This window comes from Podarcis erhardii (genome assembly GCF_964252035.2).
Source record: "Podarcis erhardii genome assembly, chromosome: 6".
NCBI lineage: Eukaryota > Metazoa > Chordata > Lepidosauria > Squamata > Lacertidae > Podarcis > Podarcis erhardii.
Genome location: NC_138510.1, coordinates 2466367 through 2527314, shown reverse-complemented (window position 1 = coordinate 2527314; position 60948 = coordinate 2466367). Strand labels below are relative to the sequence as shown.

The 60948-nt window shown below is 45.9% G+C and overlaps 3 protein-coding genes across 10 annotated transcripts in view; all 3 read left to right on the top strand.

The window, feature by feature from the left end:
- The first annotated feature begins 1133 nt into the window (after positions 1 to 1133).
- Positions 1134 to 18664, top strand: LOC309344877 (BPI fold-containing family B member 3-like). 3 transcript variants are annotated; one of them, XM_081867738.1, is made up of 17 exons: positions 1134 to 1199; positions 3427 to 3551; positions 5177 to 5275; positions 5387 to 5699; positions 5824 to 5928; positions 7459 to 7599; positions 7696 to 7759; positions 8509 to 8569; positions 9711 to 9805; positions 10582 to 10758; positions 11737 to 11790; positions 11889 to 12056; positions 12713 to 12780; positions 15163 to 15205; positions 16227 to 16290; positions 16395 to 16471; positions 18351 to 18664. In XM_081867738.1, exons 2-17 carry the CDS (start codon positions 3440 to 3442, stop codon positions 18387 to 18389), a joined length of 1680 nt encoding a protein of 559 aa, XP_081723864.1. In that variant the 5' UTR covers positions 1134 to 1199; positions 3427 to 3439; the 3' UTR covers positions 18390 to 18664. The 3 variants fall into 3 exon arrangements, with proteins under 3 accessions (XP_081723864.1, XP_081723863.1, XP_081723862.1); XM_081867737.1 differs by having other exon boundaries at positions 5330 to 5699; XM_081867736.1 differs by having other exon boundaries at positions 5177 to 5699.
- Positions 18665 to 24520: 5856 nt separating this feature from the next.
- On the top strand, positions 24521 to 49123 carry LOC309344873 (BPI fold-containing family B member 4-like). Of its 2 annotated transcripts, none has more exons than XM_081867729.1 (16): positions 24521 to 24644; positions 24845 to 24976; positions 28200 to 28737; positions 31411 to 31515; positions 33203 to 33346; positions 34483 to 34543; positions 35071 to 35131; positions 37989 to 38080; positions 41456 to 41668; positions 42679 to 42732; positions 43526 to 43696; positions 44951 to 45018; positions 45363 to 45405; positions 46008 to 46071; positions 47926 to 48002; positions 48772 to 49123. In XM_081867729.1, exons 2-16 carry the CDS (start codon positions 24865 to 24867, stop codon positions 48793 to 48795), a joined length of 1827 nt encoding a protein of 608 aa, XP_081723855.1. In that variant the 5' UTR covers positions 24521 to 24644; positions 24845 to 24864; the 3' UTR covers positions 48796 to 49123. The 2 variants fall into 2 exon arrangements, with proteins under 2 accessions (XP_081723855.1, XP_081723856.1); XM_081867730.1 differs by having other exon boundaries at positions 24842 to 24976.
- Positions 49124 to 56038: 6915 nt separating this feature from the next.
- LOC309344979 (uncharacterized protein) overlaps positions 56039 to 60948 on the top strand; it is a 17057-nt gene continuing 12147 nt past the window's right edge. For 4 of the 5 annotated variants that reach the window (XM_081867961.1, XM_081867963.1, XM_081867964.1 and 1 more), the window contains exons 1-2: positions 56039 to 56147; positions 60483 to 60617. In XM_081867961.1, the coding sequence (XP_081724087.1) occupies positions 60494 to 60617 (124 nt within the window). In that variant the 5' untranslated portion in view covers positions 56039 to 56147; positions 60483 to 60493. The remainder of the gene's footprint in view (positions 56148 to 60482; positions 60618 to 60948) is intronic. The other variant, XM_081867962.1, reaches the window with a different exon arrangement.

The following is a 60948-nucleotide window of genomic DNA, read 5'->3' as shown; positions in this document are numbered from 1 at the left end:
GCTTTTACCTCCCCCCTCCCAGGCAGCCTCCTTTATCTCTAGTGTCCCTTATCTCTCTTCCGATCCCACCGATCAGCTGCTTCCTTTCAACACTCCCTTCCCTTCTTGTTTGCCTTACATAGTGTCTTTTCCTTAGCTGGAGCAATTTTTTGCTCCTCCTTTTCTTCTAATTTCTCTCCTCGTTGATTTAGTCTCCTCTCCTTGCAAGTTCACTGTCTTTACCTCCCTGCTCCCAGGCAGCCTCCTTTATTGCTAGCGTCCCTTATCTCGCTTCCAATCGCTTTCGATCAGCGACTTTGTTTCAACACCCACTTACCTCTTTCAAAAATAAAAGCATGATCTGCTTTTTGCCCCTGGGCAATTCAGCTCCAGGGACCACACATCCACTCCATAAGATGCACAGACATTTCCCCTTACTTTTTAGGAATAAAAAAATGTGTCTTATGGAGCAAAAAATACGGTATATTTGGATCAGGGCAATAGCCCATGGAGTGCAGCCTCCTGTTTTCCCAGTGGTCAACCAGATCCCTGTCGGAAACCCGCAGACAGGATTCGAACACAAGATAGCTCTCCCCTCCTGTGGTTTCCAGCAACTCTCATTTGGAAGGACTACTGCCTCCAGCTGTTGAAGCAGAGCACAGCCATCCTGGCTAGCAGCTACTGATAATTCCTTTTGCTTAAGGCCATGGTGCATTATGGATCTCTGAAGGCTGTTGCGCAGAAAGCGTGAAATCAATGCTTGACCCCATCCTGCATAAGCCCTGGTGCAAACAAGGCCATAATCCCTTAAGTATTGTGGTCAACGTCTGATGCGAACTCTTGCTTCACCAACGCCTAGCATGGAACACACAATCTTGGCTTTTCCCTAGGTAGGCAGGAATGATTGACTTGGCCCCTCAGGAAGTGGCACCCCAGATTAACGTTGAACCAAATACACCTCCTTAGATGCTCAATACACATTGCTCAACGATTTACACAGCTTTTCAGATTTCTAAGGAAATGTTTGCATTGGACATAAATCGCAAACCACTTGCTATTTTACACCCGAGCAAATATCATGAGTTGTCCACAAACAATCCAGTTTTCCTCATTCCTGACACAGATATTAGATATATAAGGACCACAAGCTGTGGGTCTGAAGCATCTTCCTCAGACGGCAACAGGTGAGGAGCATCTTGGGACGCCTCAAGCGGAGCAAGGTAAGAGATGAGACGCCAAGGTTCGCTTCTCCCAAAGTAACCGCCGAGTTTGGTTTCACAGCTTGGAAAGGATCTTGCAGGCGTTGGTGCTCTCAGGCCGTGATCAGTTCAGTTCCGTTCACATTTGGATGCGAATCTAACCCATTCACACATCTCAAAATGATATGGGAACTGAAACAGAGCTGTCTTTGAGATGGCCACTTTTGTTTTTTTTTTTTTTCCAATAGATTTTTATTGAGATTTTAAAGGTTACGAAAAGAAAAAATAATGAACATATTCAAACAGAAAAAAACAGAACAATACAAGAACAAAGGAAAAAAACACACAAAAAAGATGCAGATAATATTTTTTAAAAAAACAAATCAATCCTTTACATAACTTTCTTTCCTTTGCTTATTTCCTTGACCTCCTCACACCTCCCTTTTTGGTATTCTAATTCAATTAGATATTTCAGCAAATCCTTTCCATCTTTATTTTTATCCTAATGATTTATCTTAATATACTATAAATTTACATTCTGTTCTTTCACCAATTAACAATCCATTTTTACTTAATCCTTTATATCATTTCTGCTAAAACCACATTACTTCATTCCAACATCCTTCTAACATTCCTTAATTTTACCATGTTTCTGTAGATAAACTTTAAATTTCTTCCAATCTTCTTCCACCAACTCTTCTCCTTGGTCTCGGATTCTGCCAGTCATTTCCGCCAGTTCCATATCGTCCATCACCTTCATCTGCCATTCTTCCCGGGTGGGTAAATCTTGTGTCTTCCAGTACTTTGCAATAAGTATTCTTGCTGCTGTTGTGGCGTACATAAAGAAAGTTCTATCCTTCTTTAACACCAATTGGCCGACCATGCCCAGGAGAAAGGCCTCTGGTTTCTTCTGAAAGGTATATTTAAATACCTTTTTCATTTCATTATAAATCATCTCCCAGAAAGTCTTAATCCTTGGGCATGTCCACCAAAGGTGAAAGAATGTGCCCTCAATCTCTTTACACTTCCAACATTTATTATCGGGCAAATGATAAATTTTTGCAAGCTTGACTGGCGTCATGTACCACCTGTAAATCATTTTCATTATATTCTCTCTTAAGGCATTACATGCCGTAAACTTCATATCTGTGGTCCATAACTGTTCCCAGTCAGCCATCATAATGTTATGTCCAACATCTTGTGCCCATTTAATCATAGCAGATTTCACCGTTTCATCCTGAGTATTCCATTTCAACAGCAAGTTATACATTCTTGACAAATTCTTAGTTTTAGGGTCTAACAGTTCTATTTCCAATTTTGATTTTTCCACCTGAAAGCCAATTTTCTTATCCAAATTGTAGAGATGGCCACTTTTGTGACACAGTGCAAAAATTAGGGAGCAGGGTGCAGAAGGATACCTATATTAGTGAAGAAAAACGTACAAAATGCATTAAGGTAAGGGAAATTGCTTGCAAAAATGTGTCTCTTGGGCAAAATGGCATACCAAAATGTGCATGGGGGAATGCACAATAGAATGCGAAAGAGTTATGAAAACTTCAAAAAATGGCAAAATGATGTAGGAATGTGCCAGCTTAAGACTGAAAAAGAAGAAGAGAAAAACCGAGAGACTCCTAAACTGACAGATTTGTCGATCCTTACTCTTACATGGAATATGTAATGGGACTCGCTTTGGGAGACATTTATGCAAGGTGGTCTGTCAAATTCATTTCATGAAGGTTGGGCTTAATACGTTGTTGAATTGTTAACCAAACAGAGTTTGGCTTTTGTGGGGAAAGCTTTTCCGGTGGGGAAAACACCAGATCCAATAGTCCTGCTCCAGTCGAGAGGCTGTAACTGAGCAGCAGAATCCCTGTGGCTGCTTTGCATTCAGGATTCAACCCTTGGGGTCTCCAGCCATCAGGACTGGGGGGTGAGGATGGAGATGTGCTGTGTGTCAAAATTAGGCATCCCCAGTTAAGATGGCCCAAAGGTCCGGCTCAGCATAAGGCAGGTTTGCACATAACAACAACAGCTAGAAGCTATGATGAATTTGTGTGGGGACAGCCCCCAAGTCAGGGTTTTAAATTCAAATATTCTCAATTATAGAAATAGCTGGTTTCAGGGCTTAGAAAAATATTACAAGATATAATCGGCTGCACTTAGCTAGTCAATGCATAAAATGGTTTTCTTTAAAATGCACGGACAAATCTTCCTTCCTTCCTTCTGACAACCAGTAATATTTTCTCAGGTACCAGATCAAGATGCTAAAGGCTTGGACTGTCCTCCTCCTTTGCGGCCTCCTGCCCTCCACCCAGGCTCTCGCTGACGATGTCCTTTCGATGGCCCGGCTACATAAGGATGTCCTGGAGAATGGTGAGCTCTGGAACTTTCTGATTTTTCTAAAATATGAAAATTCAGAGAAATGGCCAAGGGAACCACCCAACTCTTGAATGAGCATTTGCAGAGAAGCAGGAACTGGCAGCCTCCTCTTCTAAACAGGAGTGGGTACAGTGGTCTTGGTGCTTGTGTGCCCAGGTGTGTCTCTGCTACGGGCTTCATCCCCTGATGGTTCAGCACAGCCACTGAGACCCTCAGATCTGCACAGGTGTTTCATAGGATTGCAGAGCTGGAAGGTACACCAAGGGCCATCTAGTCCAACCCCCCTGCCATGCAGAAATAAAAAGTGAACAGGATAACACTTGCACAGCGGATGTGATGTGCGCCTCCCCAGGCTGCCATTCAGGTTTATACAACCTCCATTTCTAAAATTAGGAGGACCGTCTCAAGCCAGACAATTGCATTGTCCCATCCCATCAGTTTATTTATTCAGCAATTAAAATATTTATATACCACTACGCAGGCGGCGCTGTGGGTTAAACCACAGAGCCTAGGACTTGCTGATCAGAAGGTTAGTGGTTCGAATCCCTGCGACGGGGTGAGCTCCCGTTGCTCGGTCTCTGCTCCTGCCAACCTAGCAGTTCGAAAGCACGTCAAAGTGCAAGTAGATAAATAGTTACAGCTCTGGCGGGAAGGTAAACGGCATTTCCGTGCGCTGCTCTGGTACGCCAGAAGCAGCTTAGTCATGCTGGCCACGTGACTGTATGCCGGCTCCCTGGGCCAATAAAGCGAGATGAGCGCCGCAACCCCAGAGTCAGCCACGACAGGACCTAATGGTCAGGGGTCCCTTTACCTTTACCTTTATTCAGTAAAAAAAATCAGGGTGGTTTACAACACCAGTGCATAAAACCATACACATATTAAAATCAGAAATCGGCTACCTATTGTCAGTTCCTGATACAGTGGTACCTCGGGTTAAGTACTTAATTCGTTCCAGAGGTCCGTTCTTAACCTGAAACTGTTCTTAACCTGAAGCACCACTTTAGCTAATGGGGCCTCCTGCTGCTGCCGCACCGCCGCAGCACGATTTCTGTTCTCATCCTGAAGCAAAGTTCTTAACCCAAGGTACTATTTCTGGGTTAGCGGAGTCTGTAACCTGAAGCGTCTGTAACGCGAGGTACCACTGTATGTGAATGGTAATTGCGATATGAAAGGAGATTCTGAGTCAACATCTGGAAGAATTTTCTAATGGTAAGAGCTGTTAGACAGTGGAACAGGCTCCCTTGGGAGGTGGTGGACTCTGTTTCGTTGGAGGTTTTAAGCAGAGGCTGGGTAGCCATGGGTCAGGGATTTGTTTGCTACGACTCCTGCATTGCAGGGGGCTGAAGTAGAAGTCCGCTTGAGGGTCTCCTGCAACTCTATGAAATGTCCTTGCCTGGACTCATACAGTCGAAGGATCCAGGCAGTTTATTGCCTGGGATGTGGAAAGAGGCAGGCTTAATAAACCAGGTTCAGTCCACCCAACCTCTGGTGGAAAAGGATGCTAATGAGATAGTTGTTTGTTTTGTGTCCTTGTATAGAGTTGATGAGGACAGTGTCAATGCTGACTTTTATTTCCTTGACTTCTGTCCCCTGTGCTCAATGCTGTCTCTTCCTTCCAGGCATCTCAGATACGCTGGCCAAAGGCAACCTGCTCCAGGGACTCTTGGGGCAAGCGCTTGGTGGAGACCTTCTAGGAGGGATCCTTGGAGGCCAAGGAGGTCCTCTCGGCTTGGTCGGAGGCTTGGCTGGAGGTGCTCTTGGAGGCCAAGGAGGAGGTCCTCTCGGCTTGGTAGGAGGCTTGGCTGGTGGTGCCCTTGGAGGCCAAGGAGGAGGTCCTCTCGGCTTGGTCGGAGGCTTGGCTGGAGGTGCTCTTGGAGGCCAAGGAGGAGGTCCTCTCGGCTTGGTAGGAGGCTTGGCTGGTGGTGCCCTTGGAGGCCAAGGAGGAGGTCCTCTCGGCTTGGTCGGAGGCTTGGCTGGAGGTGCCCATGGAGGCCAAGGAGGAGGTCCTCTCGGCTTGGTCGGAGGCTTGGCTGGAGGAGTTCTTGGAGGCCAAGGCGGAGGACCTCTTGGGATTGTTGGTGGTGCCCTGGGAGGCAAAGGAGGTCTCCTCGGTGGTGTCCTTGGACGTGAAGGTCTCCTTGGGTGAGTTATCTCTTTTACTGAGAAAAACACAGGGGGTAGAACTCAACGCTTCCCTATGGCAAGATGTAGATGTTGCTTTGTGGATTTAGCTTCTGCTCCTGACTGTCTCTCCTTCACCCTCCAGCTTGAAGTTGGTGGACGTCGTCCTTCCCAAGGTCTCACTGAAATTCTTGAAAGGCGTTGGGGTCAGACTGAACATCTATACCAAAGTTGCTCTCAAGGGAGATACGTGAGTTGACCTCCATGGGACGTAGCAAGCGGGGAGAGCGATAGCTCAGTGGCTGAGCACCTGCTTTTTAGGCAGAAGAATCCAAGTTCATTCTCTAGCAGCATCTCCAGGTTGGGCTGAGAAACCCCGGAGAGCCACTGCCAGTCAGTGTAGGCAAAGCTGAGTAGATGGACCAATGGCCACGACTCTGCATAAGGCAGCCTTCCATGTTCCTGTTGAGAAGTCCCAAGAATTTTCACCTCTTATTCATCCTCCAAAAGCGTACGAGGATTTTAATTTCATCAGGAATTTCCCAGGTGTTCTCCTATCCTAGCCAGTTCAAGATAGAGCCTTTGATGATGATGATGATTGTAAAAAAACCTTAAACAGCATTGAAGTATCCTGAGGATTTATTTGGCACACAATCTCCTTCAAATACATGGTTGGGGTGCTTGGGTTGGGTTGCATCTTAGTGTATTTTTGGTCTTTGTTGGAAGCTGCCCAGAGTGGCTGGGGAAACTCAGCCAGATGGGCGGGGTACAAATTATAAATTGTTGTTGTTGTTGTTGTTGTTGTTGTTGTTGTTATTGCTTGGGTCGGGGGATAGGCTTCCATGTACAGGTGGCGATCCTTCACTCAAAGCAGCTCCCTCATTCACTTCTATGGAACAAGCCAATGTAGCTGCTCGTTCACGGATTGGGTTCCCATCACTGAATGTGGATCACCATATCTACAAGCGATTCCATGAGCACATCTATGCACACACATATCTCTGGATCCAACTTCCATTCTACTTAAGTGCCCATGTGCACAGGGACATAGACTCATAGACATGTGACATCAGGAGGGACGCACGGGGTCATCTAGTTCTGCCTCCTGCAATGCAGGAATCACAAGAGGTTGCTTCTTGATTTCCACAGGGGGAGAAAGAGGTTAGCCAACCTTTTCCACGTGAAAAGTAAAATCTGCAGAGAGTAGCATCTGTACAGAACTCACAGATAGTGTGCAAAAGGCATCTGCAACACAATATTGTAGTTCTAGCCAGCCAGCCCCCATGCCCTTTCCAGGATACTCCATCCCCCTTCCCTCAGTTCCCCAACCCTCCCTCCAGCTGTCAGTCATCATTCTATGGCCACTGAGCACCGTCATTCCTTCTCATTGGGCTGTTGGGGGGGGGTCTCACCCAGCTTCAATTTATATTTCTGTCTCTAAACCATTTGTGAACTTGGGTTCACCAAGCATTCATAGCTGGTGCCATTTCGGATACTTAAAGACCAATACTTGGGAGAACTGAGACGGCAGTTACACAGTGTAATGGGAGATAGCTTCCATTATCCATCTTTGTCAAAATAATAGATTTCAAAACTTGCTGGGGAAAACAAAGCCACACCCAGGATAGGAGTCGTAGGACCTGCAGGGCATTTTTGATATTTGTGCCCCAAGCAAAGCCTGACAAAGAAGCCATTGCAATCTGAGTACCTGCAGAGTACATTTCGAAACTGGACCTGGTTCGGTGATCGATCTCATCTCCACCTCTTCTCTGTCTTCCAGGCTTTTGGGTGGGCTGCTGAATCTTCTGGTGGAAGTGAACATCACCGCAAACGCACGTCTGGTCCAGGACAAGTCAGGCACTCCCATCCTAGTTGTGGAAAACTGCAAGACCAACCTGGGTAACATTCAGATCCTGTCTGGGTGAGTGACCAGAGGTCCTGAGGAACACAGCCACTGTGGCTACTAGCCGCTGAAGCAGCTTAAAGACTCACGGTCCCCAATTATCTTCTTCCTTAGGTTCCTTCCACTCAGCTTGGACAGGGTCTTGACTAATCTCCTGAGCAATGTCCTCCCTGGAGTGGTGAGTCTTCCAAGAATTTGCCAGCTCCAAATGGTTGTCGATCACTTTCTTTGCACCATAGTTTTGCTGAATTTAGGAGAGGCATTGCTATTCAGAGTAGACTGCGGTGGATGAGATGGAGCAACAAACATAGTTAAGGCGGCTGTAAATACTGATACAAGGCAAAAGGATACCCTAGGAATTTTGTTTATTTATTATTGCAATTATGCCCCATCTTCTTCTGCAAGAAGCTCAAGCTGGCACACAGGGTTCTCCTCTTCTTCGTTGAATCCCAACAATCCTGTGAGGTAGGCTAGGCTGAGAGGCAGTGACTGGGCCAAGGTTGTACCCAGTGAGCTTCATGGTTGAGCAGGAATTCGAACCCTGGTCTCTCAGGTCCTAGTCCAACACTCTAACCACTACACCACACTGGCTCAGTGGAGAATGCCAATATGGGGAACCTTTGGCTCTCCAGCTGTTCCTGAACGACAACTCTCAAAGGTTCCCTACCTCTGAGTTAGAGTTTTACCCTTCTGGCAATCAGGATGACCGATAGCTGCTGCAAGTAAAAGATGACTCTTCACCCCTTGTTGTCCTTGTTGTCTGCCATTGCATCTCTGGGATGCCACCAGAATAAGCAGATGAGAATTTCTCTTTTGCAAGCGGCCGGCAGGCTGCACAGGGAGATTTATTTTTCAGATAACACAACAAAGGATGTGGGGACCATTCAGTTCTGTGGCTTCACTCCTGCTCCTTTCCCTTTGTTGCAGCTGTGTCCAGTTGTAGATCTTGTGCTGAATATTGTGAACACCCTGCTTGGCACGGTCAACAGTAAGTTTTCCATGACCTCCACCTTCCCAATCTCCTTTGGATCATCAACTAGCGTATATAATGTTGCACAACTTGCTGTCTCCCCACTTTGAAGTGTCAGAACGCCCCACCACCACTGCTGCTTCCCCCAGGAACAAACGGCATTTGGGCTTTTCTGCAATTTGGGTTTGCTCTGATTCAGCGCTATAAAGCAGGTTTTCGCAGGGCAAGTGCTGGGGCAAAAACAACAAGAAACAAAACAAATGCTTGGGTGCAGAGCTTTAAAGTGAGGACCTGTGCTTAGAAATGAGGCACAAAACAAGACAGGGTGATGATCCCTTAATGTACAGGGTTGTTGCATTGTTGGCTGAGACATTGCTTGCAAAAGGGTTTGAGCCATCTAAAAGCACAAGTGAAATGCTTAGCTATGTGTTGTGTAAAGTCCCACCTCGTTTTGTTGTTGTTGTTGTTGTTTAGTTGTTTAGTCGTGTCTGGCTCTTCGTGACCCCCTGGACCAGAGCACGCCAGGCACTCCTGTCTTCCACTGCCTCCCGCAGTTTGGTCAGACTCATGTTTGTAGCTTCGAGAACACTGTCCCACCGTCTCGTCCTCCGTCGTCCCCTTCTCCTTGTGCCCTCCCTCTTTCCCAACATCAGGGTCCTTTCCAGGGAGTCTTCTCTTCTCATGAGGTGGCCAGAGTATTGGAGCCTCAGCTTCAGGATCTGTCCTTCCAGTGAGCACTCAGGGCTGATTTCCTTCAGAATGGAGAGGTTTGATCTTCTTGCAGTCCACGGGACTCTCAAGAGTCTCCTCCAGCACCAGAATTCATAAGCATCAACCTTCTTTACGGTCCAGCTTTCATTTCCATACATCACTACTGGGAAAACCAGAGCTTTAACTATACTTGTTGGCAAGGTGATGTCTCTGCTTTTTAAGATGCTGTCCAGGTTTGCTTTTCTACCTTGCTTCATTTAAAGATTTTCAGAGACTTTGAAACTAAAGATTTCATTTTGTACTTGTTATGGTTTGAAGGAATTCTACAAAGATTGTCTATTGCATATGTACATGGTCATCGTGTTGCCTGGACATTGCCGACGTTCTCTTTGTAACACAGGGGTTTGTTTGGTTACTTACTCCTTACTCTTTTTTATTTCCTCCACAGGCGTCTGCCCATTCGGTACGCTGGGAAAACTACATTACACCCTGGCTGGCCTGCCGTGGTTCAGTGATGAACAACAAATCGTGCTGAATCTGAATGTAAGGCACCTTGATTGATTGATTGATTACCGTAATTGCATTTATATCCCATCTCTTCCTCCAAGCCGCTCAAGGTGGCCTACATGCTTCTCCTCCCCCCCCCATTTGAGTCTCAGAACAACAACCCTGTGAGGTAGGCTAGGCTGAGAGAGAAGCAGAGAATAACAACAGCTAGTTATCAACCCATCTAGCAGCTCAGCCCCAGGGAAAATCCTGATGTGAAAGCCTTCACATTAAGCCATTCCCCATTTCGGTGTCAATTAAACAATTCCAGGCATAGGCAAACTCAGCCCTCCAGATGTTTTGGGACTACAACTCCCATCATCCCTGACCACTGGTCCTCTTAACTAGGGTTGATGGGAGTTGTAGTCCCAAAACATCTGGAGGGCCGAGCATCTTTCATTACATACCGATATGATGCTTTGCGGGGTTAAAGAAAGAGAAAAACTGTGTAGAAAAGTATAAAGATAGAGGTAATCTACATTTAGATTAGATTAGACTGATGATATGGTTTTATTTGTAGATGTGTGTTTTGTTTTTTGTGTTTTTGTGTTCTTTTTTCTGTTTTGTTTGGTTTTCTTCTTTGTACTGTTTTATTTTGGATTCAATGTTTGTAATTTTTGTTGTAATTTTGCATTGAAAATAATTTTTTTAAAAAAACAAATACATCTGGAGGGGCGAGTTTGCCTGTGCCTGAGTTATACTTAACAGACGTCCAGTTCTGTGGACCCCAAATGTCTCTGATCTTCTGATTTTTTCTTTTATGTTTCTTCCAGGTCTTAGTGCTTGATAATGAAGGCAACTCCATCAAGCTTCCCCCAAGCAAGCTGCCCTCTCTTCCTCCAGCTGGGGACCACACTTCCCAGTTGCTTCTCTCTGGTGACCTCATTTCCTCCTTGCTGCAGCTGGTAATGAAGAACGGGCAACTCAACGTAGACATCACTGACCAAGCGGTGAGTCGCCTGCCCCAGAAATGATAGTCCTTGAAGAGTCTGCAAAGGATAATAATAATAACAATAATAATAATAATAATAATAATAATAATAATAATAATAATAATAATAATAATTTATACCCCGCCCATCTGGCTGGGCTTCCCCAGCCACTCTGGGCGTCTCCCAACAAAATACTAAAATACCGTAATACATCAAACATTAAGAGCTTCCCTAAACATGGCTGCCTTCAGATGTCTTGTAAAAGTCTGGTAGTTGTTCTTCTCTTTGACATCTGGTGGGAGGGCGTTTCACAGGGCGGGGGCCACTACCGAGAAGGCCCTGTTATGTACTGAGTTGCTCTGGGCTCCTTGGGAGGAGTGGAGGGATATAAATTTAACAAATAAACACACAATTTGACAAATAAGTAAATATACTGTAGTTAGGGAGAACATTCTCTTCTCATGCGTTGGCCAAAGTCTTGGAGCCTCAGCTTCAGGATCTGTCCTTCCAGCGAGCACTCAGGGCTGATTTCCTTCAGAATGGAGAGGTTTGATCTTCTTGCAGTCCATGGGACTCTCAAGAGTCTCCTCCAGCACCAGAATTCAAAAGCATCCATTCTTCGGCGATCAGCCTTCTTTATGGTCCAGCTCTCACTTCCATAGATCACTTCCTTGGAAAATCATAGCTTTAACTAGACGGACCTTTGTTGGCAAGGTGATGTCTCTGCTTTTTAAGATGCTGTCTGGGTTTGTCATTGCTTTTCTCCCAAGAAGCAGTCGTCTTTTAATTTCGTGACACAAACATATATACCCGTTAATTCTCAGCCTCAGTTTTGCACCTATAAATTGGGAACAACCCCTCTCCCCATCTTTCTTTTTTTTGAGAGGATGAACATGAAGGAAATCACCACCGCAGGCTGAATGGGAAAAGATTAGGGTGGCACTTAGAAGACATTCCCCTTTTAAAATTCTTTGCATTCATCTTGCTTTCCCCCAGCTCCGTGGAGCCGTCCCACTGACAACATCTGCACTTCAATCTGTGCTACCTCAGGTAAGGATTGGGAATATTGCTTTTGGTGTGTGTATGTGAAGTGATTTGCCCCTGCGCCCTGAGTGCGAATCATTTTCCCTGTCCCATTTTTTTTACAGCTGTCCCGGCTGCTGCCAACAAGCCTGCCCCTGGTGGTCAAGATCCGGATCAGCGACCTTCCGGGAGTGTCTTTGCAAAACGGGAAGCTCACGGTGACCCTCGCTGCTGCCGTTGATGTTTTCGCCCTTGCAGACTCCGGCCCTGAGCTTCTCTTTGGGTTGAATGCTGTAAGTAATGGGCTGGGGTGAATGGCGCATGGCTTGAAACTCCAACGCCTGGCCTGCCCTGGGTATCTAGCCGATGCAGTTGAAAATTCGTAAGAACATCAGAACAGCTTTGCCGAATCAGGCCGGTGACCCGTCTAGTCCAGCATCCCGTTCTCACAGTGGCTGACCAGATGCCTGTGGGAAATTCGCAAGCAGGATTCGAACGCAAGACCCCTCTCCCTTCCTGTGGTTTCCAGCAACTGATATTCAGAAGCATTGTGGAGGCAAAGGTGGTGGTCATTGCTAGCACTCTTGGCTCAATATTTCTTTTCAAAGAACCTTTGCTTGGGTGTCAGTAATCCCATCCCACCCCCAATTGTCTCTGTGTTGGGTTTATTTATTGGGCTGTCCTTGAAAGCCACCCAGATTCCTCTTTCTAGGTGTGGCAGTTCCTTTTAGCCAAAAGGAAGGAGGCCACGCAACAAGGAGCCTTCCCTGACCTCAGTGGGGCATAGAAGTCGGGAACAGAACAGAGCAGAATCGTAGAATCACGGAAGGGACCTGACTCTAGTCATCTAGTCCAGCCCCCTGCAATGCAGGAATCTCAACCCAAAGCTGGTTTTGCAAAAGCGAAAGGAAAGGGCCCCGTCTCTTACCCAGTCATCTTGCATTTACAGCAAATCGACTTGAGTGGATCCGTCCGCATTTCAGGAGCAAAATTGGCCGTCTCCTTATCTCTTGACAAGTAAGTAGATCTTGATGCTCTAGATCAGGGGTCAGCAAACTTTTTCAGCAGGGGGCCGGTCCACTGTCCCTCAGACCTTGTGGGGGGCCGGACTATATATCTCTATCTCTCTCTCTCTCTCTCTCTCTCTCTCTCTCTCTCTCTCTCTCTCTATCTATTCTATCATCTCTAATAGAGATATAGAGATACGGAGATCTCTCTATCTCTATCTCTATCTCTATCTCTATCTATCTATATCATCTATATCTATATATCTCTATCTCTCTATTTCTCTATCTCTATCTCTATCTATATCATCTATATATCTATATCTCTATATCTCTATATCATCTATCTATCTATCTATCTATCTATCTATCTATCTATCTATCATCTATCTATCTATCTATCTATCTTTCTATATCATCTATCTATTTATATCATCTATATCTATCTATATCTATCTATCTATCTATCTATCTATCTATCTATCTATCTATCATCTATCATCTATCTATTATCTATCTATCATCTATCTATCTATCTATCTATCTATCTATCTATCTATCTATCTATCATCATCTATCTATCATCTATCTATCATCTGTCTATATCATCTATCTATCATCTATCTATCTATCTATCTATCATCTATCTATCTATATCATCTATCTATCTATTTATATCATCTATATCTATCTATATCTATCTATCATCTATCTATCTATATCTATCTATCATATCTATCTATCTATCTATCTATCTATCTATCTATCTATCTATCATCTATCTACTATCTATCTATCTATCTATCTATCTATCTATCTATCTATCATCTATCTCTATCTATCATCTATCTCTATCTAGCATCTATCTCTAGCTATCATCTATCTATATCTATCTATCTATCTATCTATCTATCTATCATCTATCTATCTATCATCTATCATCTATATCTATCTATCTATCTATCTATCTATCTATCTATCTATCTATCTATCTATCTATCTATCTATCTATATCTATCTATCCATCTATCTATCTATCTATCTATCTATCTATCTATCTATCTATCTATCATCTATCATCTATCTATCATCTATCTATCTATCTATCATCTATCTATCTATCTATCTATCTATCTATCTATCTATCTATCATCTATCTATCTATCTATCTATCTATCTATCTATCTATCTATCATCTATCTCTATCTATCATCTATCTATCTATCTATCTATCTATCTATCTATCTATCTATCTATCTATATCTATCTATCATCTATCTATCTATCTATCTATCTATCTGTCTATCTATCTATCATCTATCTCTATCTATCATCTATCTATCTATCTATCTATCTATCTATCTATCTATCTATCTATCTATCATCTATCTATCTATCTATCTATCTATCATCTATCTATCTATCTATCTATCATCTATCTATCTATCATCTATCTATCATCTATCTCTATCTATCATCTATCTCTATCTATCATCTATCTATCTAATCTATCTATCTATCTATCTATCTATCTATCTATCTATCATCTATCTATCTATCATCTATCTATCTATACGAATTCCTATGCCCCACAAATAACCCAGAGATGCATTTTAAATTAAAGCACACATTCTACTCATGTTAAAAAATGCTGATTCCTGGACCATCCACCGGCCGGATTTAGGTGTTTGGGCCGGATCCAGCCCCCGGGCCTTAGTTTGCCTACCCATGCTCTAGATCCCTAGGTTATGGTGCAGAATAACAAACGGCATTTGGACAGGACTGGAGTTAAGGTGGTGTCGGTGGTTCTTCCACACAGGGACACTGAGCCGAGGGTGGGGTGGGGGGGGCGCCAAAATAGTAGTAGCAGTAGTAGCAAAACCTATATTTAAATGGGTACCTACTGAGAAGATCCATTAAAAAGCAACTGTACCAAAAGGAATTGTTGTGAAAATAAGAAATGTTTAGGGGGCTCATCAAATTTTGTCCTTGCTTGGGGCCACTACCAAAATCCGTCCCTGATTGGAGAAAGTCTCCCTTTAGTCCAGTGGTTCCCAAAGTGGGTGATGCTGTCCCCTGGAGGGCAGTGGGATTACCTAGGGGTTGCTAAGAGGTAAGGGGGGCAGGGGGGGGACCAGAGGTGTAGTCCATGATTCTCAATTCTGCACTGTGTTTATAGTCCCCTTTCTTCCTGATCTTTTCTCGGCCGTGCTCTGGAAGCTCTGCAGATGAGGTTCCCCCAACACGATGTCCTCTACATGTCTTGGACTACAGTTCCCATCAGTCCCAACCAGTTGTAGTCCAAGATGACATGGGGCCATTAGATGGTGGAGGACTTCTCTGTGCCAGATGTGCAGCCTAGCACCCAATGCTTTCCTTTCCTTTCCCTTCACAGCGTCAGCCTCAACGTCTCGTCTTCCCAGATCGGCTCCTTTGATGTAAGACTCCCTTCCACCAAATACTGCAGTGGACCCTTTGGAGGAGATTTTGAGGGAGCAGGGCGGGGTGGAGTGGGGAGAAGAAGTCCTGTCCCATGAGCAGAACTCCCAAGGTCTCTGCATCTCACCTGGAACTTGAAAGAGAAAGTGATGGCTGAAGTCATCCAGGATTGGGGGTTTCTGCTGGAGCAGAGGTGGAGACGGCATCTGGGGCAGCCACACAAACCCTTGGGTGCTTGAGCTACAAAGGGTGAAGTCCCATCATAGAATTGTGAAGTTGGAAGGGTCCTCCAGGGTCATCCAGTCCAACCCCCTGCAATGCAGGAATCTCAGCCAGAGAATCCCGGGCAGATGGATGGCCACCCAACCTCTGCTTAGGAACCTCCAATGAAGGGGAGCTCATCACCTCCTGAAGAAGTCATACAGTCATACCTCAGGTTACAGACACTTTGGGTTGTGCGATTTCAAGTTGTGCACCGCGCCGAACCCGAAAGTACCGGAACTGGTTACTTCTGGGTTTCGGCGCTTTCGCATGTGCAGAAGCACATCTGAAGAAGTGTGCATGCACACGAAAGCTCATACCAAGAACTAACTTAGTTGGTCTTTAAGGTGCTACTGGAAGGAATTTTTTTATTTTGTTTTGACTGCAGACCAACACGGCTACCTATCTGTAACAGAAGCACTAAATCACTCTTTGCACATGTGCAGAAGCGCCAAATCGCAACCCTCGTATGGGCAGATGTGGCACTGCGGGTTGCAAACGTGCTTCCCACACAGATCACGTTCGCAACCCGAGCGCCCACTGTACTGTCAGAAAGTTCTTCCTAATGTTTAGCTGGGAGATATTTGAAGTAAGCAACCCAGCAGGTCACATCTCCATAGCTGTCAGCTTTTCCCTTTTCTTGAGAGGAATCCTATTCGGAATAAGGGAATTTCCCTTAAAAAAAGGGAAACGTTGACAGCTATGCACATCTCTTTCTCTCACCAACTGATGATGCAGAAGTTTATCTTTCTTTTGCAGGTTGCTGTACTCAAAACCTGGATCACAAACCTTCTCAGAATTGGATACCTGCCTGTGATCAACGGTAAAAGAGCCATATTTGTACCAATAAGTGTTCCATTTCAGCATTGCCTTTGGGATGCAACAACCATTCTGCATGTCTAGCATGGTTTCTTGGTTTTATTCCAGGTGCCCTGGAGATAGGAATTCCACTCCCTAACCTCTTCAACCTGAACTTCGCCGCTGGGGATGTCAACATTGTTGATGTAAGATCTCAGCTGCTCATTTCTTGAAAACCGGGCTTTAACGTGGGCTGAGCACCACCTTGAACAAATCTGTAACATGTTCCACAATGCGCCTGGGAACCCGCAACTTAGTGGGTTTTATTCAATGCAGTCGTGGCCGGCCCTGGGGTTGCGGCGCTCATCTCGCTTTATTGGCTGAGGGAGCTGGCGTACAGCTTCCGGGTCATGTGGCCAGCATGACTAAGCCGCTTCTGGTGAACCAGAGCAGCGCATGGAAATGCCGTTTTCCTTCCCGCCAGAGCAGTACCTATTTATCTACTTGCACTTTGACGTGCTTTCAAACTGCTAGGTTGGCAGGAGCAGGGACCGAGCAATGGGAGCTCACCCCGTTGCGGGGTTTCGAACCACTGACCTTCGGATTGGCAAGTCCTAGGCTCTGTGGTTTAACCCACAGCGCCACCCGCGTCCTGCAGTGCTACTTCTGACTCAAAGTAAACTCCATTGAGGCTAATGGATGTGACGTTCCTTAATTTCAATGGGGTTTACTCTAAATAGGGCTCAGTTTAAAACGGTCCAGTGATTGACACATGACCTGCATGTCAGGGGAGGAACAGGGGCAGAGGAAAGCATGCTTTCTACTGCTGGAGAGAGGGGAGCGGGTGGCTTATGATGTAAGGAGCTTTGTATGTCTTTATTTGATGAGGTTGACTGATGTGATAGTAGGGGAAATGTAACAGACAAAAGGCAAAGAAAATCAAAGGGATTTCAGATTCAGGAGCAAAGCATGCTTTTAATTCAGTCAGGACAGATCTATCCCTTCCAGTGTTTCTGTTTCTATTTTCTCCAGTCTTAAATCCAGTTCTCCATGTTGGGATACTGCCAGGGAGACAAAGGCCATCATGCCTCCATGCCGGTCTCCTGTAGAACAGTATCAGTCAATTAGCGACACGAGCCTCAGAAATAACTGTCCACATTCCAGGACTCATGCATGCCCTTTTCGCAGAGTTCGCACAATGAAAGATTCACCCAGGAGAGCAGCATATTTACAGCTTTATTCAGCGTTGGTCAGAACAAAGGAAAAAACATGACTGCCTGCCTGCGTGTCAGGCAACAGAGAGAAACAAAAGCTATATACAAAACAAAAACTTCTTGTGAGCAGGAAATACGCAGGCTGTGACTCACAACAGCCTGTCCCCTTTTTAAGGTGGAATGGAAATATCCTAACATCCTCCCCCTTTCCGTGTAACCTCTAGTACCTGTGGTTCAACCCAATTGCAACCTCTGTACATAAACCTTAAGTTGTTCTCTGTTAACAACCTTAGACAACAGATCAGCAGGAATTTCATTTCCTGGCATGTAGGACACCTGAATGAGTCCTTTCTGAATACACTCTCTTGCACGATGTAGCTTAATCTGCAAGTACTTGGTTCTTTGCTTGCAACTCTCTGAGTTCAGCAAAGCCAAACAGGATCTATTGTCTTGATACACTTGTATAGGACATTTCACAGAAACTCTGATGTCCTGAGCCGTTGAGCCTCCCTGACAGTATCCCAACACTCCATAGTTCTACAGCAGGTTTTCTTAAAACTGATAACTTAATTAATGAATTGTATGCCTTTCACTGCTGCTTTCTCTTAATACTGCCATTTGTAATGGAGTTCTGACTAATACACACATATTAGTATGCTATGTTCAAGAACATATGCCTTTTTCGCACACTTTCCTCCAATATATGCAGTTTCTGTTATTTTGCTGGAGAACTGCACCATGAAACTGGGGTATGTGCAAATTTAGCAGGATAGCCATGTGTTGGGCTCACATAGTGATTGGAGATGTTCCAGTTTCTCATTGAAATGCAGCCAAGTTTCTTCCGTAACTGTGATGCTTTTCTTCTCGGCAGAATGCATTGCTGGCGAGCGTGACTCCTAAACTCCTCTAGAGTAGACGTATCCGCACAGCTGCAGAAATGAGCTCCGAGGCAGAAGTCTCCTCCTCGCTCTTTGCTGTTCCCGGTGACATCTTGGCCCAGGAATCTGACTGCAGAAGAGTCTTCTCTCATCTTCCTCCATCGTCTCATTGAGCTGCAGAGCTGCCTTTAGAATGACCTCAGCAATGTTTCCTCTAGTTCTGCCTTGGCGAGAACTCTGGGCTGCTTGTGTACTGTCTGGGCTTATTGACTGCCTCGCTCAGTAAAAATATGTCACTTTCTCAGCATTTATAGCATGTCTTTGTTTTTCTTCCACTTTCAATACACTTTGAAGACCTTTTCATCTCTCCTCCCAGCTACAGTTTTAGCCAAACCATCCCTCCTCACCTGTAGCCCCCTAAAATATTAGTAAAGGGAGACATGGGACCACTGCTATTTCTCCATATTAATTTTATTCCATAAAACTTATATACCACTTGATTATAGAAAAACAACAACACCCTAACAACACTCAAAGTGGTTTACAAAGCTGAGATGCTTCAAAGAGCACTTTTGCAAAGGGCTTCAACCCCCACTCATCAGCAGAAGAGCAAGGATTGAATCCTGCTGGGCGCAGTGGGCACAGCTAATTCAGGATCAAACCCTGTCCTCCTGCCCATCAGCTGGCATCACCAGTGATGTGGTGTGGTGTAGTGGTTAGAGTATTGGACTATTAGGACCTGGGAAACCATCACAGTACACAGCCATTATGGGTGGTAGCCATTGATGGCTTCCATTTTAAAGCCGTCCAAATTAGTGGCCTTCTCCATTTTCTTCAGCCTCAAACTTCCAATATTTGCTTTGTTCAGTGAAAGGGCAATTTTGTGAACGCGATGCCAGGGTCTTTAATATTCACTTCTGCTTGCACAACCAACTTGTCCTAGTGTAGTGCAGCGCTGAGTCAAACAAAGTAGGAATCTCCAAAGGGACCAGTTTCTGCGTGGAATTTATTTGGGTGGCAATACCTGGTCCCTGGAAGAAGCTCATCCCAGGGTGCCTTCACCTCCCCTGTGATTTGCTCCATGGTCTTGTTGTGAACAAAAATCTGCCCTTTTCCCCTTATGGGGTGTCCAAAAACCCATATAGAGTCCTTACGTAGGTTCCCTATTGGTAGGAGAAAATAAAAGAGGCCAACCAGAGAATACTGAGAAGCAAAGCAGCTAGTAAGCCTGATCTTTATTGATCTGTTGCAACAGGGTCCTCACTCACCACACGCAGGAGGGAGGAGGAACCCAGAACAAAGTGTACCTGCCCTTATATAGAAATTTTAAATTCCCTGCCCTGGAGCTCCAGACCACCCCTCCATACATCATACATACCTCACAGAAGGGGTGTAACCCAAAACCACCCCCCATAAACATCATACCTACATCACAGAAAAGGCGGTCTACAGCAGAAATCTGAGTGCATTGTTTATCTTGTTTATCTCATCTGACAGGTTACCTGTTAATGCTTATTTGATTGGATACCCTAGGGAGCCTGGCCAGTATTTTGTAATGATAAATACTTAGTTCCTGAGCCAGGCCAGGTCACAGAATCACCCTATTCAAACACAGACAGACATACCCTTAAGACAGGATTTGTGAAGGAAAAGACAATGGGGAGGCTTTTCCATTTTCCTTTGACCTTGCAGAGAAAACATTTGGTCAGTTTGGGAATCCAAAATGGTTTCAGGTCGGTCTTCCTGTGCTGATCTATGTACGTGCTTGGTTGGTACACTTATGAACATTTATTATATATCTAAGACTTTAAAATTCTTATCACAGTCTCCCCCAATGCACATGGAGCTTGCATGCCTTGTGCCGATCAAATCGGCCGCGTTGCCTGGGGACTCGCCTTTGCTCAGCGCTTCCCAGCGGAGAGGTGACGGTGGTTTTCCTTGCTGCATCCCCTTTGCCGGGTTGCTGCGCTGTGGGAACCACCACTTGAGGCTTCGTTTGGCTGCTGGCTGGGCTTTCTGCCTTTGGCTCGGAGGGGCTCAGAAGTTGAACATACCTGTGCTCTGAAAATCCCTTCTTTTGGCTGCTGGTCCCTTATTTTTGAGGCTGCTGGTCCCTTATTTTCAAATCTGTAAGTTGACAGCTATGCTCACCTCCCTGTGTCGCCCGAAGGCGAGCACTCCTCCTGCAAGTACTCAGGTTTCTCCTTCTCTCAGACCTCAGTCTCTGCAGCTCGGGAGACATCGGTGGGTTACTAGACCCAGAGGCCACCTCAGCCTCCCCTGACCCAACCGGTAGTGGAGCAGCTGTAAGTGATGGCCCAGCTGGAGGCAACGAGGTCATCCCTGCATCTGGAGCCAGGGCAGGCTCAGGCCCCTGACTCAGCCCAGCTGGTGCTTGTTGCAGGGGAACCTGTGCAGAATGGGGCTCTTCAGGATCAGGCCCCAGACTTGGTTCAGATGATGCCTGAGGCAAAGGATCCAGTGCAGACTGAGAGTCCTCTGGCTCCGAGTCCGAGTCCGAGCCTGAGTCCCAAGCCATCACACCACTGAGAGAACAGGGTGCTGGACTGAATGGGCCACTGGTCTCATCCAGTAGGTACTTCTTATGTTCATTCTCCATCTCAGAATCCCCTTAGGCATTATGGTCAGGAGGATAAAAATATGATAACACAATAATAATAATAATAATAATAATAATAATAATAATAATAATAATAATAATTTGTTATTTATACCCCGCCCATCTGGCTGGGCTTCCCCAGCCACTCTGGGCGGCTTCCCCCAAAAATATGTTAAAATAATATAATACATCAAACATTAAAAGCTTCCCTAAACAGGGCTGCCTTCAGATGTCTTCTAAAAGACTGGTAGTTGTTGTTCTCTTTGGCTGGGCGTTCCACAGGGAGGGTGCCACCACCGAGAAGGCCCTCTGCCTGGTTCCCTGTAGCCTTGCTTCTCTCAGTGAGGGAACCACCAGAAGGCCCTCAGCGCTGGACCTCAGTGTCTGGGCAGAACGATGGGGGTGGAGATGCTCCTTCAGGTATACTGGGTCGAGGCCGTTTGTGGCTTTAAAGGTCAGCACCAACACTTTGAATTGTGCTCGGAAATGTACTGGGAGCCAATGTAGGTCTTTCAAGACCAGTGTTATGTGGTCTCGGTGGCCGCTCCCAGTCACCAGCCTAGCTGCCGCATTCTGGATTAGTTAATGGTGATGTGATTATAGCCTGTCTTGTCTTGGTGTGCTGTGGTCCACTGGCCCATTTCAATGTGCTTTCTCTCGGAATTAAAGTCAGTATTCACCAGCCTCTCCCACAGATCTTCTTACGTGGAGAAAAGGAGCTGATGAGCTTTGAAAATGCTTTTTGTTTGGGAAGGTAATTCCCGCTCTGCCCCCCACAACCCCTGTTGTGTAACTCTCATTTGATCAGGGAACTAATTGCTGGGTTTCATCTCGCCAGGGTATTAACTGTTCATTTCGCCAGGACAAGGATATCATTATGGTCTGGTGGCAGTTTGCAGCTGACGCTAATCTCAGCATCTCTCTGAAAACGGCCTTTGCAGGGACTGGAACCTCAAGCTGTCAAAACAGGGCATCAGTTTTATCAGGGCTGGGCTACAGACTTGAGATCCTCTCAGGCTAATCTTCAGGAAAAGGCCACTCAGGTTCAAGGACAGGAAATCCCTGAAATGGGACACCCAGGGTGGACATCACAGCTGGGGTGGGGGTGGGGAGGAGATTTTCAGCTCTGTCTAGTTCTTTATTTTAGGATCATAGCTGTCAACTTACAGATTTGAAAATAAGGGACCAGCAGCCTTGAAAATAAGGGATCAGCAGCCAACATAAGGGATCAATGATTACTTTGATAAAATACATATTTTGTTGCGTGCAAATGGCTTTAGGTACCTATTAGGTCCATAAATTACCATATAGCATATATTCAACACAAAAAAAGCAACAATTTGTTGTTGACAAAGGACAGCTGGACCCATAGAAAGGGCCCCATTTCCTTCAGTAGCTTATTTAAGAGACATCATCAATAAGGGACAGCAGCGGGACATGGCGCTGGGATAAGGGACTGTCCCGCCAAATAAGGGACGCTTGACAGCTATGATTAGGATTCATCCATATTATTTAATATTTTTCAACAATTGCTCTCTGCTGATCCTATATATCATTTCCCACTCCCCTTATTTCTGAGCAGAAGAGGCAGCCATTCAAAGAGTCCATTGTCTCGTGAGGAGAGCACATTTGAGTTTTAGCAGTCATAAGAAAATAAGGAGAACTGGCTGGTGGATCAGGTCCATGGCCAATCTAGTCCAGCATCCTGCTCTCATAGCGGCCAAGCAGATGTCTGCGGGAAACCCGCAATCAGGATTCGAAGACAAGAGCAGTCCTCTCTCCTCCTGTGGCTTCCAGCAGCTGGGATTCAGAAGTATTTCTGCCTCTAGCTGTGGAGACAGAGTAGAACCATCCTGGCTAGTAGGCGGGGAACACATTCATCCGGTGCTATACCAGCTGCACTGGCTCCCAGTGGAGTACAGGGTCAGGTTTAAGGTGATGGTTTTGACCTTTAAAGCCTTTGTGGCCTAGGACCCACGTACCTACGGGACCGCCTCACCCGATATGCCCCATGGAGGACCTTAAAGTACACAAATGACAACATTTTGGAGGTCCCAGGTCGCAAGGTGCTTAGATTGGTCTCAACTAGGGCCAGGGCCTTTTCAGTACTGGCCCCGACTTGGTGGAACGCTCTGTCCCAAGAGACCAGGGCCCTGCGGGACTTGACATCTTTCCGCAGGGCCTGCAAGACAGAGCTGTTCTGCCTGGCCTTTGGTTTGGACTCAGTCTGACCCTTATGTTTCCCTCCCCTTACGGTCTTGATTTATCAGCTATTTTAAAATGAGGCTGCATTTTAAATTGCATTTTAACCTGTATTTTAAATTCTTTTTCCCCCCTATTATGTTTTTACTGTAATTTTACTGGTGTTAGCCATCCTGAGCCCGGCTCTGGCCAGGGAGGGCGGGGTATAAATAAAATTTATCATCATCATCACCAATATCCTTCTCCTTCTCCATGAATTTGTCTCATCCCTGTTTAAAGGTTTTTAAAGACTGGTGGCCACTAATCCTGTGGCAGTGAGTTCCCTAGTTCAAAAGCTTTTGGCAGTCCTGGATTTTCCATCTTCTTTTTTGTAATAACATGCAATGATATCCAGTAAGCAGCTCTCTGGGGAAAGTAAAAACCTTTAACCAGCAAACTATGTGAATAGCGGGTCCTTCCATCACTATGTGGTTTGTTAAGGAGAGCCAATACAGTCGTACCTTGGTTTTCAAACAGCTTAGTTTTCGAACGTTTTTGCTCCCGAATGTTGCAAACCCGGAAGTGACTGTTTGTGACATATTTTTGGAATCCGGATGTCCGACAGGTAATGCAGCCAATCAGAAGCCGTGCTTTGGTTTCTGACCATTTTGGAAGTCGAACAGACTTCCGGAACGGATTCTGTTCAACTTCCAAGGTACAGACTGTACTCTGAATATAAAGCAGTGTGAGGGTTGGGTTCCTTCCAACTCTACCATTAAATGATTCTATGAGACTTGGAGCACCGGAACTGTCTTCCTAATCTCCATAATCAGCAGTGCCATCAGGGCATAAATTGGGCACAGGAGTCCAGGTCCCCACCTGGAGAATGAGTAGGAGGCCTCCAAGCACAGCAGCGTTGACTTACCCAATTCCAAAGTAAGTGAAATAAAACTCCTGACCTTACAAAGACAAGAACAAGACCATTAAGTCCAAAGTCTTAAATTACCCAAATGTGCCACTGTCCACAATGAGATCTATCTAGATAAGCCCTGAAAGGCGAGAACTATTTGCCTGCCCTGTGCGAAGCAGAAAGAGATTGCAGAAACGAGAATCCCTGTGGGCTGAGAGACGGTTCCTCCTCCATCGTTCCTGCCAAACACGAAGAAGGACATCCTGGAACCTGGAGGGAGGGCACTTGATCCCTCTTGCTTAACTCCCGTTCCAGATTTGCAAATAATTATTTTTACTGGAATATGGCAAACCGCATACTGAGCCCGTTATCTCCACGTCCCTGGCGCTGGTTTCATGCCCGCCCCCCGCTCGCCACTGATATAAATGGCCTTTGCCACCTCTGCTTTTTCAGAGCCAGGAGAAGGCAAGCGCAAGGAGGCAATGGGCAGCACCAAACACTCTCCGTGATCGAGAATTGGCGGAAGCAGGGCTGATTTCTCTCCTTTAGCCCTTAGTTTCAGAAAGGTGCACTCAGGTAACTCAGATCTGGTCTGCAAGAACACCCTCTGCAGATTTTAACCAATTTGCCTTTTAATTAGTTTATTTTGTAAATAAATAAATAAATAAATAAATAAATTATGCACCGCTTGCTTGTAAACAACAACAACCCTCAAAGTGGGTTGCAAGAAAGGTAAAACAATGAAATTACCGAGAAGAATAAAATTATCTCAGCAGGTGTGGCGGCTTCAGCCAAGATGTTATCCGTCTGGTGTGCTGCCATCTTCAGCTGCCTGCTGATGCGATCAGAGAGTCAGCTGCTTCCAACAGATGCTGTCATCCGGGTCAATAAGGGCGTATTGCATAACGGTAAGTCTATCCATGCTAGGATTGGAATGGACCTCACAGACCAAGGTCCACCAGTTTATCTCCTACCCTAAGAAATTCTTTTTTTTTATAAATTTTTTTATTAATTTTTTTTCCATAAAAAACTCCAATCATATCAATTTGCACATCACATATTTTAGCTTATTGGACCTCCCTCAACTTCTCTGACAATCATTCGTAGTTCAAATCCTATCTTCACATTCCTTAATTTTAATATTGCCATTAAATACTATATTTCTGTCCTTATTTGCTTTCTAACAATATTCCTTGTATTTTCACAAAGCTTCTTTAAAACACACTAGCGTTGTACAGTCCTCACATACAGTTTTCAAATACTCCGTAAATTTTCCCCAGTCCTCAAAAAACCTGTGATCCTTTTGGAATCTGATTTTCCCAGTTAATTTATCCAGTTCTGCATAGTCTGTTAATTTTGTCCTCCATTCTTCCAAAGTCGGTACTTCTTCTTGTTTCCATTTTTGGGCCAACAGTGTTCTTGCTGTGGTGATTGCATACTGAAAAAGTTTACAGTCTCTCCTATTTATGTCCATTCTTGTTATTCCCAGCAGAAAGGTTTCTGGTTTCTTAACAAAGCTATATTTTAGCATTTTCTTTAGTTCATTATATATCATCTCCCAGAACCCCCTTACTTTCTTACAATCCCACCACATATGCATGAATGTACCTTCTTTCTCCTTACATCTCCAACATTTGTTACAAGTTTTGTACATTTTTGCTAATTTTACTGGTGTCATATACCACCTATATACCATCTTCATAACATTTTCTTTCAATGTGACACATGCTGTAAACTTCAGGTTTTCATTCCATATTCTTTGCCAATCATCCATTTCTATGTTATATCCTAAATCTTTGGCCCATTGAATCATAACCACTTTTACTTCCTCATCCATTGTATGCCATTCCAACAGAATTTTATACATTTTGGAAATTATCCTAAGAAAAGTGTTGACCTTACTAAGGTTTCCAAAATTCCTTGGCTGCATTACCTGAGCCAGAATTGCCAGTATTTAGTGTAAGGTTTCACTTTGGGTGAGTTTTGCGGTCACTCTAAGGAGCACCACCTGGTTCGACTTGCAGGCTGCCGTGAAGCCACGTGGCAGATTCAGAGCATTCAGGAGCCTGCAAAACGATGAACCTCAAAGGGTTCAGACAAGAGTGAGCAAAGGCCTAGAGGCAGCGTTGGCTGAATGTGGGCCAAAAACTGAATGCAGACAAGACAGAGGTGTTCTGTGTTTTTGTTTGTTTATAAAAATATTTATATGCTGTTATACAGTCATACCTCAGGTTGAATGTGCTTCAGGTTGAGAGCTTTTGGGTTGCGCTCCGTGGCAACCCGGAAGTAACAGAGCGCGTTACTTCCGGGTTTTGCCGCTCGCGCAGACGCTCAAAATGACGTCACGCGGATGCTCGGAAGCGGCAAAACTCGACCCGCGCACGCGCAGACGTGCTGTCACGTCTTACGTTCTATTCAGGATGCGAACGGGGCTCCAGAACAGATCCTGTTCACATCCCGAGGTACCACTGTATTGCAGAAACGTATAGAAGAGGTTTTTAACAGTAAAAAGAGGACAAAACCATACAATAAAAGCACAAGAAGTTAAAAACAGCAAAGTTAAGAAAACAAAAACCAGTAATCCACTCTTAATTGCCTGTCTGGGCCTGGCGGAACAGAAAAGTTGTCAGCAGGCAGTTAAAAGGTGGCACAGAAGGCGCCTGGCGAATCTCTAGTGGCAGAGAGTTCCGCAGCCCTGGGCTGATGACGCTAAAGGCTCGGTTTCTCATTGTTGTCAAACGAGGGATGCTCACTAGGGATGCTCCTGCCGGTGATCTCAGTGGTCGAGTCGGGATATAAGTTGCTAGTTCTCAAGCATATACAGAAGCTCTGTTGGGATGCTTCCAAGGAAACGGGGGCAACTGGCAGACCCTAGGTGGCTCCAGCCCAGCGGCCGGTAGCCGGAAGATCTCTGGTCCTTGGATGTAACTGCGATTTGAGCTTCAGAAGCTGAGCACGCAAGCCAGCAGAGTAAAAAAACTCTTCGCAACAGAAGGGCAGATAGAGGCTGTGTAAAGCATATTTACAAGCAGTTTATTTCAGGACAAAGAAAACATGTCTGCTCTCCTTCGTGTCCAACAAGAAGCATAAGCAAAAGCTATACACAAAACGGAAGTTCCCAGCAAGCTGTGCTGGAGTGTAAACAGGCATGTGACATACAACAATTCCACACATCTGTTAAGGTGGAACGGAATATCGTAACAAGCTCCCCCCCCCCACTCCAAGTCAAGGGAAGCAAAGCCCACCCCGTCTCTGCTGAATTATAATGTGCTCTTCTCTCTTCCTTAGCAGGTCACACAAGCCACTCTTTTGAATAATGCTGTTTTTGTAGGGCAGGGGGCCCTGGAGCCGAGTTTATGGAACCGGGGGGGGGGGGGGTTAGAATCATAGAATCATAGAGTTGGAAGAGACCCCAAGGGCCATCGAGTCCAACCCCCTGCCAAGCAGGAAACACCATCAGAGCACTCCTGACATATGGTTGTCAAGCCTCTGCTTAAAGACCTCCAAAGAAGGAGACTCCACCACACTCCTTGGCAGCAAATTCCACTGTCAAACAGCTCTCACTGTCAGGAAGTTCTTCCTAATGTTTAGGTGGAATCTTCTTCCTTGTAGTTTGGAGCCATTGCTCCGTGTCCGCTTCTCTGGAGCAGCAGAAAGCAACCTTTCTCCCTCCTCTATGTGACATCCTTTTATATATTTGAACATGGCTATCATATCACCCCTTAACCTCCTCTTCTCCAGGCTAAACATGCCCCGCTCCCTTAGCCGTTCCTCATAAGGCATCGTTTCCAGGCCTTTGACCATTTGGGTTGCCCTCCTCTGGACACGTTCCAGTTTGTCAGTGTCCTTCTTGAACTGTGGTGCCCAGAACTGGACACAGTACTCCAGGTGAGGTCTGACTAGAGCAGAATACAGTGGCACTATTACTTCCCTTGATCTAGATGCTATACTCCTATTGATGCAACTCCTATTGAGTTTGAGAGCCCCTAATCTAACCCGTCGAGCTCTGCCCTTTGCAACCCAGCCATCCTGTGCCGTTCGTGGAAGAGCTTCCCTCGCGACACGGCAGGGAAACCCCCCGGATCCACCGTCCTGCCTGCCCTGACCTCTTTTTCCCACTTGCTTCCACAGCTGTCTCCAGCTCAATGGCGCAGAGCAACGCCCTCCAAGGAGCCATGAGAGAACTTCCGGTCGGAGGCAGCGGTGGCGGCGGGGACGGTGGCTTGCTGGGTGGTGTCCTTGGTGGCGGTGGCGGAGGGGGTCTGCTTGGAGGTGTCACTGGGGGCTTACTCGGAGGAGGTGGCGGTGGCGGCCTTCTGGGAGGCGTCCTTGGTGGCGGCGGCGGCGGGGGTCTCCTGGGTGGGGTCACCGGAGGCTTGCTTGGTGGCGGAGGAGGTGACCCTGTGGGGATGCAAGCTGCCTATGCTGCCCCTCCGGTTCCTGGGGGCAATGGCGGCGCTGGTAGTGGTCCGGGTGCTAGTGGGCTGCTAGCTCCGGGAGGTCTGCTGGGTAGCGGAGGTCTGCTTGGCACTGCAGGGATTCTGGGCGGCGGTGGCGGGCTCCTGGGCAACGGGGGCCTCCTGGGCAACGGAGGGCTTCTTGGAGGCGGAGGCGTGCTTGGCATCCTGGGAGAAGGAGGCTTACTCAGCACCGTCCAGGGACTCACAGGGTAAGCAGGAGAGTTGTAATCCTTGCAACAATTATTATTATTATTATTTTAAAATAATGTTTATTCAAATTTTAAAGGTAAAAAAAAATACATACAATCAAAAATAAGAAAGAAAAAAACAAATCAAACCTTTACATATTTTTCTTTCTTTAACTTATTTCCTTGACTTCCTCACACGTCCCCTCTTTATATTCTAGTTCAGATAGGTATTTCAGCAAATCCTTCATCTTTGTTTTTATCCTAATAATTTATCTTAATATACTGTAATTTTTCATTCTCTCTTTCACCAATTATCCATCCATTCTTACTTTGTTTAATCTTATTTCTCATTAAAACTAATATATTTGAACTTATTCTCTTAAGACGTTTCCCCTAGGGTTATAAAAATTTCATTCCACGATTTTGCCAGTTTCCATTTTAAAAAAAAACCATTGGAAAAAAAAAACTTGACATATACATTTTAAATTCCCAATTTTCTTCCACTGTCCCCCCTCCCCGGTCTCGGCCCCTACCCACAGTTCCATCAACCTCCAGCAGTCCATCAACCTGGAGATCTAAAATCCGAGGCTCTTAACTCTTCTTCATGTCCCGTCTGCCGTAATCCCCGCAACAATTAATCAGCGGCTTGTACAGGGTGGCTACATGGGAACAGGGCCTTTTCTGCAGTGGCTCCCGGTTTGGGGAATCCTCTTCCCAGGCAGAGCCCCATGCTGCCAGAGTTATATATCTTTAGGTGCCTCTGTAACCAGGCCTTTGTCCCTTAACTATCTGTGGCCTTTTAGAAGTGGGTAGGTAGGATGTTTGCAGTGTATTGTCCCCCCTGGTTTTAGTGTATCTGTGGCTGGATTTACACGCATGGTTTTTAAGACTAAGAAAAAGTGAAGGAATGGTTCTGATAACCATATAGCCACATGGCGTTCTGCTCTTCGACGTTATTAAAATGTGACACCAGAGGGCACTGCAGAGCAACCAGCAAGGCAGAGGGGAGAAAGCAAAAGAGAATGTTTCCTGTTTTGACGTTTTAGAACGATATTCCTAATACCGTTCTCATAACGTTTAAAAGGTGAGTGCAGATCCAGCCTATGTGGCGGGTTTGTTTGTTTGTAAGTAGATTTGCGTTGCCTTGGGCAAGGTAAAACAACTAACAAATACTAATACTAATACTAATACTAATACTAATACTAATACTACTACTACTACTAATAATACTACAGAATGTGAGTCACCCTGCTAAAGTCACAGGAAAGTCATACTATATCAATCAAGGTAGTGGCAGCGAATGTGGTGTGGCCACATTTGGAATATTGGGTACAGTTCTGGTCGCCTCAGCTCAAAAAGGATATGTGCAACCAACTTGGATGTCTTTAAACAAGGACTAGTGAAATTCATGGTGGAGAGAGCGATCAAAGGCTACTAGCCACAGCTGGAACCAGCAATGCTTCTGAATACCAGTTGCTGGAAATTGCAGGAGGGAAGAGGGATCCTGTGCTTGGATCCTGTTTCTAGGTTTCCCATAAGAAGCATCGGATTGGCCACAGTGAGAGCAGGATGCTGGATGAGGTGGGACCCCTTGGGCCTGATCCAGCAGGCAGCTCTTCTTCCGTTCTCATCTTCTAGTAAAATATTGCCTACACCAGTAGTTCCCAAGCCTTTCTTCCTACGGACCACTTTCAAATTATTGAGGGTCTTGGAGGAGCACCTAATCTAAGCTGACTAGCTGTCAGTGGCTCCTGCATAGCCATGTTGACTGCAAACTGCCTCCAGCGTGAGAAGAGAGCTGCATGACCCTCGAGGCTGGTTTCTGGGTACCACTAGCAGGAGCTGACCTGCTGCTCCAAGCCCTAGCTGTAATAATAATAATAATAATAATAATAATAATAATAATAATAATAATAAACTTTTTTATTTATACCCCAGCCAGAGCTGGGCTAAGGGCGGCTAACATAAATAAAATCACAGTAAAAATATAACAGGGGAAAAACAGAAGGGGGGGAAACCAATTTAAAATACAGGTTAAAATGCAATTTAAAGTTTTAAAGTAGCCGATAAATCGGCTACTTGATTGATAAATCGGCTACTTGATTGATAAATCAAATCAGACTGAGTCCAAGCCAAAGGCCAGGCGGAACAGCTCTGTCTTGCAGGCCCTGCGGAAAGATGTCAAGTCCTGCGGGGCCCTGGTCTCTTGTGACAGAGCGTTCCACCGGATCGGGGCCAGGGCTGAAAAGGCCCTGGCCCTAGTTGAGACCAATTTAACCACCTTGTGACTTGGGACCTCCAAAGTGTTGTCATTTGTGGACCTTAAGGTCCTCCGCTGGGCATACCAGGAGAGGTGGTCCCGTAGGTACGTGGGTCCTAGGCCACATAGGGCTTTAAAGGTCAAACCCAGCACCTTAAACCTGACCCTGGACTCCACTGGGAGCCAGTGCAGTTGATAAAACACTGGATGTGAGCTTCCTGGAGGCACCTAGGGAAACCTAGGGATGCTCACCTAGAGGAGCATTTGGTCTGATCCAGTAGGGTCTTCTCCTTGCATGCTTACAATTAGGAGGTAAAACGTTTTTCTGATCTCCAGTCCAAATGTGTCCACATCCATTTTTTAGAGGGTGGTTCTCGTAGGACCTAAGAGAGAGCTTTGTCTAGATGACCTCACTGCCTGCTTCTTCCTTGTAGGCTACGAATTGTGGAGCTGACCCTTCCCAGGATTAACCTTCGACTCTTGCCTGGAATTGGAGTCCACTTGGATTTATATACCAGGGTAGCGCTCAACGGTAAGAGGTAAGCAGAGCATCTTGACCCATGCACTTCAATGCACATGTTTCTGGCAGCTTCCTAGCTCTGGTTGAGGTTTATTATTATTATTATTATTATTATTATTATTATTATTATTATTTATTATTTGTACCCCGCCCATCTGGCTGGGTCTCCCCAGCCACTCTGGCTTCCAACAAAGATTAAAAATACATTAAAATGTCACACATTAAAAACTTCCCTGAAGTTTTCTAAATATCAGGTAGTTGTTTATCTCTTTGACATCTGGTGGGAGGGTGTTCCACAGGACGGGTGCCACTACCGAGAAGGCCCTCTGCCTGGTTCCCTGTAGCTTTGCTTCTTGCAGTGAGGGAACCGCCAGAAGGCCCTCGGTGCTGGACCTCAGTGTCTGGGCTGGATGATGGGGGTGGAGACACTCCTTCTTCTAACCATTACTGCAGAGGATTTTGTTTGCCCAAAGGCTCCCTAGTTTCTTAACCATATGGTGCAGGAAGGTGGAGATGCACGATACCAGCTGCTCTTTAGGCTGGCCAGATGTTTACACTGGGCTGCTTGCACTCCTCCAGCCTCCAGCTCTTGAGTTGTGCTGGTCTTCATTCTGGACTCGCTTTCAGGAGCTAGGAGGAAGAATGACTCTGAATATAGCAGTTTGGGGGGAGCAACCATGGGAGTGGGTACTTTCAGGAAGACCTGGCAGTGGGCTTCCTGAATGCATCTGTTGTTGGCCAGTGAGCGAAACAGGATTCTTATGGCCTGATCCAATAGCTGGGCTCTTCTGTTCTTCTGTTAGCTGAAGTGCAGAAAAGGGTCAATTTACACTCCACACAATGAGCTTTAGCTATTTACTAGTAGACTTGTACCCAGTGTTGCTTGGAAATTATAAGAAAAAACAAACAAACCTCAGTGGTTAAAATCAGTGCAATTTTGAAAGGTTTGATCTGCCATCTTGATTCAAGCTAGCACTCATTTGTATTCAAGCACAGAAGAAAACCTGCGCCTTGATCTGAGAAACTACCATGATAAATTCGGTTATGATATCTTACGAAGTGTCTGAGTGCACAACAAACAGCTTTCTGCAATATATAGTAGGTTAGTTTAGAAACCCCCGGAGCAATCCACAAATCAAATTGTCAAACACATAACAGAATGTAACATAAAAATCATCTTCAACCTTGAAACAGCAAGTTGGAACAATTCCTTATAGACTGTTCTGCAAACCCAGTTTTCCTCAGCCTAATTGGCAATAACCTCAAAGGCTGAGTGAAAAATATGTCCTCAATAGCCACAATATGTCCACAATATTTGTGGTGACTGATGGATCTCCAGAGGCAGAGAGTTTCACTACGAGGGGAATGCAACAGAAAAGGCCTTTGACCGGTTCGCTGGTCCTTGGCCTTCACCTAGTGGTGGCATCCCAAGCAGACCTTCCTCCAATGAAAATGCTTCGACTGGCTCATTCATCTTACAGATGTGGGAAGTGCAACCTCCTCCAAACAACTTAAAAGCAGCCTTCCCTGACCTAGTGCCCTCCAGATGTTTTGAACCACAGCTGCTTCAGTCAGCATGGCTGTATGATGGTGGGGATGGTGGGAGATGTCATCCAAAACCTTTGGAGGACCGCAGGATGGGGAAGGCTATTAAAAGCATCATGCAAAGAAGCTTCACCAGACTCTCTCTTTTCGTTCCAATGCAGCCTCCTTGGGTTCCTTGACATCGCAGTGGAGGTGAACCTCACGGCCATTGTCCGCCTGACCATGGATGGCACCGGCTACCCCAAGCTGGTGATCGACCATTGTGACACCCTTCTTGGAGGCATTAAAGTCAGGCTCCTTAGAGGGTGAGCTGCACCCATCTGGCCAACCTGACGTCTTATGGGGTTGGGGATGGAGCGACTCCCCTTATTTATTCCAGGGATGAGGTTGGTGGGCCAAATCCTGATTTCCCCTGATGTCCTCTGGGTGGGTGTTATCTACTGAGTTGAAGAGGACCCAGAATGCAGCAGTCTGATTGGTCCTAGAACAATAGGACCCAGAATGCAGCAGTCTGATTGGTCCTAGAACAATAGGACCCAGAATGCAGCAGTCTGATTGGTCCTAGAACAATAGGATTCAGAATGCAGCAGTCTGATTGGTCCTAGAACAATAGGACCCAGAATGCAGCAGTCTGATTGGTCCTAGAACAATAGGATTCAGAATGCAACAGTCTGATTGGTCCTAGAACAATAGGACCCAGAATGCAGCAGTCTGATTGGTCCTAGAACAATAGGATTCAGAATGCAGCAGTCTGATTGGTCCTAGAACAATAGGACCCAGAATGCAGCAGTCTGATTGGTCCTAGAACAATAGGATTCAGAATGCAGCAGTCTGATTGGTCCTAGAACAATATGATTCAGAATGCAGCAATCTGATTGGTCCTAGAACAATAGGATCCAGAATGCAACAGTCTGATTGGTCCACAGGAGCCACCCAATCCAGCTCCAGGTGGAAGGGAATCCACAACCTGATTGCCCTACAGGAGAATCCCGGAATTAGCCAATCACGTGGGGCCCATTGTGTAAATGTATATAAAGCAGACATGCTGAGGGAACTTCCATTCCTCCTCATCACTATGAGCTGAATAAAGAGCATGAAATCCGCTCTCGACTCTGAGTATATTTCGGTCACTTTGACACAGTAGCAGATGAAGCACTCCCCTTTGCAGACTGGCTTTAAACTCAAGCTGGTTTGCAAAGGAAAAAGTCCCCTTTGCCCATGCTTAGGGGTATTCGAGAATTTCGCTAACACTCTTGCAGTTTTCATGTCCATCTGTGTTCAGGACTGAAAATCAGTCAAGCAAATTCGTTGGTTTTTATTCACACCTTGCTTGTTTTTAAGATTGCAGACAATACTTAATTAATTACCTTTTTTGCTTTTACACTGTTTGGGTGGTTTTTGGTGGATAATTTTTTCCTTTCTCTTCCCCCTCCCCCTCCAGCCTACTCCCTATTGTGGATAATTTATTGGCACGTGTCCTTAACAAGCTCCTTCCAGAACTGGTAAGTGACAGCCGGGGCAGGTATCATCCAATGTGCAATGGGACAGTGGCGTAGTGTGGGGGGTGAAGGGGGGGCCGGCCGCACCGGGCGCAACATCTGGGGGTTAGGGTTAGGGGTAGGGTTAGGGGGCGCAAATCCACGGGTTAGGGGGCGCAAATTACTTGCCTTGCCCCGCGTGCTGACAACCCACGCTACGCCACTGCAATGGGTTCTGGCTCAGGAAATGCATTAGGATAGAAATATGCTTGTAGAAATTCAGTGTAGTTCCTGGCTTGGGGACCAAACTCTGTCCTTGTGGAATAAGTCTTTGATGTCCGGAGAAATGAGATGAATAAAGGGAATTGTAAGATGCACGTATTAAATTTTGGAAAATGCATAAATAAAAATAATAAAAAAGAGATCGTCTTTGATGAAACCTAAAAGGAGGAAGAAAAAATATAACTGTGAGCACAATTGCTTTGCATGTATTACAATTTGATTCCTGACATCTTGCCACAAATGTCTCATTAGAACATTGAATTTTTCAGCTGTGTCCAGTCCTAGACATCACCCTGGGTCTAGTGAATGATCAGCTGGGACTTGTGAACTGTAAGTCTCTCTTGTTTTTTCTTCTGTCTTCCCATTCTTTCATATGGATGACCTCACTGCATCTTCCCATACCCTCCAACATTTCTCCAATGAAAATAGGGACGTCCCATTCCATAATGCTATTTTTACTATTTATACCCCACACATCTGACTGGGTTGCCCCAGCCCCTCTGGGCAGCTTCCAACATACAGTGGTGCCTCGCAAGACGAAAAGAATCCGTTCTGCGAGTCCCTTCGTCTAGCGGTTTTTTCGTCTTGAGAAGCAAGCCCATTGGCGGCTTAGCGGATTAGCGCTATTAGCGGTTTAGCGGCTTTTAGCGGCTTTTAGTGGCTTATCGGCTTAGTGGATAAGCGGATAAGCGGCTTAGCGGCTTAGAGAAAGGGGGGGGGGGAGGAAAAAAAACCTGCAGGAACTCGCAAGACATTTTCGTCTTGCGAAGCAAGCCCATAGGGAAATGCGTTTTGCGAAGCGCCTCCAAAACGGAAAACCCTTTCGTCTAGCGGGTTTTCTGTCTTGCGAGGCGTTCGTCTTGCGGGGCACCACTGTATATAAAGACACAATAAAACATTAAAAACAACAACACCACTTCCCTGTACAGGATTGCCTTCAGATGGCTCAGAAGTCGTATAACTCATACCCTCCAACATTTCTCCAATGAAAATAGGGACGTCCTACGGAAAAGCAGGACATTCTGGGATCAAATCAGAAACTGGGATGGCTTCTCTAAATCAGGAACGTCCCTGGAAAATAGGGGCTCTTGGAGGGTCTGCCTTCCATCCCCCAAACAGACTCAATGCTGTTCTCCAAAGTGAATGACCAAACATTTTCCTTCCCTGCTCACAGGCTGGTGATGATAATATTTGAGGGCTGAATTGCGACCGAGCTATCTGTTTTGAGTGAGGCGTTCCCAGAATTCCTTGAGTTTTTTGGAGAGAGAGAATTTCACTGAAGCAGCATTTTTTTTGTGGGGATTTGGGCTCTGGCCAAGTCAGGTGGAACAGCAGCACCATGCAGGATTGAACCATCCTGATTGTAGTGTAGTAGTAGTAATAATAATAATAATAATAATAATAATAATAATAATAATAATTTTTTATTTATACCCCGCCCTTCCCGGTTCAAAAAACCGGGCTCAGGGCAGCTAACAACAAATTTAAAACACTTAATTGATGCAACAAAAACCAGCATGAAATACGGTATAAAACATGAATAACAATAAATTCAGAATTCAAAAATCAAGTTAGGGGGGGAAATCCATCCAATAAACATTAGATGATCACCAGGGCTAGCTGGCTAAATTAGTCCTATTGGGGCCAGTGAGGAGACCAGGGGAGAATTAGCTGTGGGATCCCAGAGCGGGTAATCTTCATAAAAAGGGGAGGGGGAAGGAAGGAAGGGGAATAAAAGATCAGGCTAAGTTCAAATTGAAAGCCAGGTGGAATAGCTCTGTCTTACAGAGAAGGAAGGAATTTAAATCCTGCAGGGCCCTGGTCTCCTGGGACAGAGCATTCCACAGGTTGGAGCCATCACTGAGAAGACCCTGGCCCTGGTGGAGGATAGTCTGACTTCCTTAGGGCCCGGGATCTCTAAACTATGATTATTCATGGACCTTAAGGTCCTCCGCAGGGCAGACCAGGAGAGGCGGTCCCGTAGGTACGTGGGTCCTAGGCTGCGTAGGGCTTTAAAGGTCAAAACCAGCACCTTAAACCTGACCCTGTACTCCACTGGGAGCCAGTGTAGTTGGTAAAGCACTGGATGAATGTGATCCCGCGGCAAGGACCCCGTAAGGAGCCTCGCCGCGGCATTCTGCACCCGCTGGAGCTTCTGGGTCAGCTTCAAGGGCAGCCCTGCGTAGAGCGTGTTGCAATAATCAAGCCTGGAGGTGATAGTTGCATGGATCACTGTGGCCAAATAATGGGAGAGGTGGAGGAAGAAGAGGAAGCACCAGGAGGCTGACAGCTGACGGACACAGCGTCTTTAGAAAGCATTCCAGACCACCACCATCTCCGCTCCCAGAACCCGGCGAGCCTTGAAAGTAGGAGAGCAAACGCTCGGAAGCAAAGGGCCCTCAGCACCACCCGTAGAGGAGATGGTGATGAATAAGGAAGTGGGAGGAAAATGGGGTGGAGAGTCACTCGGGACAACACCATTATTCCAAGAGGCTGTGTTCCTTTTTTTTTTTTATAAGATATCTTATTAAGTTTTATCAAAGAAAGAAATTACATTAAAAAACACAAAACAAATAAGCACTCAAACACATAAACATTCAAGCATAATTAACAAGTGTGAAGAAAAAAAAAAGAAAAAAAGAGAGAAAAAGAAAAAAAGAACAAAACACTAAAAAGATTCAAAAAGTTAAAAATAAGAATCCCTCTCTTTAGTTTCTTACCATCCATAAACTTATTTCCTTGACTTCCTCACACCTCCCTTTCTTGTATTCCAGTTTAAAATTAAATAGCAAATTCCTTCTTATTAATTTTATCCTTAATTATCCTTCTTCACATATTATTTGATCCTAATTTTTACCTGATATCTATCCCTTCTTTCATATTCTTATTCCAAGAGGCTGTGTTCCAAACCTCTCTCCGTAAATATTGAATAAAAAGCAGATGGTCAGAACTTTTCCTTGTCTTATCCGTTCCTGGCAACCTGCAGTGCAGGTTTTTTCCTCTGCCGCCTGACAGCCCACCACCTTCCCAGGGGTGTCTATTCCATTTTCAAACAGCTCTTGCCATCAGAAAGTTATTCCTAATGTCACGTCCGAATACCCTGATTACGAGAAGCCTGGGGAGCTATTGACAGTCCAAAGCATGAGAAATCCTAAATTCTTCTTCTTCCCTTTCTCTTTCCTCCCAGCTCTGGTCCCTCTGGGTATATTGGGAAGTGTCCAGTACACTGTCTCCAGCCTTCCACTCGTGACGGGACATTTCCTGGAAATTGATTTGAATGTAAGTCCAAGTTGAGATGGATCTTGATGGTGGGGTGGCCCCTGTGTGGATTGGCTCGGACTCCGCAAAGTCACCTGCTTTGCCTGGCTGTGGGTCTTGGCCAACTTCCCCCATGGGAGTGGAATTTGAATCTGGCTCTCCTTGCTCTGCTTTTATTGAACTCACTGGAGAAGATGATAATGGGTCCTTTGTCCTATTAGTCTCCTCTGTCACTGTTTGCAAAGCACAGTCATGCCTCATGTTATGTTTGCTCCAGGTTGAGCATTTTCAGGTTGCATCCTACAGTGGCCTGGAAGTAATGGAACGGGTTACTTCCGGGTTTTGCCGCTTGCGCATGAGCAGACGCGCAAAATGACGTCACGTGCAAGCGCAGAAGCGGCAAATCGCAACCCGCTCATGAGCAGATGTGCAGACGCAGGTTTTGTTCTATTCAGGTTGTGAACAGGCCTCCAGAATGGATCCCGTTCGCAACCAGAGGTACCACTGTACCTGCTTAAGGGCAAGGTGCGGGCACAAGGTCCTTCTTCCTCAGAGTCTCAGATAAAATTTTGCAGTTGTTGTTTCAAGTGTCAGAAAAGATTTGCAGATGATGCCCAGCTATCCTGGATTATGAAAACTCAAACTGTGAAGAGCACCAAAAGGTTCTCTCCAAACAGGGGAAAAATAGCTAAGGCATGAAAATTGGGTCTTATTTGGGGAAGGGGAAATCACAGCTCCTTGCTGATGTATGGGAGGGACTCGTGGACCAAGGGCCAGTTTGTCCAGGGGTCCATCTGCACCTCCACTTAATTCATTTTGTGCCCTACTTCTTCCCTCATTATTTTGCAAGAACAAAAGACATTCCTACTGCCAGGGTGGCATTTTGATTTCCCATCTTTTCGCTAACTGGTAGTAAAGCGAAAAGCGATCTTAAGAATCTGCTGGTGAGGTCACACTGGTGGACACTTCCTCCGCTATCTCTGCTTGGTTGAGTTCCACCTCCCTTCTGCCTCCACCTCCTTTGTAGGACTCTAGTCCTCATTGTCGCTTCTGGGAGCGACCCTGTTCATTTCTGGTCGGTAGGTGGTTGTGGTGGCAGCTGCTTAGAGCCACAAAGTGTTGTGTTTTGTTCACCTTCCTCAAAGACACGCTATTAGCTCTTTCAGAAAAATCAGATGTGTGTGATATCGATGGCATGCACAAGTTTTCCAGGTGGCAAATAATAATAATAATAATAATAATAATAATAATAATAATAATAATAATAATAATTTATTTATATCCCGCCCACCCCAGCCGTAGCCAGGCTCAGAGCGGCTAACAACAATAAAAGTAACACAACATTCTAAAATCAATTCATTTTAAAACCAATTCAAAATCAAATTCATGGCAACCATTGGGCTAGAGGTCTGTGCGGATTACCAAAGGAGGGGGTCAGACTGTGCCTTGGCCAAAGGCCTGGTGGAATAGCTCTGTCTTGCAGGCCCTGCGGAAAGATGTCAAGTCCCGCAGGACCCTAGTCTCTTATGACAGAACGTTCCACCAGATTGGGGCCACGGCCAAAAAGGCCCTGGTTCTGGTTGAGGCCAGTCTGATCTCCCTGTGGCTCGGGACCTCCAAGATGTTTTTGTTTGAAGACCGTAAGGTCCTCCGTGGGACATCCCAGGAGAGGCGGTCCCGTAGGTACGAGGGTCCTAGGCTGTATAGGGCTTTAAACAAGGAGGTGGGGAGTGTTGGGGAGGCCATTCCTTCTTTCACTTCCAGGTGTGTGTGTGTGTGTGTGAGAGAGAGAGAGAGAGAGAAGCTTTGTGTCTCTTTTTCCTTCCTTCCCTTCCTCCAAGGAGAGAGCAAAGCTTTCTTTCTCTCCCCTGAGGATGGAGAGAGGGAAATCTAAGCACAAAGGTGGAAGGGAAGGAAGGAAGTCAATGGGATTCACACAGTGCGAAGTTCCTCAAGGTTTGGGAACCCGATGCCCTAAACCCATCTGCCTATTTCCGGGTGGAAATCTTCTCTATTCCTGTTTTGCAGCATGCTTTTTTGGGGGGAGAAGTGATAACAAATGGTGCATGTCTTTTGGTGTGTGTGTGTGTGTGTGTGTGTGTGTGTGTGTACAGGCACCGATGAAGAAAGTAGGGCCAGGTCCACAAGCAGACAGAGGGGTGGAGGGAATGAAAACCAAGATAAAGCCATTGAAGCCCTAACTCCAGGTTTCAAAACTTTTGTTATCTGTGCACAAAGCGGTCAGGTATGGACCTGTGGAGGTCAGCAGAGGACAAAAGGAAAGCAGAAAACGTGGATGTTCAGGTGCGGTGAGGATGAGCCCTAGGAAAGGGGTGTGATAAGCAGTTCTTTGCCTTGACTGGGTCAGCCTTAAGTATTAGCACTTCAAGTCACAGATCTCCTTCCAGGCTGGCTCTGGACAAATTTGTGACACCTCGGCTGGTTGCATTGCCTGAGGACAGAGAATGTCCCAGCCTGCGATGCAGAAGGGGCAGCTGTTTATTCCATGCCACTGCATGGCATCTTTTGCCCTTTTGCAAAGGATAACGGAATAATCTCCCCCTTAAGTAAGAACATAAGGATAGCCTGTTGGGATCAGGCCAATGGCCAATCTAGTCTAGAGTCCTGTTCTCACAGTAGCCAACCAGATGCCCATTATGGGAAACTCACGAGGAGGACCCACGGGCAAGAGCAAATTTCTCCTCTCCAGTGGTGTTCAGAAGCATCGCTGCCTTCAACTGTGGAGGGCAGAGCAGAGCCATTGTGGCTAGTAGCCAAAGACAGTGCAAGACTTCACTTGCACCCCAAGAATTTTAGCAGCTCTGGGCAAAAAGCCTGGGTTGACTGTGGTGATGGGCTGGACTGGGAAATTTCACATCCAGGCCTTCAGCTGCCAGGATTATTAGACTAGTGTTTCCTCCCACCTACCTTAAAAAGGTAAGGGGACCCCTGACCATTAGGTCCAGTCATGGCCGACTCTGGGGTTGCGGCGCTCATCTCGCTTTATTGGCCGAGGGAGCCGGTGTACAGCTTCTGGGTCATGTGGCCAGCATGACTGAGCCGCTTCTGGCGAACCAGAGCAGCACACGGAAACGCCGTTTACCTTCCCGCCGGGGCGGTACCTATTTATCTAATTGCAGTTTGATCTGCTTTCAAACTGCTAGGTGGGCAGGAGCAGGGACTGAGCAATGGGAGCTCACACCGTTGCGGGGATTCGAACCACCAACCTTCTGATCGGCAAGAACTAGGCTCTGTGGTTTAACCCACAGCGCCACCCGTGTCCCTGCCACCTTCCTTAGATGACCTTGAAAACCTCATCAAAGCTAGGATTCCATCACCATCACGCATGCAGAAAAATGGGACCGCCTGCCTCACATCCTTGTTCCTTCCCTCTAGACTGTGGTTGGGCAGGTGGCAGGACCCCTCCTCAACTACCCGCTGGGCAAGCCGGAAGCTCCCCTCATGCCGCCAAGGGTGCCTATGCCCCCCATGCCCCCCATGGCCGACACAACCAACTCCCAGCTGGGGCTCTCGGTGAACTTCCTCAGCTCCGTCGTGGCTGTTCTGCAGAAGCAAGGGGCCCTGAACATCGACATCTCGGATGGGATGGTGAGTTGGGAAGCGGATGCGGGGTGGGGGGGCATTTCTTGGCACCTCGCATTTCTTGGCACGGGAAGCTGAAGGCACAGGGGGTGAAATATACTCAGAGTCGAGTGTGGATTTCATGCTCTTTATTCAGCTCATAGTGGTGAGGAGGAATGGAAGTTCCCCCAAAATGTCTGCTTTATATACATTATTTACACAAGGGGCCCCATGTGATTCGCTAATTCCGGGATTGTCCTGCAGGCCAATTAGGTCACGGATTCACTTCCACCTGGAGTTGGATTGGGTGGCTCCTGTGGACCAATCAGACTGCTGCATTCTGGACCCTATTGTTCTAGGACCAAAGGCCAGGCGGAACAGCTCTGTCTTGTGGAAAGATGTCAAGTCCCACAGGGCCCTGGTCTCTTGTGACAGAGCGTTCCACCAGATCGGGGCCAGTACTGAAAAGGCCCTGGCCCTAGTTGAGACCAATCTAACCTCCTTGTGACCTGGGACCTCCAAAGTGTTGTCATTTGTGGACCTTAAGGTCCTCCGTGGGCCATAGCAGGAGAGGCGGTCCCGTGGGTACAAGGGTCCTAGGCCGCATAGGGCTTTAAAGGTTAAAACCAGCACCTTAAACCTGATCCTGTACTCCACCGGGAGCCAGTGCAGCTGGTATAGCACCGGGTGAATGTGATCCTGCAGCAAGGACCCCATAAGGAGTCTCGCCGCGGCATTCTGCACCCGCTGGAGTTTCTGGGTCAGCTTCAAGGGCAGCCCCGCGTAGAGCGAGTTACAATAATCTAGCCTGGAAGTGACCGTTGCGTGGATCACAGTGGCCAGATAGCTCTCTCCTCCTTTGTGAATTTGTCCAGTTCTCATTGGAAGCTGTCCACCTTAGTCACCACCACTGCCTCCTGTGGCAGGGAGTTCCATAGTTTAACGGTGTGCTGCATGAAGAAGTAAAATAACTAGCAAAGAGCTGGGGAGTCTGTGTTATCTTTTGCCTATTTTCTTTTCCCCTTCCTTCTCCCCAGTTCCCTGAGCTTCCTCCTCTGACGACATCGACTATCGGGGCCTTGATTCCTTCGGTGAGTCCACGCAGTTGATGCTGTGCTGCCTGGATCTGAGCTCTGCTTCAGCTTAGTTTTACCTGCACAAGTGAACTTTTGAACTGAAATATACTGGGAGTTGAGAGTGGATTTCCTGCTCTTTATTCAGCTCATAGTGGTGAGGAGGAATGGAAGTTCCCCCAGAATGTCTGCTTTATATACATTATTTACACAATGGGCACCACGTGATTGGCTAATTCCAGGATTCTCCTGTAGGCCAATCAGGTTGTGGATTCACTTCCACCTGGAGTTGGATTGGGTGGCTCCTGTGGACCAATCAGACTGCTGCATTCTGGGTCCTATTGTTCTAGGACCAATCAGACTGCTGCATTCTGAATCCTATTGTTTTAGGACCAATCAGACGGCTGCATTTTGGATCCTATTCAACTCAGTACATAACATGAATCCAAGCCGCCTCAGGTGGAGAAAGCTGTGAAAAGCGCGCTGCAATAATTCCATTGGCACCCAGTTAAAAACAACAAGATTCTCCATTGCCTGGTTCCTGCATAAAACATAACTAATAACTGCAAGAGCAAAAGGACTGTTTGCCACTAAGATGCCATTGCAAAAATACCTGTACAGGTATCATAAATTCAAAGAAAACCACAAAGCAAATGCACCCATTAGACCTTTAGCCCTACATAAATTCTTTCACTTCAGTCTCAAGAGATTTTAAGAGATATCTACAGCAGGCTTCCCCAACCCGGTGCCCTCCTGACACAGGTGGGCTATAAACACAACAAGCAAGTAATAAAGCGAACGTGGTTTGCAGGTGTTCCAGATGTTCCCAGAGCCGCGCTCCCTCCTTCTGAAGGTGTCGGTCCCTGATGTTCCAACAGTGAAGCTGCAGAAAGACAAGGGCCTGATCCACCTCATGGCCAGTGCTGAAATACTGGCGTCAAAGCCAAATGACGCTCATCAATCTCTCTGCACCCTGGAAATTGTGAGTATCGAGAAATGACGGCATCACTCCTTCCCACTTTCACTCCCTCCCTCTGGAATAGGCTTCCCTTTTTTAAAAAATCTTTTTTATTGTGTTTTGCAATACAAATTTAAATTCAAACAATAAACATCATCATCATTTAGGATTCCCTGAATGCTTTGATTCCCCTTCGCCCTTCCATGGTTACTATTTTCAATCTTTTCCCAGTGCTTCCCTTATTTTCCCTGTTTTTCTTGAATAATCCAATTTTACCTTATATTTTGGCACATTACAAATGTTACTCAAGTCCTGCCAAAGTTTTTAGTTCTTTACAGTGTCAGTTTCCCCCATTCCTTCTTAAAAGTTCTTCTCTTCCTGGTTTCTGATTTTCCTGGTCAATTTTGCCATTTCGGCATAGTCCATCATCTTCATCAGCCATTCATCTCTGGTCGGGACATTATCTTCTTTCCATCTCTGGGCCAGTAGTTGTTTTTCTTCCAAATAATATTTTTTAAGTTTTCCAATTTAATAATCCAATAGAAACCACATTAAAACATTCCAATTTGGTTTGGTTTGGCTTGCACTTTCTACTTGCACTTTCAACGTGCTTTTGAACTGCTAGGTTGGCAGGAGCTGGGACTGATTAAAGCACAATAAAACATCAAACATTAGAAACTTCCCTAAACAGGGCTGCCTTCAGATGTCTTCTAAAAGTCAGATAGTTTACCTTCTTGACATCTGCTGGGAGGGCGTTCCAACAGGGCGGGCGCCACCACTGAGAAGGCCCTCTGCCTGGTTGCTTGTAACCTCACATCTCGCAGGGAGGGAGCCGCCAGAAGGCCCTCAGCGCTGGTCCTCAGGCTGAACCATGGGGTGGAGTTGCTCCTTCAGGTATACTTGCTTGTCATACATGCTTGTATGACCCCATGTGGTCCTTACATCAGCTCCACCCCTAGGACCACAACGAACTTCTAAAATATTGTCCAAATTTATATAGGGATACATATTCTGTGTTTCAGGCTCCGGCCGAGGAACAGCAGTGCTAGAAACACTATAATTATGGCCATTTGGCAAGTATTTATCTGACGCTGGCAGTGTGATATGGACAGATTGAAGATGTGATGGAGCCACCACCGGTGTGGCCCTGCAATGGGAAAGTCAAGTCAGGGGGTGGCTCTGGAGTCATGGTTAGGGGACCCAGACTTTTCTAGGGCTTACGGGGAATCAGGAAGGGCTTGGTTAAGAAACGAACCATTTCCCAATTTTTCACCACAGGACACAACTTTGCTGGCCTCCTTTTCTGTTGAGGACAACAAACTGAAAATCAGTGTTGCTCTTGAGAAGTAAGTGTGGCATTTCTTAACTTACAGGCACTTATATTTTAAGTGCAATATTGGGATTATTTTATTACACGTTTTAATTAGGGATGTTTATATTTCAAGATTTGTGGAACTGGTTTTTAAACTTGTAAACTGCTTAGAAGCCTGTTTTGTTTTTAAATGGTTTTTATTAATAAAAACAACACTTGAAGATCTCTCTCCTCATTCCTTCCCTGAATTGTGCTTCCTCCATATCAGAGGGGATGTGGGAAAGGCCATTTGCATCTGATCTCTATTTCCCTCCCTGGAGCCAACTAAGGTTGTCTGAATCCTCAATGACTGCTCTCAATTTTCTTCTTTTTCTGCAGGTCACATCTCTCAGTGGCTTCCTCGTCCATTGGGAAATTTGATGTAAGAACATATTATACCTATTTATTTATTCAGAACATTTGTACCCCACTCTGCAGCCAAAAAGGCTCCCAGAGTGGCTTATGTACAATCAAAACAAGATGGTCCCTACTCAGAGGCTTAAAATCTAAAAAAAAGAGAAATGAACACGACACACAAGGAGAAAGGGACAAGGAGGGAAGAGGAAAAATAAAAGCTCAGGCACCAATTTCCAAGCTGTGGTTCCTGATGGGGCTGACTTGTCACTGCAGAGCTGATGGAAAGAACTCTGCTTCCCAGCTCTCCCACATCTCGAAACCACTTATTACTTTAAAATTCCTACGCAGTATGCAAATATACAACATGAATAAATAAAATAGTATCATAAAAATGGAAAACTACATAAAAATAGTATAACCAGTACAGTGGACGCTCGGGTAGCAAATGTGATCCATACGGGAGGCATGTTCGCAACCCACAGCGCTGCGTCTGTGCATGCGCGGGTTGCAATTCAGTGCTTCTGCGCATGCGCAAAGTGCGATTTAGCACTTCTGCACATGTGTGACCGTCGAAAACCGGAAGTAAACTTATCAACTGAACTGAAATCACTTCTTTTGTTGACGCAGGTCTCCCTCATGGAGGGGTTGGTCAGCAAGATTTTTGATGTTGCGTTCCTTCCTGCTATGAATGGTAAGGATGTTCTACAAAAACCGTGATTTGATATTCCATCAACTTTCCTTCGCGCTGCGTGAAAATTCAGAGCGGAACTCATTGCGTGCCAAGCCATGGGCAGTTCAGACTGTAGTCTTGGCAACATCTTTTGCTCAGAGAGCTGAAATGAGATGGGAGTGGAGTGCAAGGATGTCGCAGGTAGCCTTGATTTTGGATCCCTGGATAAAAATTGCTTTGCTGCAGGGATGGAGAAGAGCCACAGCTCAGGGAAATGAAATAAATAGAGAGGTGCTTGGTTGCAAAATAAAAATGTTGCGAAAATGTAGGTTGTTTCATAGAAGAAGGTCAGACGTGAAAGGGTCCAACTTAGCAACAGGTGTAATAGCAATCTGCACAGTATTTTGACAGAAAACAGCAAGGATCATTCGTAAATGTGCAAAGGTCTTCCACTCCCAAGTGGAACATTTCTTCCAAGAAATGTTTGGCAGTCTTATTCTTTTTTATAAATAGGGTAAGGTTACCAGGTGTCCCTGTTTCCTGGGGACAGTCCCCAGATTAACAAATCAGTCCCCATACAAAATCCTATCATTCCTACTGAAATTGAAAAGTGTCCCCAGATTCATTGAAAAAAATCTGGTAACCTTAAAATAGGGGCAGGTGTGAACCAGAAAGAATGCAAAATAGAGAAATTTGTTCTTGGAAGGCCCAGCTCATATTTGCTACAGCTCAGTGCATTTTTGGAGACTTTGGTTTCCTCTTCAGGAGAAATCTGAAACTCCCAATTTCTGCAGAAGCCGCCTGCACAAATCTTGCTGCTCACCTGACACCAGGGACAGGCAGCTCCATTCTACAACCTGCTTTAGGGATCCCACAGAATTCAAAAGCTTTAGATCACTCCTGGAAAAGAAGGCTCTCCTATCAGTGACCTATTGTGACCTATTGATCTTCCCAAATCTTGTTATGTTTCCCTTTTGTGGGATGTGAAACACAAGAGCAGTCAAGTACAACATTCCTAGAGCGAACATGTTTTCACATGGGGAGGAATGTTTGTCCAGCCAGCAGGTCAACTTCCTGTTTCCTTCTGGGCTGGGACAGACTTCCTCTGCATGTGACTAGAGGTGGGCGTGGCCTCACCTGTGCAGGTAACGACAAAAGCACAGGGCAGGGCAGCCATCTCTCTCTCTTTGACTACATGCATCAAAGAAGCAACATCTGCTTAGCCAAAGATGCTCTCTTTGCTTCCAGCCCAGAGAGGACAAAGGGACTGTCTTCTTATGAGATAGTTTCTAGGTATATGTTACTTTTCTAAGCTAAGTCTGCCTTCTGGGATCCTATTGTGAACAGAATGATGTGTGAGTAAACTCTTTTTATACTTTTATAGAAGACTGTGTCGTGTCTTATGTTTTATGAGGGAATAAGGGGGAAATACCAGAACAGTTATTATAGAGGCTTTAGTGAGCCTGAGCAAATGCATCCGCTGTGAGTTTAAAAAGGGGAATGTTACTCTGCTAAATTGTGAACTTGTTTACACAAGTTGGAAAGGCTATAATCAGACAATATATCCTCTTCTGCATCCCTGAACATTCCCACACCTTTGGGATCCCTTGTTCCTTCTCTCCCGGAGGGAATAATCAAATCTGCCTCTTTCTGCAGGTGATATTTTGTGGCAGATATCAGAACAAAACAATATTTATCGAAAAATAGCTATACTTCCAACATTGTGGGGAAATACCACAGATGCGAACAGCAGAAAATCAGCAGTAAAATTGCATTTGTGAAGCAAGTACAAAATAAATAAGATGAGACAGCCTCATCGCATATAGTTTCCCCTTCATACTAGAAAACTAATATTTTTCTCCTTTCTGGCTGCAGGTGTGTTAGGTAATGGAGTTCCTCTCCCCAAGTTGCTGAATATAGACTTTGACAACGCTGACATTGATGTCATTGAAGTAAGTGCACCAAATCTGATCATTCCTGGCGGTATTCTGTCACAAGGCTTAATTGTCATGACAGGCTTAAGCTCATTCCCAAAGAAGCATTTGCCACCTGAAGACTTTTAAACTGACTTACTAGCAGAAAGTGCCTGGAGTTCTTTGAGAATTCTTAGAAACCAAAAAGTACAGTTTGGAAATCAGTGGTTAAAATCAGTGGGGCTCTGAAAGATTCAGTCCACCATCTTGCTCCAAAATGGCACCCAATCGTATCAAGACATGGAGAAAATCCTGCTCCTTGATCTCAGGAACCGTCACGCAAATTTCGGTTACGGTTTCTTAAATTTGGTTAAATTTGGGGTTTTGAAAGCTTCCGCCCGCCATCTTGATTCAAAATGGCATCCAGTTATATCCAAACACAGACAAAAATTTGTCCCTTGATGTCAGGAGCCATCATGCTGAATTTGGTCACAATGTCTTGAAATATTGCTATATCCTGGATTAGGTCGGCCTTTGGTCTGGTCCAGAGTCTGGGCTCTCTTTGTGTTCTTATGGGAAGAAGTTTTTAATGTGTGACACTTTAATGTATTTTTAATCTTTGTTGGAAGTTGCCCAGAGTAGCTGGGGAAACCCGGTCAGATGGGCGGGGTACAAATAATAAATTATTATTATTATTATTATTATTATTATTATTATTATTATTAATCCACTAACGAGGGCATTAGACCAGAGCTGAGGGGGTCCCAGAAATGAGAACTGAAGCTCTCGGTTTCACCCTTTTTTGCAGGATCTGCTTGTGTTGTCTGCGTGAGTCGAAGAGGAGACCAGAAGGTACTCAATGGAGCGCAAGGGCAGTCGGAGAAGAGGCCAGCTAGTTCCAGACCAATTTGCCCCACAACATCGTCTTTCAAACTGTACAATGCATTTGAATCAGGCCAGGCTCCTTCCAGGAAAACACAGACTGGGTTTTGAGTGCAGGAGGATTCCAGCAAGACCCTGTCACTCACAAGATTGTGGCATTTCCTCCGTTCCCTTCAGCTTTGCCATTTCTGAGAGGGTGCACACACATAAACACACAAACTGCATTTCCTGCATTGTTTCAATAAAATGTTTCTCCTTTCCACTGCATTTGGAGTGAACCTGAGTCTCTTTAGAGTCATTGCAGAAACAACAACAACAAATTTTATTTATACCCCGCCCTCCCCAGCCAAAACCGGGCTCAGGGTGGCTAACACCAAATATAAAACAAATTGATTGAAATACAACTTAAAAACAAGATTAAAATGCAACATTAAATCGTTAAAATGCAGCCTCATTTCAGCAGAAACTCAAAAACTTTTTGGGGATGAAAACATCAAGTCTTCACCAAGGCCAACCATCCAGACTGGTCCTACATGGGCCAGAAAAAAGCCAGGGAAGTCCCCAAATAGGAGTTCCATCAGAGGAGGAGAAAGAGAAAAAGAGGGGGGGAGAGGGGATCAAGTTGATTCCACGCCAAAGGCCAGGGGAACAACAACCAAGCAAACATCTGGCAGCGATGAAATGAGGACAAATGGATTATCACTGGGAGGGCCTGTTGAGAGCAAAGAGAAGGAGCTGTGCCAATAATGCAGCTCTTTTGTTCTTCTAAAACTTGCTTCTTTTAGTGATAGAATCATAGACTGGAGTTGGAAGGGACCCGAGGGTCATCTAGTCCAACCCCCTGCCGTGCCATGACTAGATGGGCCATTGACTTGATCCAACAGGCTCTTTTTGCCTTCTGTAGCACAGTGGCAGAGCCCCTCCTTTGCGTGCAGATGGTCCCACATTCAGTCCCCTGCATCTCCGGTTAGAAAGATCAGACAGCGCGTGATGATGGGGGAATATCTTTCCCTCTGTCTACAACCCTGGAGAGCCATTGCAAGTCAGAGTAATGAGCTAGAGGGGCAAACGGTCAGGAATAGCATCTTTCCAAGTTCCTATCTCACCACCTCACTCTCGTATCTGGCTCAGGTGCTGGGTGCCACATGGACAAAGCATTGAGAAGGGAGGAAGGGGCACCAGAGAGCTCAGCTGAGCGCCTCGGTGTTCAAAAGCATACAACAATGTTTTAGGTCCCTGCAGTGGCGTAGCGTGGGTTGTCAGCACCCGGGGCAAGGCAAGTAATTTGCGCCCCCTAACGCGTGGATTTGCGCCCCCTAACCCTAACCCCCAGATGTTGCGCCCGGTGCGGCCGGCCCCCCCTGCACCCCCCACGCTACGCCACTGGGTCCCTGGATAGGCTGTGAGCTTAGATCAGCCTTTGTCTACCTTGCAATGGGCTCCAACTCCCACCTGCCCCAACATGAGCACATCGGGATCGAGTTTGGATTGGCAGGTGGGGGGGGCATGGGGGCAGGAATGGTGGGAACTTGAGTCCTAGCTCCTGCCCTAAATCACAAAATCAGAGGCTCTCATGTGTAAGTAAGAAGGATCTTTATTCAGGCAAGTAATTTTACAGGCAGGGAGACAATATACAGCCTTGTTGTACTTCTTTCCCAATTTTGAACCAATCAGTTGTCCCATATCCAGTTCTAACTGTAGCTTCTTGTCCCACATAGAGATTTCTCAAGAGACAGATGAGGTGATCAGGCATGGACCAGAGCATGCCAGGCCCTCCTATCTTCCACTGCCTCCTGCAGTTTGGTCAAACTCATGCTGGTAGCTTCAGTGGCGTAGCGTGGGGGGTGCAGGGGGGCCCGGCCGCACTGGGCGCAACATCTGGGAGTTAGGGTTAGGGGGTGCAAATCCACGGGTTAGGGGGCACAAATTACTTGCCTTGCCCCGGGTGCTGACAACCCACGCTACGCCACTGGGTAGCTTTGAGAACACTGTCCCACCATCTTGTCCTCTGTTGTCCCCTTCTCCTTGTGCCCTCCATCTTTCCCAACATCAGGGTCTTTTCCAGGGAGTCTTCTCTTCTCATGAGGCAGCCAAAGTCTTGGAGCCTCAGCTTCAGGATCTGTCCTTCCAGTGAGCACTCAGTGCTGATTTCCTTCAGAATGGAGAGGTTGGATCTTCTTGCAGTCCATGGGACTCTCCAGAGTCTCCTCCAGCACCAGAATTCAAAAGCATCCATTCTTTGGCGATCAGTGGAGTGCCTGGCGTGCTTTGGTCCAGGAGGTCACGAAGAGTCGGACACGACTAAACGACTAAACAACAACAACAAAAGCTTTATAGGCTCAGGGACACCTAGAGAGCACCAGGTTGCAAAGACTGGCTGAGATTGAGTCTGGATTTTTTACTTTTATTTTGAAGAGGCGGGTATATTTCAAATGACCAGTAGTTAATATTTCAGCTTTTCTCTGTAGCCTTGGGTTTACTTGTGTGATGACCAACCATGAGGACATCTCCTTGAGCAACTTATTCCTTGACCAACAGGAGGAAAACAGGAAAACAGGTTGAAGAGACGTATCATACAAAACTGGCATTCCCGCTACCAGCCACAAGAGGGCAGTCCCACCCTCTAATAATTCCCTCTGCCACGCTGAGTGGTTTAAAAATAAAAATAAAAATCTGTGCGTTAAATTTGAGGTTTTTAAAGGCAAATATTTGAAATGATGCTTGTGCCTTCTGGGAACTGTGATAAGAGCGCCATATTTAATAGGTTAAATTAATTTAATTGTCCGCTGGTGCAAAGTTGGGTTATGACTCTATTAAGCTGGGTAGTTTGCTTAAGGTTACAATTAATTCAGGCAAAAGCTTTGACTCTGTTTAAAGGTCTGGTCTGTGGAGGGTGAAGCAAACAGAGGGAAAGTCCAGTGGATCTTATTACAGGAAGTGGTGGACGTGAAAAAGGCAAATTCCATGCTAGGGATTGTCAGGAAATAGACTGAAAATAAAAGTGCCAATAGCATAATGAGGTTGTACAAATTTATGGTGCAGCCACATTTGGAGAACTGTGTTCAGTTCTGGTAGCCTCACCTCAAGAAGGACACTGCAGAGTTGGAAAAGGTTTGGATAAGGGTCACCGAAATGGTCAAGCGGTGGAGTGAGACCCTCTGTGGAGAAAGGGGGCATCATTTGGGATTTTTTTAGTTTGGAGAAAATGCGAGTCCAAGGCGACAGAATAGAAGTACATTGTACATTTCATGGAGAAAGTGGAAAGAGAAAAGTTTTTTTTTTCTCTCTCTCATACCACTAAAACTTGTGGACACCCAGCGAAGTCGAATGTCAGAAAGTTAAGACAGATAAAGGAAAGTAGTTCTTTGCAGAATGCTTCAAACTATGGAACTCACAGCTGCAGGAGGCAGAAATGTTTAGGGAAGTTTTTGATGTTTAATAGAAGAAGAAGAAGAAGAAGAGTTTGGATTTGATATCCCGCCTTTCACTCCCTTTAAGGAGTCTCAAAGCGGCTAACATTCTCCTTTCCCTTCCTCCCCCACAACAAACACTCTGTGAGGTGAGTGGGGCTGAGAGACTTCAGAGAAGTGTGACTGGCCCAAGGTCACCCAGCAGCTGCATGTGGAGGAGCGGAGACGCGAACCCGGTTCCCCAGATTACGAGTCTACCGCTCTTAACCACTACACCACACTGGCTCACAATAGGTTATTGGATTTTAGTGTTGTGTTGGAAGCTGCCCAGAGTGGCTGGGGAAACCCAGCCAGATGGGTGGGGTATAAATAATAATAATAATAATAATAATAATAATAATAATAATAATAATTAGTTGTTGTTGTTTAGTCGTTTACTCATGTCTGCCTCTTCATGACCCCCTGGACCAGAGCACGCCAGGCCCTTCTGTCTTCTACTGCCTCCCGCAGTTTGGTCAAACTCATGCTGGTAGCTTCAAGAACACTGTCCCACCATCTCGTCCTCTGTCGTCCCCTTCTCTTTGTGCCCTCCACCTTTTCCAGCATCAGGGTCTCAGCATCATCATCATCATCATTATCATCATTATTATTAAATGGCCACCAACCTGGATGGAAGTAGTTTTTCACACAGTGCATAGTTGACCTACGGAACTCACTGCCACAGGAGGGATTGGTGGCCACCAACCTTTAAACCCTTTAAACGGGGTTGAGACAGACTCATGGTGGAGGAGAGGGCTATTGATGGTTGCTCGCCAGGATGATTCTCCTCTGTCTCCACAGCTGGTGGCAGAAATGCTTCTGAATCCCAGTTTCCGGAAGCCACAGGAAGGGAGCGGGCTCTTGTGCTCAGATCCTGCTTACAGGTTTCCCATTGAGGCATCTGGCTGCCCACACCATGGATCAGAGAAGCCAATCCTGACTTCTGTTTTGAATTCCAGGTGCCCCTTTCTTGGTCTGGTGCTCTGGCGCAAATCCTCGTGTCCAGAGTGCTGGACCAAAAGACTTTCACCCTGCAGGTAGCACACTCCCAAGGTAGAGAATTTCATAGAGAATACTATCTGCTAAGCAAATCAGTCTCTTAAGCTTAAGCTCAGAAATAGTATTCTCTATGAAATTGAATGTCATACATATCAAGGCTTTGAGATTAGACCACTGAAGAAGCCTGGAAAATTACCGTATTTTTTGCTCTATAAGACACACTTTTCCCCTCCTAAAAAGTAAGGGGGAATGTGTGTGCTTCTTATGGAGCGAATGCAGGCGGGAGGCTCTGCTCAGCACTCCCTTTAAAGAGCCGTGTGGAGTGTGTGTGCGGCTCTTGGGGCCTTTTCCCCAAGGAGGGAAAAACACACACTCTGCGCACTCTTTAAAGGGAGTGCAGCTCTTGGGGGAGCCTTCATCCCGCTGCCCTGAAGAGGCTTTGCGCGGCTATCCCAGAAGCCAGATCCCTCTTGCTGTTCCGGCTTCTGGGATTCAGAATATTTTTTTTCTTGTTTTCCTCCTCCAAAAACTAGGCGCATCTTATGGTCTGGTGCGTCTTATAGAGCGAAAAATACAGTACCTTGGGAGTGTGCTACCTGCAAGCCCCAGTAAAAGGGCCCCATTGGGGGCGAACAGCGGCCTTACTGGGACTGCCAGGGCGAAACTGGTGCATAACGCCGGCACCCTGTCTACAACTTCATCAACATCCATCTCCAACTTCACTAGCATCTCTCGGTATTGTGAACAACACCGACCTTACCTTTTGTTGGTATCTTCCTGAACTTACCTAAAAAGATAAAGAAAACAAAAGACTGAGTTAAGCACTTGAAAAATCCATTGAAATCAGACATTATAAGTTCATCGTAGGCTGGGTAGTTCGCAAGTCTCTGTGGCTTTGCATAAGTTTGTGTATTTTTCTCAGAAGATTGATAAAGAATGAGTAATTATTGTGTCTATCTTTAAGGAGTTGGCAGCCAATAGCACCATTATTACTTATTTCAGGTTCCCAGGAATTACACTTCAGATGCAGCATGAAAGCCTTTTTGGCAATCTCAGAGTCGCTCTTCTCTCTCAAGTTGCATCGCTGAGATTAATGGGAAGAAGTAAGATTGCGAATGCCGGGCAAATATTGTTCGTGACGTTCCAAGAAGGCAGAAAGGGCAAATGATCAGGAAATGGCCCTAAATTCAGGCTCACTTCAGTTTTGTCCCTCCAGAAGAAGAAAAAAGACTTTCTAGTCCCTCTGGTACTTGAGAGACCACTTGAGGAAGGTGAAGTTGTGCTTTTAGGTGAGCACAGGATCATGTCTGTTTTATTTGGCTGTACATCATGTTCCCTTTCTCTCTGTCATAGTATCCGAGTGTCTTCCCAGGATTCAGGAAATTCCTGCTTCGGGCTTTTGTTTTTGACTCCACAATCTTCCTCTAGACTAGAGCATGGGTAGGCAACCTAAGGCCAGATCCAGCCCAATCCAATCACCTTCTAAATCTGGCCCAAGGATGGTCCGGGAATCAGTGTGTTTTTACATTAGTAGAATGTGTGCTTTTATTTAAAATGCATCTCTGGGTTATTTATGGGGCATAGGAATTCGTTCATTTTGTTTTTTTCCAAAATATAGTCCGGCCCCCCACAAGGTCTGCAGGACAGTGGACTGGACCCCTGCTGAAAAAGTTTGCTGACCCCTGATTTAGAGGTTGCAGCTGATTCCCATCATTCTGTTGTGCTCTGGTGTGGTCCAGAAGCAGAGAGAGGAAGACTCTCTGGGACCACAGGAAACGGGGAGGGAGTTCTTTGCACTGGCAAAAACACACTGGGAGCAATTTTGCCCCTGCTCTAGATCCCAGAAAAGATAACTCACCACCCCATAAGCAGATGCTACTTGCCTTTAAAAATAAAATGACACATTGAATTCAAAGATATGGTTCCTGCATTGAGCTGCGATTCCTACATTTCAGAGGGCTGGACCAGAGTCTTTTCCAGGGAGTCTTCTCTTCTCATGAGGAGGCCAAAGTCTTGGAGCCTCAGTTTCAGGATCTGTCCTTCAAGTGAGCATTCAGGGCTGATTTCCTTCAGAATGGATCGGTTTGATCTTCTTGCAGTCCATGGGACTCTCAAGAGTCTCCTCCAGCACCACAATTCAAAAACATCAATTCTTCGGCGATCAGCCCTCTTGGTCCAGCTCTCACTTCCATACATCACTACTGGGAAAACCATGGCTTTAACTATATGGACCTTTGTTGGCAAGGTGAAGTTTCTGCTTTTTAAGATGCTGTCTAGGTTTGCCATTGCTTTTCTCCCAAGAAGCAGGCATCTTTTAATTTCGTGGTTGCTGTCACCATCTGCAGTGATCATGGAGCCCAAGAAAGTAAAATCTCTCACTGCCTCCATTTCTTCTCCTTCTATTTGCCAGGAGGTGATGGGCCCAGTGGCCATGATCTTCGTTTTTTTGATGTTGAGCTTCAGAGCATATTTTGCGCTCTCCTCTTTCACCCTCATTAAAAGGTTCTTTAATTTCTCCTCACTTTCTGCCATCAAGGTTGTGTCATCTGCATATCTGAGGTTGTGACTAAACAACAACAACAACAAAGTTATGTAAGATCTCCAGGAAGCAGAAGTCCAGGTGCTGAAGGAGGCATCCCAGAGCGGTTTCAAGTGCCTCCTGTTTGCTTCTGAGTGTCGAAATCCATCCTTTGTGCAGGGTCTTGATACCATCTCCGAAGGCTGCCAATCCAGAACCCTCTTTTCCCCCTTATACCAGCCCTGGGCTTGGCTATATAAGGGCTCTTGTGCCAGAGCAGCAGCGGCGGCAGATAAGGCAGCCCCGGAGAGGTTGTCAAATGTCAAGGCGTCCCAGGTAAGAGACACAAAACTCCTAATGCTTTTGCTGCGGCATTTTCCGCTTCTGCCCCAAACAAGGCACAGCGGGGTTGGCTTGGCTTGTTCTGCTTCCAAAGAGCAGCTGGGGGGGGGGAGCAGTTTGCGTAGGAATGCCTAAAGGGGATCGGTTTTGCCTGTGAAATCGCCTCACCCCAGATGTGCCCACTCAGCCACTTTGATCGGCAGAATTGGCACTGCTGCATAACCCCCATTCTGCATTGGTAAGAACTCAATTGTGGAGTGTCTACACTTTGGAACTCCCTGCCACATGAGGTCTTTGTGGTGCCTGCTAAAAACAGTCTTGTTTTGACAAGCCTGCCCAGGTTTTAGTATTTTAACTTTCTGTAGGTTTTAATCATAAAAATAATTTTTTTAAGTACTGCTGTATTTTTTAAAATTGTTTTATATTTTTGTAAACTGCTTTGAGGTTGTTGTTTGTACAGTCAAATGGTGTACAGAGGTTTGGAAATGTATTTTCAATCCTGGAGATCGAATTGGCAAAAACAGCAATCGTCCCGAGAAATTGGAGTAATGGCAGATATGAAATAAAATCAATAGTAGTAAAAAAAAGAGAGAGAGAGATGGGTGATTCCAAGCAGAGGGGAGATGGAAAGGTGATTCTTGACATGGTGGTGGGTTTTTCAAAAAGGAAGGTCAATTTTCAGCGCTTAGACCTGGGAGACCTGGGTTCAAATTCTCCGCTTGGCCATGAAACTCACCAGGTGATTGGGGGTGGGCAAGTCCCTGCCATTCTCAGCCTAACATGCCTCAAAGGGCTGTTGTTATGGGGGTTAAGGAAGGAAGGGGGGAAACCAGTGGTGTCACCTCGATCCCCTGGGCGGGGGGAAGGTGGGATTCTGCAATGTGGCGTCTCTACGGAAACCAACAAAGGTTCCTTTCATCCCACATAACAAGGAAGTGCCCTTTGGAATGTCTAATATTTTGGAAAGCTCAGTTTGTGTGTGAATGAACACTCCACACCCAAAGGACTCTCTCTCTCTCTCCCCCCCCCCGACTCCGCTGGTAAGATTTTTTTATTGAAATTTCCTCACGGTACAATAAAATTGCAACTACGAAAGATGCAAAACAAAGAAAAGAAACAAGAAAAGAAAAGGACAACAGGGATAAAAAGAGGAATGAGAAAAACAAAGAAAGCAAAAGATGAGAAACATGAGCCAAAACTTCAAGAGAGGAACTTCTAATTTTCCACCTGCCATTTACCGTATATAAAAGAAGGAGATAAGATAATTTAGAACCTTTGGTCAATGCGAGCATCCAGCGACTCCACTTTCTGTTAAACCATCTTTCCTCCAAGTTAAGGTGTCTCAGATTCATTTCCTTTCCTCAAAGAAAGTCCGAGATGGGTCCCCTAATTGTTAATATTATTAATAAACCTTAACCACGTTCTTTCTTTTCATTTTACTTCTCTTAATTCCCACCACCATGACTACAAATGGAATAATACTAGATTTTCCCCCATCCATTTTTGTATTAAAGTCTCTCCGCTGTGATCGCTATCCATCGCCTTCTCCAGGAAACTAAGGGGCTGAAGCAGCCAGTTCCCACATTGCAGGGGGTTGGAATGGATGACCTTTAAGGTCCCTTCCCATTCTGCAGTTCTGTGAACCTGTGAATTCACGAGTCCTTTTCCCATTTTTCTTTTCCTTCTGATATTGCATCACTCCCGGAGGCCGCTGATCATGAGGGGTCATCATGGAGATCTTCCCCTTTTGCTCATTTGGAAAAAAGGAAAATGTCCCCCCCCCCTTTACATACCTTCGGGTCCACTCTTTTGTGCCAGCCATCCTTCTTCTTTCTCTGTGGCTCAGCCTTGGCTCCATCCCTTTCGGCACTCAACCACTTGACTTTGCTGTTAGCGAGAATGATAAAGTCACACCTGTTTGCCCCAAAGACCCATCCCACTGGGGGAATCTGAGCAGAAAGATGATAATCAGCCAGTCTAAATGAGCATCTTAAAAAGCAGAGACATCACCTTGCCAACAAAGGTCCATATAGTTCAAGCTATGGTTTTCCCAGTAGTGATGTATGGAAGTGAGAGCTGGACCATAAAGAAGGCTGATCGCTGAAGAATTGATGCTTTTGAATTCTGGTGCTGGAGGAGACTCTTGAGAGTCCCATGGACTGCAAGAAGATCAAACCTCTCCATTCTGAAGGAAATCAGCTCTGAGTGCTCACTGGAAGGACAGATCCTGAAGCTGAGGCTCCAAGACTTCATGAGAAGAGAAGATTCCATAGAAAAGACCCTGATGTTGGGAAAGATGGAGGGCACAAGGACGACAGAGGATGAGATGGTGGGACAGTGTTCTCGAAGCTACCAGCATGAGTTTGGCCAAACTGCGGGAGGCAGTGGAAGACAGGAGTGCCTGGCGTGCTCTGGTCCAGGGGGTCACGAAGAGTCGGACACGACTAAACGACTAAACAACAAAAATGAGCACTGTAACCTTTCTGTGTCATCTCAGAAGCCTGGCTCCGCAAGGAGACCATGCAGTCACTTAGTCCATAGCTATTATGGAGGTAGGTTTGGGGTTTTTTCCTTTTAAGCCCTGCATGTTACAAGCGGCATGTTAAATTGAGCAGGAAATAGCAGCACTTATTTTTATACCGAATAACTTCACGTCCCCCCCCCCCACACAAAGGCAGGCTTCAAATATTTCAAAGGAGCCATTTTTGTTCCATGGCATGTCTGCAAAAGAGATGCCAGCAAACCCCTTTGATTTTATCCTGCGCTGAAGGCTGCTGCCCGAATCCTGGCCTTCCTCTCTCTTTCAGTAGTCATGGCAATGAGTGCTCTGATCAAAGGCAGGACGCAAGAGACATTCTAGTAAGTCAGAATCTCAGTTAATGATGCCAGGAACTGCTATGATTGAGGGTCATCTTCAACAATAATGAAGTTATGTGGTACAGACCAAACTCTGCTGTTCGGCAGGGCAGAAATTATCAGGCTTGCCTCACCTTGTTCTTCGGCTCGTAATTCAGAGAATAAAAGTACGGTGGTACCTCGGGTTAAGAACTTAATTCATTCTGGAGGTCTGTTCTTGACCTGAAACTGTTCTTAATCTGAAGCACCACTTTAGCTAATGGGGCCTCCTGCTGCTGCGGCACTGCCAGAGCACGATTTCTGTTCTCATCCTGAAGGAAAGTTCTTAACTTTGCTCCATCTGGTACACAGGCTGAAACCCTCCCTGCCCGCAGACTGTCTCACCAGAGTGGTACATGCTCTAGTTATCTCTTGCTTGGACTACTACAATGCGCTCTATGTGGGGCTACTTTTGAAGGTGACCCGGAAACTACAACTAATCCAGAATGCAGCAGCTAGACTGGTGACTGGGAGTGTCTGCTGAGACCACATAACACTGATCTTAAAAGACCTACATTGGCTCCCAGTACGTTTCCAGGCACAATTCAAAGTGTTGGTGCTGGCCTTTAAAGCCCTAAATGGCCTCGGCCCAGTATACCTGAAGGAGCGTCTCCACCTCCATCATTCTGCCCAGACACTGAGGTCCAGCTCCGAGGGCCTTCTGGCAGTTCCCTCACTGCGAGAAGCCAAGTTACAGGGAACCAGGCAGAGGGCCTTCTCGGTAGTGGCACCTGCCCTGTGGAACGCCCTCCCACCAGATGTCAAAGACAAGAACAACTACCTGACATTCAGAAGACATCTGAAGGCAGCCCTGTTTAGGGAAGCTTTTAATGTTTAACAAACTACTGTATTTTAATACTTTGTTGAAAGCCGCCCAGTGTGGCTGGGGAAACCCAGCCAGATGGACGGGGTATAAATAATATATTATTATTATTATTATTATTATTATTATTATTATTATTATTATTATTATTGACCCAAGGTACTATTTCTGGGTTAGCGGAGTCTGTAACCTGAAACGTCTGTAATCTGAAGCGTCTGTAACCCGAGGTACCACTGTATACCATTGCAGAGAGTCTAGTAAATATGCCACCACTTTAACATCTCATCCAAAGAAATCTTAGAATCATAGAATTATAAAGTTGAAAGGGACCCCTGAGGGCCATCTAGTCCAACCCCCTCCATTGCAAGAATCTTAGGTGTCCCGGGGGGGGGGGCGGCTCGAACTACCAACCTTCCAGAGTAGCGTCCATACAATAAAAAAACAACACTCTCTACTGCAGGCTTACAATAGAAAAAAGACACACAAGAAAACCCAGAAGCCACACACCTTGAGCAGAAAATGTGGCTGTTCCTATCACATCTGGTTTGTTCCCTTCCCACCTGAGTGCCCCTCCACCTGCTCCAGCTGCCTTGTCCCTCTCTCTTTCGCAGATGCAAGGAGGATGAAGACCTTGACAGTGGTGAAGACATGGTGCCTGGTTGCCATCTTCTGCGGGTCCTTGGTTCCCTCGCAAAGTCTTGGGCTGGGCGGTCTTCTTGGTTCAAGCTCAGCAAAGACTGAAAAAGGTGAGTTGGACCTCAAACGAGTGACACAAGGGGCAGCTGAAGAGGCAGCACCAGCCCAGCTCCCACACTTTCCATGGGTTATATGACAGCAAAGATGAAATTCCTTGGGAAACACATTTCTAAGAAACTTCTGCCCTTAAGGTCTTCAACGCCAAAATTATAGCTCAACTGCTCTATGGTATTCAAGTTTGGCTGCCAGGGTTTACCCAGTTGGTAGAATGAGTCCAAGCAGTTTTCCTCTTCAAGATCTTTACTGTCTCATGCTGTGTACCCTATGCAGCCTTGTGTCTAGAGGGAGGTCAACACAAGGTAGAGACTGTCGCCTGTGCGA

Coding starts and splice junctions, on each gene's coding strand:
- LOC309344877 (XM_081867736.1), top strand. CDS start 3,440: ATGCTAAAGGCTTGGACTGTCCTCCTCCTTTGCGGCCTCCTGCCCTCC. Junction 8,570..9,710: donor CCTGCTTGGCACGGTCAACA/GTAAGTTTTCCA, acceptor TTTCCTCCACAG/GCGTCTGCCCATTCGGTACG. Junction 10,759..11,736: donor TAGACATCACTGACCAAGCG/GTGAGTCGCCTG, acceptor GCTTTCCCCCAG/CTCCGTGGAGCCGTCCCACT.
- LOC309344873 (XM_081867729.1), top strand. CDS start 24,865: ATGTTATCCGTCTGGTGTGCTGCCATCTTCAGCTGCCTGCTGATGCGA. Junction 35,132..37,988: donor TCAGCTGGGACTTGTGAACT/GTAAGTCTCTCT, acceptor CTTTCCTCCCAG/CTCTGGTCCCTCTGGGTATA. Junction 46,072..47,925: donor GTTCCTTCCTGCTATGAATG/GTAAGGATGTTC, acceptor TTCTGGCTGCAG/GTGTGTTAGGTAATGGAGTT.